Source organism: Morone saxatilis, unplaced genomic scaffold (genome assembly GCF_004916995.1).
Source record: "Morone saxatilis isolate NCDOM2014 unplaced genomic scaffold, NCSU_SB_2.0 Contig22, whole genome shotgun sequence".
Lineage (NCBI taxonomy): Eukaryota > Metazoa > Chordata > Actinopteri > Moronidae > Morone > Morone saxatilis.
Window position 1 is genome coordinate 13,074,223 of NW_023339785.1, and position 72,089 is coordinate 13,146,311.

A 72,089-nucleotide genomic window follows, 5' to 3' on the forward strand; every position below is an offset into this window, starting at 1 on the left:
GTTTCATCCTCTGGGTACCATGAATGTCAATACAAAATATTGTGCCAATTCAAAAGAAAAAAGTGATAAGTTGTACCTGCTGAGAGACTAAAAGTCAAGCGATTAAAGTCAGTAGCATTACCAAATCTGATGGCAATCTGTTGAATAGTTTGATATTTTAGTCTGGACCACTGTGGTGGACAGACATTGCTAACCCTACAGTCATGCTGCGAGGGTTGCTAAAAATAAAACATGTCTCTTGTCTCTCACATGTACAAATTGACTTCACATAGATTTGGACACATTTTCTTGATTACACTTTATGTATTAACACAATGAAATTAAGTATAACTTAGATGTAAAACCAAAAACTAATTCTGTAAATCTTCAGTTTTTCCAGTACATACAGTGACTGCCAGGGAGATTCACAGTTTCACACCATATTCAGCAGCTTGTACAAATAACAGACTTTACATAAGCACCTCAACGAAGGTGCTACACAAACTGCGGATTGTGATATGTTAATGCCAGCAGGTGTACCCCACTTAGTTTAATTACATTTTCAAATGTAAACCAAATTTATAATTTTATGTTCTACATTATTATTACATTTGTTTTCTTCTTTTGTGTTTGTTGTAAGTCCTAATGGTATTTATAAGTGATTTAGTGTCAGGTATGATTATTGACTCCCTTTTAAGTTATTTCCAGTGGAAAGAGTGTTAGAGTTGACAAGGTGTTTGTGTGTGGGTGGTGTAGGCCAGAAGGAGGAGGGGTTTGAGTGTGAGTAACTCTCCCTCCTTCTCATTTCAGCTCTGACAAATTTGCCTTTTCTTTCAAGTTCCCTCCTCAGCAGACTCTTGTTTGGCCGCATCGCAGTCCCTGAGAGACATCGTCCAATTGCCTGTCTACTGTGGATGCCCACCCCCACACACCTCACACACGCCTGCCTTTCCGGCCTCTCTACGGCAACGCTTTATTGAGATGCCTTTCCTCTAAAGTGGGGCAGTGTGGCTACTGGCTCTAACCCTGAAATAGAATCATTGAAAACAAAATAACAGCCAAACATTCCTTGTGCTGTCATTTACAATAGCCACACAGCTTGGCAGGACCTTGTTATACAGTTCGCTCCAACCAATCGATACATGGCTTTCATCGTTGCAGTGCTGCCATGGTTGTACTGGAAACACATTTTGCATTGTTGCACTTTGTCTCTCCCTCTATATCTGTCTATTTCCTCACTTCTCTCTGTGTTACCATATTCTTCATTTGCTGTCTTTTCTTTGTCTTTTTGTTCTCATTTTCTCCAGTGTCAGGGGGTAGCCTTTTTAAATAAACTGATTTTCCTCTTGCTGTCATTGGATAATAGAAAAGCCACAGTGGAGGACCCAAAGATACTCAATCAATCAGTGTTCTCTACAACCCTAGTTATCGCTCCCAGAACTTGCTTTCCCCCATGCAGGTCCCACTTAGATGATTGTTTATTATGGAGTGTAATATGGGGATTGAATGCTACCAGGCAGCATCGCCACTTCTGCCTAAAAATGAAGATGGTTATCCACTAAAGTACATCAATAAGAAAGGTCAGATTCAAATATGTTACACACAGAAAAACAGGCACACACACAGAACAGAAAAGAAATTGGAAGGCAGCAGCGAGTAGCTGTCACCAAGCATTTAAAATAAATGGGTGCCTCCCGCCCTGTCCAACGAGCCTGCTAATTGTATTTTCTCTTACTTGGTGGAGTTTGTCAGGCTCAATCAGTCTTCTGTGGCATGTATAAAATGACAGTCCACCTACTTGACATTGGGAATGGTAGTCAGGTCAGGGCCCTGTGCTCCTTGGGGCCAATAGGTTTGTTCAAACATTTTGCTTTGCCTCATTAATCCTCTCAAAAAAGAGAAAGGCCAGACTAAGTCCTCCAGTTTTTTTTGGCTAGGTGCCATACCCTTTGCATTATGTTAGGACGGACAAGACGTCTGTTCCTACAATTAGACCCAAGGGTATGTATGTGTTATAAACTACAGTTGGACAAACAATGCGATCATTCCAACCGAAGGCTTTTCAGTGTTGAAAATGAAAACATATTACAGAGGTCTTACAATGTCAGCATCAGCTCAAATTGAATTCTACTTACAGTGTCAAACAGAATCGCACTGGATATCAAGTTGAACACGATGCAGCAAAATAACCCTTTGAGCAATTTACATTATTTCTTCTCCATGTTGAGTAACAGACTGCAAACATTTCAATAGTCATGCTCCAAAGGTGTTTCCCTCTTTGGCTGATCATTAAGCAGAATATTTTTTGTGACATTTGGAGCTGAACATCTTTAGTTTGCCAAAGCTGGTGTAACCTTTTCACTCTCAGTACTTTAAGTGACATTTTTTATCAATAGATAACTCTAACATATCAAGTATTTCTCTGACAATCCTCAGGACAGTGAACAAAGGGAATCAGGCCTTTGGACACCTGGATGATTGTCATTTGTTAGCCTGTTCACAAATGATATGTAATGGCGCAGCAAATCACCAGGCCACACTCTCACTTCTTGTTCTCAAATGTCAATGTAACACCGTGAATATAAACGCTTAACATTTAGTGGAAAATAATGGAATGTGGACAAGGCATTTGTAGTGCTGACATTTTAGATCAGTGCTCATATGTGTTCTGGGGAAAACTGTAAAACAGCTAATGTGTTAGAGGGTCTCAGCGGCTTAGAATGCTGCTAAATTGGAGAGAAAAGCAGAGAGGGGAGTAAGGGAGTTGGAAAGCAGCAGAAGGTAAAGAAAAGGAAGGAGGAGGAAGAGTGAGAGGGAGAAGAAGAGATGAGTGTTTCTTTTTTTTAAAACCTCGGCTAAGAGAGAATTACACAGGAAGAAAAATTGCCATTGTCGCAGGCAGAGACAGTGGTAAATGGCGCGTCATTTTGCAGTAATTTACAAATCGTGGAGTGGAAACAAAATTAGATTAAGTGGGTCCGTTGAAATGGACCTGCTACACATCACTATTAATTATGTGGCTGTCATGGGTAAAGATTATTTATTTTCATGGCAGAGAGTGAAATCATGTCGTAGGTGACTGCTTTGGGGTTTTTAGGGGAGTCATTTTTCATGTGCACATGCGCCTCTGAACAGAACAACAGGGAAACATGGACATTCAATCAAAGGGCACTAATGTCTACATTATCGTTCAGGGCAATAAATGGCTTAACCTGAATTATGGGAAATAACAGGCTCAACCAATGTTGCAATGTCACTGCTGACATTAAAGAGGGAGGTATTGTTTGCTATGCTCTGAATGGCCAGATAAATGTTGTATCTATACAAAAGCCTGAACTGAATGTATGAATGATTTTTGTTCCTATTGTTCATTGACATGACATAATTCACACTACAGGGTTATATCACAACTACAGGGAAGTCAAACAAAAGAAATGAAAATGACATAGTCAACATGTTCTTAATAAAACCTTTGACTGTACCCACTTGTTTTAAATTTTATTGCATGTAGTTCTTTATTCTAAAATAAAGAAAATTGAAAGATTAACTAAACACCATGCTCCTGTAGGTGGAAACTCAAAACTGTGTCAGAGCATCAATAATCTCATTCACAGTGCTGCATCCCTACTGCAAAGACTGTACAGCTGTGGAGAGAGCAAATGCTGTACCGATGGACATAAGCAGGTGAGTCGGTATCCATCTTTTCATACTTCAAGGTCAAGGCATCGCAGGCTGCCATAATGCGTTTGATGGATCAGGATCATTGAATGCTTTTAAATAGAGATAAATGTAACATTTTTCAAATGCTCATGGTGTTTTCATCTATGAATACATAAATAAATAATCCTATGAGGCTAAGGTTGGAAAAAAAAAATAGTTCCAGTTATGCAATCCTAGGGCACATCTAGCTTGTACCTTTCCAGACATGCAGAATAAGTACTCTTGAGCCACATTTCAGGGCAGAATGATAGATCACCGAAAAATTAACTAGTACATCATCTTACTTTTAAAAACAACCAATGTATGTAATTATTAACATATAGGATGGCTTTCAAGTGCCACAGGGCCATCCATCATTAATGCTATTAAATACACCTCTGCTTCTCCTGCTATGACATGTCAACATTTCTGCAGTGAAAAAGGGCTGTTTACACCTAAAAGGAAAGAGGTGTACAAATGAATTATAGGTATACTCATTCTGAAAGAAAGAAGAAAACTTAAGTATGAAAAATATAACTTATATTTCACATAAGCCTTTGAGGTCAGGAGAGTTGCAGAGTTTACAGTAGTTCTCTTCTTTTGAGTAAAATGAATATACAGTGTTCTTTCTTCCACATAATATTTGCATTGTACTACATCTTCTTGCATCCACAACTTGGAAGCAACACATGACTTGCTTTGTGGCCTTCACAGGCCCAGCCATCAGACAACACCATTCGCTGATAGGGTAAGCCACTGCTCCACTCTCCATCTGCTTGGCAGGCTGTCCCCAAATCATTAGGCCCCTGCATGGGTACCCAGCTNNGGGGGGGGGGGGGGAGTGAAGTAGGAGGGGACAGGGCTGGCCCCAGTACGCCTGGCACTGGCCATCCAGAGGGGGGCATCTGGCAAAGCAGCACCCCGGGTCAGGCTATCTGAGGAAGGAGCACATCGGCGGGCGCTTCATGGATGGCTCACTGTCTCTCCCTGGCAGCTTGTCATTTGTCACTGCTGAGCAGCGATTTCAGGTGGGAATGTGATTAATTTCACTTTACCATTCTCAGAAATAAGGCCTATAAATCATCCTAAGCTCGGCTTGTGTGCAGCTTTTCCTTATCGGCCCATCTGACAAATCTTTACCTTGTCCCTCTGCCCTGCTTGGGCCTCGTCTTGCGTCTGAGGTTGCAGCAAAAGCGAGTGCGTGTTAAATAGACAGCTCAGTGATGAGAAGTGTCCACTTGAAGACAGGCATAAAGAAAAGAGAGACAGATACAAATGCACACGTGTACATTTCATCAACAAAAATATTAACACCTCCTCTGTCAATCTAATCCTCACACATCTGACCATCTGTCCTTTTTTAAATGAATGACAGGAGGAGAGAGAGCCTAAGACAGGATCAAATGGAACATGCTGATGATGTGGACCTGTCAGTGGAGTCTGTGGATGTAGGGGGTTCTAGTTTATTACCAGAGCCACAGAACACATCACATCTAATATGTCAGTGGTAATAAGGACACTCTGGTGATAGGTGGCAGACTGCCAGCATGTTAGACAGGCACCCTGTTATGAAAGGCTTTTCTATTAATTTTACAGATGTGCTGCTGTTTTGTGAGTGATTTAACTGGTCTTTAACAAGACTTCCTCCCCCTTTAACTCTTTTTTTGCTTTGCTACTTGGCAAAGGGTGAGGTTGATGGAGGGCTCAAAACACAGCAACACTGATTTAACAGAAAACTAAGGACAGATTTAAAAATGTAAAAAAATAGCATGAAGCACCTTGATGTAAGTGAAAAAGCAGTAAGAAGCAGGCATGTGGCTGCCAATGCCCAGTCTATGACAACAGTGTGACAAGTGTTGACAGCAAGTGATTTGGGCTATTTCAATTTGAGTTTCTGTATTTTGTCTGATGTTTTGTTTAAAAGGTGCATTTTGATCTCTTGGGTACATAACTGAAACCGTATACACCCTTTTGCTGTGCTTTTTTCTGAGAGTGTATTTTAAGTCTATAATTGACGTCTACATCTCTGTGGAAATTACTCATCCTCCTGTGAGATTTTCCCCCCTTCTTTAACCTCCTGATACCAATCTTTTTTAATTAACTAAAGACTTTCAAATGAATCTCAGATCATGTGTGAGAGAAGACACTTATCCTTAAAAATGTCTTAGGCTTGATAGATTAATTCAGGAGGAAGTGGGTCGTGCACATTAACAATCCCTCTATTGCTGCTCGGAAGAGGCATAATGGAGCATTATACGTAGGAAGAGCTGCGGTGGAAGCAGCCACTGATTCTCCCCATGATGGCATAAAAAATTGACACTGACAGATAAGGTGTGCGCTGTATAGAGAACAGTAGTTACCTGCAGTTACACTGACTTCACGTGCACATCTGATTCCAATAAAAGAAGTCAGTCCATTTTCATCTGTGCCGAAATCCATATTCACCTCAACAATACAACTCTTGACTCCCCGGTGAGCTTAACAAATGCCACACAATCAGTCCTCTCCAGCCTTTGGCTATGCCCACAACATTTATTCCTGCACTAAACCAAGTGAGGCCAATCGATTGGCCTATACCATGGTCAGAGCCTCCGTCAAAACGAAATACAGACCCTGTTTCCCTTTCCAAAAAAAAGAGAACATGAAAAAGAAATCACATTTACAGCACAGAAAGAAGAAAGGGTAGAGGAGGTGGTGAAAATGATGAGAGTGAAATAAAGGATTCTTTTGCTGCACAAAAGATCTGAGTGTTTCCACTTCCATTTCCTGATCTTCAGCTTCTCTTTCTCTCTGGCGTGCCACGGTGCAGAAGCCAGATTGCATGACTAAATAGTCGTGTAGAGCTTACTCTATTTGATATTTATATTCCCATTGAAGTGTTCTTGTTCCTGAAGTTTTAATTGGGTGCTAATAAATAAATCATCCAGTCTCTTCCTCAACAGATGTGCAAGTGAGCATTATGCTGCATAATATCTGTCTGCTATGCAGGTGTGTGTGCTTGCCTCATGTCACTGGTGCATGGGATGAGATGTACCAGCCAGGCCCCCTTAATCTGTTGTGCTGTGGCTCAGTGAAGGACTACATAACAAACAGAGGGATATGACAGAACCAGGAAATGGATTTCTGTTCGCTATGGCATGTTTTATGTGGGAGAAATGCTTTACACATTTGTGCAGGTTTATTTGCAATAAACGGTAAGGCTTAGGTGCAATATTTCACTTTGACTCAAATTTGACTTTGTTTGACTTTGCAATAAACTGGGCTTTTTTGAATTGGCATTACTATAGTGAAAATGTCACCATTCATTTAAAAAACTTGATACAGATGTTTAGTTGTGTCTTGCAGGTCTACGAGAACTGTCTTGTAGGTCAAAGAGGAAATCAGAGTTAGAATCAGAATCAGAAATACTTTATTGATCCCCCAGGGGGCATTTTTTTTTGTTACAGGTGCTCAAGGTGAAACAGAAATAATAATAATAAGGAATGTTAAAATAGGTATTATATTACAATATCTGACAACAGTATATATAGAAAATAGAAAAAAATAAAAATATATAATAAGAGTCTGAAGTTATACATATAGCACATAATAATACAATATATGACAATATATCTAAAAGATAGAATTATGTGTATGTGACATATGATGTGTATATGATGTGTTGCTGGATCCTTAAATAATTGCATGGTGACAGAATAAACCAGAGTATTGCACATTAATCAGAGTATTGCACATTTCAAGGGCAAGTTTAATGACAATGACTCAGAGTGTCTGATACTCTGAGAGAGGAGTTGAAGAGTTTGATGGCCACAGGCAGGAATGACTTCCTGTGGCACTCTGTGGTACATCTCGGTGGAATGAGCCTTGCAATGAAAGTACTCCTGTGTTTGACCAAAGTTACCCACCACGGCCCTGTGCTCAGTCTCATCACCATGGCTGATACCTCTAACCACAGCAGATTCATTAGAAAACTTCTGAAGATGGCAGGATTCTGTAAGTTAGTTGAAGTCCATGGGGTAAAGGGTGAAGCGGAATAGAGAAAGGACAATTCCATATGGGCCTGATCTGTAATGCTACCAGTAAAACACTTGTGCTATAGAAGAGTTATCTAAAGGATAGGCTCTAATTGTTTCAAGTGTGTCTTAATGAAACACCAACAAGTCATTTGTACATTGAAAGAGTTATGGGTTGCTGTAACAATTTCTCCTACATATTGTCCATTAAAGAGATCATTTTATAGTGGAACTACATGAGTGTAAAAACAGAGAACCCACAGTCCTCCTTCTATGTAAAACATAATCATTAGCCAAAGCTAATACACGGCTTGAGCAGTCTGAGGTCAATTTCTCCAAAGTTAAAGGTTGTTAAGCAGAAAAAAATCCTTAGTGTTAGCTTGCTGAGACAGGACAGAAGGGTACTAGTGCATAGGTTGTTGCCACACAAAGCACTGACAATAGATCTACACACAACTGACAGGATGAGTATCAGGGCTGTTTTTCCCTATGTGCATTATAAGCGACTGCAATGGGCCCCCTAATCTCCCATGGGTCCTGTGCGGTGGTGTTTTCTTTTGTTTTTTTGGCTGGACGGCAGCAAAGTGGGGCCCAGCACTATAAACATTTAAGTCTGTGACTGAGTTAGTGACACCATTGATTGGTCAAGTGTTGCCCCATTGCTCTGTAGATGTGATTGAGTATAGGCGCAGCCCTCTAAGGCTATCACTAGTGGGTTCCTTTCTTGTTTGCACAGCACTTTTAGTGTAGTCCCACATACTAGATCGCCCCCACCTTGGTCTCACCTTGTGTATAAGTTGGACTGAGAGCAAACAATCGGCTCCCAAAGACAGCTGGACCCATTGGGGACCACAGCTTAGAGGGCTGCGCCTACACTCAGAGAATATGGCGTTATGTAACTAATATTTCATATATGTTTCTTCTTCTAGCACTATCAAGGACAAACAGAAATCAATAACCAATTCACACACTTAAATTATTTGTGTTATTCTCTTTTACTAATATTTGTTCAATGTAATTTTATTAAACATTTTCTTATGAATATTATTTCCATATTGTGCTTGTGCTTGTGTATTGATAATAAAGTATGCTTAATAATTCCTTTTTTATTTAGGAATAATAAAATGAGTGGGGGCCTTGTAGTTTCGCAATATCCAATCAAATATCTCAGCGCCTACCAATGATATGGGGATTCTAAATGAAGTTGCTTGAACGGTGGCGTGAATGGTCTTATTACAATAATGTTAGTTATATATATATGAATATGTAGCGCACCACTTAAATTGTGTGTTGTTAGAATATAAATCACCAACTTATTACATACAAAGAGATGAAAATGATTGAGATCATTGTTATGAGAAAATAAATTGTTGTGAGACAGTGATACATTAATAATTATACTATAACACTTTTTCAGTGTTATATTTATTATAATTTGTTCAGTTCAAACCCAAAAAAACCCACACTATATGGCTGATGTCATTACACTTGTGTTAAATGAGCAAAATGTTTTTATACAGTCCCAGAGAGGCTGTGGCTTTTAAGGACCAAAATTAAGGACTTATGTTCTATTTAAAAGCACTCCACATGCACCCATGGTGCACCCACACTGGTGTTTCCACTTATTTTGCTTGATTAGACCTCATCTGAGGACTGTGTGGGCGTGTACAAACTATGCTTGACTCATGTGATGGTATTGTTGCACCTGTTTAAGCTGGACAAATAAATAAACAATGTATTTTTAAGCGCTTTCAAACAAATGATACCTTTATCATTTTAAAACCAGATAAACTGTGTATAGTGTGTGTTTGTATAGCAATTACTATGCTATGCATGCCCAAATAACACTCAGTTCTCAAACAAAATGTATACAATCATATGAAAACCACAGAAACGGGTTTAAATACACATGTTACGTGACACAAGTTTTCACATGAGACACAAACCCGGCCTCTTTGCCAAAGGTCTTGTGTTTGTTTGACCCACCCATGCACCACAGCCATCTCCTTAATCCAGCCCTATACTTGCCTTTCAACCAAGTGTTCATGTTGCTTTAACTTCCATCATGTACTATCGGTCCAAACTGCAGGATAAGCAGCCATCATGCACATGCCAACACATAGTATATGTCCAGTCTCACGCATACTTTGTCTTGTGTAAATGGAACAATACAAAACTATGTGTTTTAGGATGATATTCATTCGAATGTGTGTTATGTATTTTGTGTCTGTAAACAAGTATTAATAGCGTAGTTTTTCAGTGTAAGTGAATATATGTGTTTCAGTAAATACAGTCAATGAATGGTTAATGACATGTAGTCACAACAAACCAAGCCAACAAACAGACAAGACCCTAAACACAATATCCTGGTTGCCAACAAAACAAACAAATAAAACACAATAATCCTTGTTTTTTGAATCTCGACTGGAATGGACTGAATGGATTTTCACAGCTTTTACTGGGGAACAAGCACAAGGGATCTGTAACATTTATAACCAAAAATGATGAAAAGTCCAGAGCAAGAACACTTGAATGCACTGAACATTGTAGTGTATCTAGTAATGTCTGGATTAACCAGTCCCAAGAGTGAACACAACTCATATCACTTAATGTACACACATGCTTGAAAGACTATATACTATGTTTGACTATGTGTATAGAGAGCCGATATGTATGGAGAAAGGAAACTTTCAATAAGTAAGAAAACCTCTGACATTTGTAGGTGTGCTGTTAGCTAAAAATCCAGCCTTGGAAAAGAGCCTTTCTCAACATGTCATGTGTCTCCCTTCATGTGTTTAGATAAGGTAGTTTTCTGAAAATGCTCTAATAATGTTGTTAATACTACAAACAACATTTCCCAGATCTTCAAGAGCTAAAGAGGTGAGTCCATGGGTGAGTGGAGGGGCCATGGTTAGCTCAAATGTGTCTTTAATAACAGCACGCCGGAGTGGATTATTTTATAATTTAAAAATTAAAAAATGAAAAATTAATTCAGAACAGAACAATTTTATGGACATGAACAAAATCAATTATAGTACCTGTGTTGCCGTGTTTCATTAGGAGCAGTAATTGTTGTTTGACTTTGTTTTCAGTTAGGTTCAAATCTATAAGAGTAAGTGCTGTAGTGGATGGCGATTTAAGCTTCATTTCATTTACAAAGACAGATGAAATAAGTGCTGAATTAAACATTACTGAGTTCCAGGCTCTAGAGGAACAGAGGCTTGCCTGGATATGACGCCATAACACAACCTGGGAACCCAAATCCTTCCTCTACAAGTAAACATCATCAACACAGCATGCAGTGTGTTTTCCTAGATATTTCCCTTTTCCTTTTTGGATTAAAAATATGGAAATGACTAAAGCTCGATCAAAGTTTGGGAAAGTAATTAATTTTGAGGGAATGAACTTCTCCAACTTATATTACACTGTAGCAGGAAAACATAATGAACAATCTAATGAGATTGTTCTTGTCTTCTGGCAAATTTATAGTAAAACGCTGGAAGTCCTCCTGCATGGACGAATTAGCAAAATAAACTGTGTGTCTGTTAACATGTTTGTGTATGTTATGGACGTTAGAACCTACATAAATGTATTTGTTGTCTGTGTACATTGGTACACAGACAGCAATCTATTGAGATTGCATGCAAATTATGTTCTTTTGAGCCATCATGGGCAGTTTTGTTACTTTTGTATGCCTTCTTTTGAGTTCATGGGCCTTCATTTGTGTACAACCCCATGTGTGTAGGTGGAATTGTAAAATGCAAGAATTGTATTTCTTTTGGTATAAAGGCATCTTGCCAAGCAGAAACCAGGAGGGCTGAGGGCGTTGTATGAAAATGCATGCACACATGCTGTTTACTTCAGCCTCCCACCCTGCCTCTTCCCCGACTTCCCACATCCAAACACCTGGAACCTGTAATGAAATGGCCTGGTCAAGGGAGTGGGCAGCAGTCATCGCAAGACAGAAATTAGTGATGTTGTCAAAAGCCAAATTCTGCCAAAAGATTATAATGAAAGAAACCCGCAAGAAAGATACCCGAGTATGCCTGCCCTCTTCCTAATTAACATTGACTAATACAACAACCCTTGGACAGCAGTACTGCATGTTCTCTTCAGCAGATACTTCCAGGAAGAAGAAAGAGCTCAATGTGGATGCTGGGTGAGAATTTAATAAGCTCACATGACATTTTTGTAAACATGCTCCCAGATGTGGTCTGTTGGTTTTTCAAACCTGATTTTGTATGAAGATAACTTCAGTTCACTTATGTAAAACTTTTTCAATTACATTCATTTTACAATGTAGACACATCCTGACAGCAAACAAGTTTGCAGTACACTGACACAAATAACAGGCTTGAACACAGAGGGGGAAATAATGCTGTGCAAAATGGTGGACTGTGCACATAGTGGAACTCATCTTGCACATATTAAAGTTTAAATCCAAATATAAGCAAAGAAAGAGCACCAAGTCACAGCTGCTGCCAGGCAAGGCACATACTTAAAAAAAAGAAGAGAGCGACACAGGGGTCCAGGGAGACGCTGTGTGGACTAGACGACGAAGATGGTGATCAAGTCTTTGTTGTTCAGAAAGCTTATTGATACTGATTACTTGTGCGTAAGCCAATGGGCCAAGATAACCACAGGGCTTGGGTTTTAGGATTTATCTTTAGCCAAAAGGTTTGTACTGTTTATGTTTTTCTGTGGATTTCAAGTCGTTCTGTGCTCATGTTTTTGCAAGACTACAGATGGCAACACTGAGAAAAGGATTTAGCCATATGGATACATAAAAAATAGAGCAAACAGAATAGAAGGCCCTACTGTACACTCTTATTCATCTGTCTCTGTTCAGAGCATCCTACCCCGTAACAGGCAGCCCATCCTGTACCTGCTTATTAATTTAAAATCATTTGCTGCACCTCCAGGGGGAGATAAATGCCAGGTGCAGAGACAGGGCAGTGGTGAACCTATAAAAACTATTACAGAGGCCCCTTCCTCACCCCTATTGCCATGGCCTGATAATAGCCTCGTACTGCAGCACTAAAGCCAAACCATGGGAGAGTAAGGTGTTTCTCTCTCTACCTCTCTCTGCCTTCTAGGCTCTACTGCTGAATTAGGGACACACACACACACTCTCACACAAAGGCAACTGTTCAGCCAAGTTGCGTAAAGCCCCCGCACTGCCCGAGGGCCCGCCCACCCATGTCAAAATGCCGCTACAAATGTTGTAAAGGCCATGAAAGGATGGCATCAAAGTGGCATTATCCCTCTGGTCAAAAGGAGGCAAGAATAAATAAATAAATAAAACATAAATATAACTGCATGAAAGAACTGTAGGATCGGCAAGCGGGTAAACCAGGCTAACTTCTGTTTTCTCTCTAAACATGTTAGTGCTGAAAAGTCTAAAAAAAGAAAGAAAACAGTAATAGGACCTCCTGGACATCTGCGCACTGACAAGCAGTTGTATAATGTGATGTCAACTAAGACAGCCAATACCTCTCAGTGCATCAGATGCTGTTATTCACAGTATCAGAACACACTGATTTGTCCCACATTACATGGATGAATTATATAAGCAAATTCTCTGTGGACGTGCTGATTTATATATATTACTTACACATACTTTTATAATCATATGAACAGTAGCTACAGCTTACCATTGTACTTTGCTGTGTTTACTTAAATACTTAAATAACTTCGTGGTTATACATGATTTAGAGAGATGATCTACACAAGTCAAAATGGTAGGAGTGTAACAAATACATTAAAGGTTTGTGTGAATATTGTGTAGTCCTGAGGTCTGCAGCACAATAGGAATTCATCTGGCATTTGAAGACACTATTTTACTTTATCAGTAATTGTTATGAAAAACAAATATGCCGAAGAACAAAGCCCCATTGATGTCACTGGCAAGGCAGAATACATTTTAAAGTCTTTTAAGGACTTCAAAATCAAAAACATGGACTTCCCATTGCATGGTTCTAAAGCATATCACATGTTTTCTTCTGTACTGAATCATTGTTATGAGAGCCTCCCAGCAAAAGTTTGCTGAAGACCGCAGGGAGCTTGAATTGGCACATTTTAGATTCAGCTGCTGAAAAGCATTTCATTCACAAGCTATGTTGTCAGAAAATCAAACCGAGAAGGCAAACATCATGAAAAAGATTGTGTGTATTTGGTAGTTTCTTGCATTACAAATTTTGTCTTTCAGCAGTTTTCAAAGCAGTTCCCCCCTACATCTGCTTTACCACACAATGATGCAAGTTAAACATAAAATAAAAAGCCAAAAAAGGTTTTCTGTGATGGATTACCATTTGTATCTGAAGCAACTTTAAAGTCTATGCAATGTGAATTTCACTCCATAGTGTAACAAAACCAGTGACTCCTTATAAGGCGGGAAATGAATCCATTGGTATACTATTGTATGCTTTAGAAAAGTGGCAAGGGATCACATTGACTTGGCTACAAAATGACCCTGATTGTAAGTCACAACAACCAAACCAACAAATGATAACATCTTTTACGTGTATTAGTATTAGTAATGGCTTGTGCAGCTTTTGTGGTAGTTGCTCTTGAGTGGAGTTGGAGATGTTTACTTATAATATATTTGGCGATACATTTTCTTGTAAAAGTTTAACATACTACTTTTCAACAAACCATAAATCTCACCTTTGTATTTCTTGTACAAGTATGTTTTATATTGTGGTTAGTTGTAAGCGTCCCTTGCTTCATTGCTTCACTGCATACATAAATTTTTTCTGACTGTAAGCATTTTTTGACAATCTTGGGGTGTATCATCTTCTAACAAAACATTCTGTGTGTAGTTGCAGATTGCAACTCACTCACTTCCCCCTCCCTTCAACCGTATGTAGAGCCAGTGTTTGGTTTGTGTTTTTCTGAGCTACTGTAAAAACATGGCGGTTCAGCAAGGCGGCTTCCATGGAATGCGACCATGGTCCGTAAACAAAAGCGGCTCAATAGGTAACGAAAACAACAATTCTTGTCTTCTGTTTTCAGGTGATTTGTATATTATATAGAGCTTCGATAAATGTTACTCATTGGACCTTTTACTGAAAAATTATAACTGCCTCCATTTAAAGAGAATAGAAAAATAACAGAAATGCATTGTTCTACTGGCTCATATGATTTTTTACCCAGTGTTTCATCTGTTAAACCTGTATTACTATATTTTTTGACCACATATACACCATAAGCTGTAAAGATAGCATTGACATACAGCCTTAAATTGATATGGTGAACATTTTAGAACAGTTGAAATCATGTTTCTCTCCACTTGCTTAATATTTACAATTCAACAATATTCACTTCAGCTATTTAGAGCTAGGCAGGTAGCATACAGTGGGTTTTTGCAAAGCCTTTTCACTGAAAACAGCTGGAAATGGTGCTCATGAGCAGTGAGACTGAACCAAAACGCTCTATCTGGCGAACAAAAGCCAAAATAGGTTAAAAGATACTATAAAGCTCCATAGAGTTGAATTGTGTGACAATTGTCTGTGGGTTCATCACTATGAGCGACCCCTTTTACAGTATGCATACCGGTAGTCATATGACAAATTGCTAATATAAAACTATTGATTGGAGCAGCTTTCAAGGTTCCAGTCCATGATGAGTGTAGAGTGCTCAATTACATGAATTATCACAGCATGGTTGGCAAGAACTGCTCCGAAGTTCAATCACTTTTTTAAATATGATCTCAATGACGATTGTATCTGTATGAATGTAATCTGAATCTATATTAAGCCCAGTATAGTTTACAGAAGTCAACAGTCATTCAGCTACAGTATTACTGGATTTGGAGCTTGCAACCATGAAGACATGAACGTTTAAATGTAATGGTTTTCTTTATTGCTCAGTGACTATAAAATAGCTAGTTTTCTCAAGTTATAAAAGGTTAATTTCACCTGCAATGCCAGGTCTACTTTAAGAACAGTAACTTTTTATTTTCTACAAAATAACAGAAACTACCAGAATGAGATATTAAATACTTATTTCACATTTGCTGTCATTGTATGTAAAATTTATTTTGTTCTAACACAGCAAAAAGTAGTTAATACACTATCTATTATTTTACTTTCACGTCTTTTGCATCACTGATTTTCTGTCCAATATCCTGTGTGGTGTGGATCCCTTTACTCACACATTTATCGTGGTGTGTAGCTGAATCCTTTATTGAGCCATATGTCTTGAAAAGTAATAGTCACAAATACTAACTTCTTTTATTTTAATCAAGTGTAATATAAGTATGGGAAACAAGTATATGGAACTGATATCAGGTAGATGTTATCTAATTCATATCAGTGCTATTTATCTGCATAACTCATAGTTATTTGAATAAATCTTGTTTTTCATGAACACCTTCTGAATATAGTCTGACACTTACATTGTGAATTCCACCCACTCACCATTTTCTACAATTGGATTTTTATCTTTGCACTTGTTGTCTTCTTGTTAGTTTTTGAATAAGAATTCTCCATCGGAGTATATTCATTACAAAAGTTTGTGGCCTATAAAGAAATCAAGAGATAAAAACAGAGATAACAAACACTGTAGATGAAATGTAAAAATCTGGACTCAGCTTCTCTCTCCCTACACTCTTGGGCTAGTAGCATGGGAATTGTGAGACCAGTGTATTGAGACTCCCACACATTTCTAATTCATCACATTGAAAAGAAAATCTCTTTAGATATAGTTTTTTTCTTATTCTCCCTCTCTGACTTACATTGCATCTCAGCTTTTTCTTCACGCTTCAAAACCAATGTTTCATGTTTATTTTTAGGGTTGCATAAACAAGAGAAAGGCTTTAAGGGCTGAGATGAAAACAACTGACCATAAAGTGCACCGAAAATGAATAAACCATCCTCAATCTAATCCGTGACTTGTCACGGAACTACAGGAGTGTCAGCAGAACTCACTCTGAGCCTGTAACACCCAAATCCCATTAAGCCTTTGTAGGGGAAAGGCTGACATTTTGTGGTCTAATTACAAATTTCCAGCAATGAATTGGTGAATGGTTAACGATAATTAACAACTGGCATGGGATACTGCAACTGGGACATGACCACATAAACGGGCAAGCCTCTGAGCTTTGTCCATATTTCTTTGACAAGTGCAACTGTCAACTAGTAAAAAAACAAAAAAAACGAGGAAGGCGGAGACCTCTGTGATACATTATTATTCATATTACGGCTATGGTTACATTTTTCTCTGAACTTTAATTATTCAAATTGTAAAATGTGTCATTGCATGCTGTGCATAAATTAGATTAATGCAGCCATTAAATTATCAGTTGTTATCATAATCAGCCATTTAACCACACTGCTCTGTGTGGCTGTTGTGGCAGCTGTGTTTGTGTAACTGTTTATACAATCATGCAGTCCCTCTGTTTTCTGCTCATTTGCATTTTCTCCAAATGTCTCCAAGCAACAAAGTGAGGGAGGAGGGGCTGGAGGGGCCTCAAACATCTCGCAGACACCCCCTTAGGACACTCTTTTCTCTCATGTCCATCCCTCTCTCAGCCCTTTTTCCCACTCTGCTGTCAAGGCACATCCTTAGAAACCACCCGGGTGTCACCATACTTCTTCCTCCAAAGACACAAGGAGGGCAGACACTCTTTTAATCATCCTTTCTCGCCTCTACTCTTCTTCTCGGCGGTCAAAATAACAAAAGCTGTCACACAGGCTCATGTCGTCTCCTAGTGATCATAACGGATAATTACCCTCCCCCCGGGACTCTAGTCCATTCCCATCTCTCCCACAAGCACTATTTCACTGTGAATCCCAGGCACTTGTGAAATGGCTGTGTCTCAGTAACAAGCTGAGTGGCAGTGATTCAGTCAGAGATATAGCCAAGTCAGGCCGAGCAAAAGTACATCAACCTTCAACCCTTATCCACCGTTTCTCGATAAAAAAACTCTTTCTTTTCTCCCAAAGAAGATTTATAAATCAATGAGACAGGGTGAGTGTCAGAAATTGTTCGGTGCAGTCGTTTTTCAAGTGGGACATCATCTTGTCCAGGTGACGGATTAATCTGACCAAAAGGGGGCAGTGTTGTTATTTTGCAAGAGAGGTGGGACTGACGGACTGTCTGCTGGCTGCTGCAGTGCGTGAGGAAGTGAGCAATTGCATGAGTGAGTTAGTGAATGAGTGAATGGGTGATTGAGTGAAGGACGAGAGCAGATAACATGCTCACTGACTGACAGAGGGAAGCTACAGCGATCAGCATCGATCCCGCCACACAGACCCCCAGCCCTCAGCCGGTGGTTGCTCCACCGGCCTCTAGGGCACAGCCAGGTGCCGGATTATCAGCCTGCATGATTGCATCTCTGGGCAAATATTTTATCTGATACAAATACAAAGTGTTGGTTTTTGAACTATCACACAATATTTGTGCAACTTACAGTGACTGCTTTTTTCCTTGAAGTGGAGTCCTGGGATGAAATCAGGATTTCTTCCCATGTGCTGGAAAATATCAAAAGATGCTAAATATATACTTTACTGTATACATGGTGTGCATTTAAAATAAGGACGAGGACATTCTGCAGAGCACTGTACACTATTCCAACTGAATGAAGTTGTTCAAGTTGAAAATAGTAATGAAATGCTAATAAATACCGCACGGAATATATTCTCAAGGGAATATCATATGCAAAGCAACAAACATAGAGGTTGCTGTTTTTAGAGCAATTTATTAGACATCCGTGCAACTCTATGATGTCCACTTTTAAGTGAGACCTGCCCAAGGCTTATATTTAGGGTATTCAGTGATGCTGCAGATGTGCAAGACTGTGGCTTATCTGCATTCATATGGTGTAAAAAGCTAATTCTCTTTATTTTATCTTGTCTGCAATAGAAAAAAGACACAAAAAAGGGAAAGACGTAAGGGAATGAAGAGGCTGCTGTTTTAAAAATATACAGAACAAATATATCCAAAGTCAATACAGATGTACTAGTGTCAATTGCAAAGACTAGATTTATGGCAGAATATAAGAGTCGGTAACTATCAAACTCAATTTGTACAGTTTTGTCTCGAAGGGCTTTAGACCTCAAACTAAATCCTCCCAGATCATGCGGAATCACAGAGGCGGGAGAAATCGCAGGCAACCTTATGATGAATGAAGCTATTCCAATCCCTCCTCGCCTCCTCCTTTTTCTCTTCTCTCTCGTCTCTGCTGACATACCTTGTACCTTCCATAGTATAGAACACAGTGAAATCATCTTAGAAAAGCAATTCACTCCTTCCTCTGTCTGCACTTTTGGTGTCACGATCGTAATTTGTAAACCACAGAGAAAAACTTCAGATCCCCACCCAGAGGCCTGCTATTTAAGATCAGTAAACACCAACCTGATGACAACGTTGCTTCCCGCAATATTGCAGGTCCACTTTTCCCCTTTCTCCTTCAGCTCTCTCTAGGTCTTTGGATGAGAAGAGGAGGTGAAAAAAAAACATGTTTCAAGCGAAATCTATAATCGAGATCCCTCGTCCGACTCCCCCCTGGTGTGGCCAATTGGTATTCTGCAGGATCTTCCGGCCCCCTATGGTGTTCCCAATCTCCAACTAGGAAGGAAAGAATAGAGAGCTACTAAGCCCCTGGATGGAGAATGCCGAGCTGTGGATTAATGGGTAGAAGAACAAATGAAGTCCAGGAGAGGGTTTATATCTATCAATATAAAGTAGCAGATTAGGCATAGAGATGGCTGTGTCTCTGTTTTCATTTGTCAAACTGTTTGGCCACATTACTCCATCGACAAAATCAACATAGCATGGAGAAATTAGAATGGGATCAATGGACAGAGGGGAAGCAAGGCATGCTCTGCATCTAAAAATACAAAGACAAGTTTCTTATTCTTATGTATATATTAGGTGTATGTTTTAAAGTGGTGTTCTGCAAGAGTACATACACAGAAGTGAAAGAGTTTTACTCAATATGGCCCTAAGAACAGACAGCTTAAATGATAAATGTTCTATAAGTGCATATTTGTTTATTTGATATTTATCTAAATTAAACATCGGTTTTTGAAATTATGTATTCACTATTCAGATCTTTGGGGTATAAGTAGACTGCAGTAAGAGGACATGACATACAAAGTTTCCAAGACAGATAAACATGTCATGTAAAACTTTTTTTTTTTACTCATTTCATTTTCCTGTCACTACACAACGTGTCTCGCCCACATCAACTTAGCAAACAACAATGCTGAGCAGTGAGTGTACTGTTCGACTATCAATGATGTATGATTAACCACAAAAAGCATTCTGAAACACTGCACTGTAATTCTCTCTAAAGAAAAAATAAATTATTATTTATATTTATTTGTTAACCATTCATCCAATTCAAGAAGTTCATAAAGCCTGTATTTAGAAGGGCCAATGATTATAGCTTGAATGAAGGAGAAGTGAACAAATCTTGTCCATCTTTGACCTGCAGAAAAGGTGTGTTTTTTTTTTTACTTGAAGGCAAAATGATTTGACAAAATATCCTCATGCTTTCCTTCCTTCATAGTTCCTTATATTCATTGCTCCAAGCCTTGAAAGTGTTTTTATTTTTTCCCTCTTCTTTTTTAACCTTTCAGGTGCTTTGAGAAGCTTCAACCTCTGTGTCCGTCTCAGACAACCTTGGTCGATCCTGTAATGAATTTAGCCGGCAGCAATAACAGTGCCAATCAATAGCAATCCGTGGTATGTCATTGACAGGTTAGACACTGTAATGTTTGGCCATGGCAGCTAGTCAAAGGAATCAAAGGAAGTCCAGCAGTTGTTATTCAGCACTTCAGCCAAGTGGGCACACACTGGCAACCTCACCCCTGCTGACATCTATAATAACACAGAAATATCAATACAAATATCATTCATTGATCGTCCACAAATAGGCTCTTTAATGTCGCATATGATGGCAAAATCACACCTGTGACCTATATCATTTTAAGCATTTACACAACAAGCAAAAGTTCCACACTGAGCAGGTAAGCAGATACTTCATCTCCACGTAACCTTGTAGAAGAGTTTTACTCAATATGGCCCTAAAAAAATGTGTTAGTCAAATGGTAGATGCAATGAAAGAAAGCTAACGGTACAAGGTCTTATCTGCTTAGTTAAGCTGCTGTACCATCAGCCAGTTAAGGGGCCTTATCCTTCTATCCCTGAACCCGCAGAGTGGCACTGAATTGAATTCAATTTACTTCAGTTTACTTACTCCAACATATGCTTCATGCAAAGAACAAAGAACTGGAGGCCACTTGATTTGCTTAAAGGTCCATTATGTAACATTTAGGAGGATCTATTGGCAGAAATGGAATATAATATGCATAACTATGTTATAGTCACCTGAAAATAAGAATCTTCATGTTTTTTGTTACCTTAGAATTTGCTTTTTATAGCTATAGACGCCACAGGTCGCCTTCGTTGGAGACTGCCATGTTGAAACGCCATGTTTCTACAGTAGATCAGAACTGACAGACCAAACAGTGGCTCTAGAGAGGGCTGTTTTATTGTGGCCATCGTGATTCTCCTTCCCACTTGGAAGGGGAGGGTGAAGTGAGGGAGTTGCAATCTGCAACTACACAGCTAAATACCTCTATATCCTACACACTGATCCTTTAATTAAATTCAATTCAATTTTATTTGTATAGCACTAATAATAACAGGTTATCTCAGGGACATTTTTTAATAGAGCAGGTCTACACCTACTCCTCTAGGTGGGCAGCCATCTGCCTCAATCAGTTGGGATGAGAATTTAAGTGTAGTGGTTTAGTAGCACATTTGCTCCGGTCTAGAGCCGGTCCAAACCTCTCTGGGGCCCTAAGCAAAATTCTTCTAAGGGGCCCTCCTACCTGATTTTTATTTGCCATTGCCACACAGTCACATTTGACACCCTGGTGCTCCGACTACAACCCTCTTTCCTTTAAAACAGTTCCTGTGCTCCATCTGTCGATCTAAGAATAAGCAGACTTACACAGAACAGAATGAGGTATAAATAAACAATCTTTATTGAATAGAGTTATTTCTAAAGCATTTTAAAATAAGTGGATATTAACATTAACGTAAATAAGATATTTTTGAAAATATAAAATGTAGAAAATAATAAAATATAACACTGAGCTTTGGCTGTGCTACCTGGTAATTAGTCCAGTCCTCTTAATATTATATAATTATTATTAATGTTAACATAAGTCTGTTGGCTATGGCTGCAGCTTTAAGTCTTATAATAGCTGCATCAGTCCCATTCAAACAGTCTCACCTAGATTTGATCTTATTCACATATAAAGCATTATTTTCTACTATGGCTTGACTGAATACTTTTTTTTATCTACTGAGCGATGTGCATCCATATTGACCAGTATGCCCAGTTATCAATAATTTAAATTCAATACTTAATCAATAGTCAACGTCAATACTTTTCATCTCCCATTTTAGAGTTGTATCTGAACCTCAGCTGAGAGACTAGATAATCTTTGTCCTGATATAAAATTATATCACGGTTGCTGCTGGAAAGCACAAGTTCCAATTCACTTTGACACAGAGGCGAGACGGGGCCTTTTAGTAATTTATACTCAGACTTGGGGAGTAACGGATTACATGTAACTGAGTCACATATTCAGGATACATAAAAGGTAACTGTAGTCCATCACAGTTACAGAAAACAGATGTGATTAGAGTACAGTAAGATTAAAAAAGTAAAAACAGGAATTACTGTGATTACAATTTTAAAAAATACATCAGTTTTTCTTCAAAAATACACTGAGCAGAGGACAAATTTTTGATACATTTTCTTTTTTAAGGTTACATTGTTCTGTTGTCTTATAGAATACACATCAGTACTTTGTTGTATCTTATTATTTGCATATTTTATAATGTAATGTAATCCAAAAATAATGTAAAGTGATTACGTTACAATACTATTAATATTGTGATACTTGGATTAGGTTACTGAAATTTTTTAACAGGTAATCAGTAATTAAATCGTGTTACATGTTAAAAGTCTCCCAACCCTGCTTACACGGGTTGGCTAGTGAGTGTATAGGGCCGACCGGCTCTGCTCCAGTCTGTCCATACCAAGTGCTCTCCCTCTTTTCAAGCAAAGTTACAGTTAAAATAACTTTTTCTTACACAAATACACCCATACAACAGGGAAAATTAAAATGTTGGTTTTGTGAGATTCATCTTTTTTATTTTTTACCTTGATTTAAACAGATCATAAATCTATTACTGACATTAGTGTTATTATTGCAGTGCCTTTTTTTGAAGGGAACATATGTTTCATTATCAACAACTTCTCAGAGTTACATTTTAAAAGTATGTGCTGCTTTTCAGTGTTTTTCTCCTCTTTTCTTTTCACTCTTAAAGCCCCAAGTGATATATTAGCTTGTCGCTGTGGCTAAATTTGTTGTTGACAGTCGATAGCCTACAGACTGCACCCAAACGTCTGGTTTACCTGCTTGATTTGTCTTTGTTGTCATGAAAGAAGATCTGAATGAACGTCCCATCATAAAGCATTTAGACCTGTGAGGCCTCCAGTGACTTAATGTTTTTTTTTGGGCCAAAACATCAGTGGTCTGACAAAGGCAGAAAAGCTTTGAGCCTAACAATAGTGAATATAACTCCTCCACATCCTCCTTGCTCAGTCCCTCCATAACAAAGCCATCAGACACATTTGCAAGGTTGGTTATGTCATGTTCCTTTTACAAAGCAATAACCTCCAGCTAGGAGACTCTAAGGGATTGGAATTTTAGTTCTCTTCGTCATTTGTATGTGTCGAGGTGCCCGCTGTGGCAAATTGCAATTCCACATCCCATAAGGTCAGCCCTCGCACTTCCTCCTTGTTTCTCTTTCTTTCGGCGGAAAATGACACTCAATAAGGACAGACCGGTAGAATGTAAGAGGAGGGCCTTAATCCCCTCAGGAAGTTTAAGTCACAAGGAGTCACAATTAGTTTTGAATCTCAACACTCTTCACACGAAGGAAAAATTCAAATGACCCAAAAGCAGTTCATAGGAATCACTTTTGTGCAAAAGAAAAGAAAGAAGAAATCTCTTCGTTCTTTCTATTATTTTAATTAAAAGGGACTTTTACTTATAGCAATAAAGATATAGTTAAAATTAAATGTCCTAATTATATATACTACAGGTATATAAATACAATTTCAGAACAGTCTGCTTCTCCTCACTTCTTGTTTAAACATGCCACTCGCATGTTTGTCATTTGAAGAATCAATTATTTATCAATTATAATCTATTATATATCATTTGAATTAAAACTCAAAGCAGAAAACCTGCCAAATCTTCCTACATTAAACTCATCATTAAAGCATAAATAAATAGTCCCATTTTAGTGCTAATGAAATGAAATGAAATACAGTCACAGTTGGCAGGGATATATTGTAAGAAATGCTTTCTTTCCTTTAGTTTATATGTTTAATAAAAATATGTTATATGCAATTGTGGCATTTAATAAGCCACATGATATTACTCCTACACAATATGATGAGGTCAAGCATCATGTCAGAGCTGACAATACGTACATTATAAACAGCATGCATACTTCTACATACAACGCCAAACATATACATTCTTGCTAGACCTAAATAGAATAAAAGATGAAGCATAATGGACTGCTATTATCATTTTGACTATCTCCGGTCAGAAAGTCTATACTGAGTCATTCAGCCAAAAGGTCAAAACTGTCCCCTAAAAATCAGGTCATTTGGCTTCTCCTCCTTTCGCTTATCGTTTTATCCCTGGTCTGCTTTCATTTCTTTCTTTTTTTTCAATTTCTCTCTTCTGTTCTTTGTCCCCTCTTTCACATTTTCTCTTTGTTAGTCTCACACACTTTCTACCTTTCTCTCCTGCTTGGGGAGGCATGAATGCGGGCGGCAGATGGCTGCGATGTTTCACGTCTCAGAGGGATCGTGCTCGTCTCATTCCCCCTCCTCTCTCCCTGCCAGGAGGTCAGCAAGGTGGGCTGAAGAGTAATTGGCAACTGGCAGGGAGAGAGCTGACACAAGGGCTGTTAAGGGCGGCATTAATTGACAATTGTAAATAACAAATGGAGCTGATGATTCAAATTACCTGTCCACACGATTCCCCCCATTAATTGTGTCCTGAAACGTGACCCAACATAACAAATGATTTTTAAAATTTTGTCTAGGCTAATGCCAGGAGTATGCAACCAGAGAGGGGAGGAGGGGTGGAAAAGAGAGGGAGAGAAAAGTATGTGAGCAAGAGCGGAGAGAGAGAAAGAGTGAGAGAGAGAGAAACACATCAAGGAACAGATTGTTAATATCAGCCGTTTCATCTGGCCGATTGTGAAATAAATGGCAATGGGGCTTGCAGTAACATGGTGCGACACGCCGCGGCATCTAATGGGACGAGCAGCTTTCCACCAGCAGGGACCTAATGAAGTGCGACATCGTTTTTCACCCCGCGACCACGACAATGTCAAGGTGCTGCAACATGCCATTTGTGAAACGATGGTGGCAGGACATCACCTGCTCAGCTGATGGCGCGTGTGGACCAGCCAAGCATCAAACGTCCAGACAACACGTGGATAACTTCGGAAAATCAGGCATCAATATCATCAATTGACCTTCTGTTGACCATGAAAAAGACACCCTATCTTCTTTTTCCCCATGACGTTTGACCACACACCCACAGGACAACACAACTCAGATGGGAGACACAGGAGGCGACCTTGTCGAACATAGTGCACTGGGACATGTTTCTATTATTACAGGTCTGGAGGCAGTCATGCGCCAGAACACAGAGCATGTTTTACGGGGAGGGCTTTTGACTGATGATGGGGGGGAAAGTTGCAGAAAGGCTGCAGTGGCATTTGATTTACTGGCTTCTCACTGCACTGTAATGAGGAGTAATTCTGTCTTGACACCCCTACGTCTCTCTTCCCTCCCTTCCCTCTTTTACTCCATTCTTATCTTGCTCCCGCTTTACCTTTGCCTGTGGCAACCCCCCTCCTTTAGTGTGGTTTGTCACAGTTTTAAGACTTAGCCTCAGCTTGCTCCTGAGTTTTAGTGCTCCTTCCGCAGGCAAGAAAAACCTGACATATGTCTTATTAACCAAAAGGATTCTGCATGTATCTTCATTAACAGGCTATTAAGAAGAAGACGTGCAAATATGAAAAAGTGACTTCTCCTAACCAATATCCGCCAGGGAGATTAAAGATAGCTGAGATGATTTATCTTTCAGGCAAGATGTAAAGTTATTTAGTGCAAGTTCAGAGGCCAAGCAAATCATTTGTTGGGATGAATAATTCACTTTCTTACTTTCTTTGGTCCTGCCTGCATGTAAATATTCCAGTAGAGATTCCAATTAACCACCTTTACAATGAATCTGTGACTCACACTGTTCTCTGAGGTCAGGTTGGAAACACAGTGTCTGAAAGCCATGGCTTTTACCTTATTCAGTCTGCACAGAATGGTGATTTTTTTCCACACAGATGGATAAGCATAGGTGCTGAGGAGAGAAAACATTATTCAAGCAGCTATTCACTCACACTGATGATCACAAAGCATTACAAGAGAACGAAAGGTTGTGAAACCATCTAAATAGAGCAACATACAGCTCCAAGGACTGTCGGTGGAAGGTTTTCAGGAAAAGAAAAGATATGCACAAACACATAAACAGATCTATTAACACTGGCCATATAATAGATGGTCATGATTTTAACTGCCAGGTATGATCAGGCATCTGTCTGATAAAGAAAGTTAATCAGAGAAAGCTCAAAGGGGGTGAGGGTTCAAAGGGAATGCAGAGTCAATGTGTTGTATGCGATTAATGAAGAGAACTGCATCGGAGTTTCAAAGCTTTGCTGCTGTTGTTTTTTTTCCTTCATATCGGTTTGCTTTCCCACTAGAGTGGAGGAGTCAACTGTAATTTCTCTCCTGCAGATAAATTCGAAATGGAAACAGACATAACTCTCTTTCTCTCTCAGTCTCTCTCTCTTGCAGTCTTTCTCTTTCTCGCTCTCCCAATTTCAAGTCTTAATTAGCCAATGCAAAAGCAAACAAGCCACTCTCAGTTCAATGCATCTACTTGAGATGGGCCATTTAAAGCCTAATTTTCCCAGACCTTTTGTAGAACTGACTTTAACAAAATTTTCCTCCTTCTATGTCTGTGTTCGCTTTAATTTAATACCTGCACACACCCACCCATTATCTTTATGGCATGGCCCAAAGCGAGCCTAGGAAACCTGTGACCATTCTGTGCTCATTAAAACTTCACACTGCGGTCCATGACTGGGTATCAGGGTTACTACTCTCTCAGAATAAAGCCAGTGTGTTGCATTAATCTGGCACTGGCATGTTTTTATCGGCTTAAAAGTATCGGATGCCAATTGTAAAGTGGTGCATGCTGAAATTAAAATCTGTATTTCACCACATTTACCTTCAAACCACTAAAAGATCAGTTTAGGACTTAGTAGCATCTAGCAGTGAAGATGCAGATTGAAACCATTTGAATACAGCTGAGCCTTCCAAGCATGTGGGAGAAACCATGGTGGCCGCCGAACTCAAGAAAACACTAAAGGCCCTATCATGAGCTAGTGTTTGGTATGAACTGCCATGTTTCTAATGTAGCCCAGAACTGACAAACCAACCAGGCCAGCAAAAACAACAGAAAGTCTGGGAACATTTTAAGCAGAAACAAAACAAAAACTCTGTACAATGTGTTGTAAAACAGAACTAGCAATCATCTGACGGCGTGTGGCTTCCAGTTCCGCAACTCAAATTTTTTACCTCCAGTGTAGACTATTTTAATCATCCTTAACCTGATTCGTATCTGCTAGATAGCTAACTAGATGTCCACAATCTGGACCAACTCCAGATGTGATACAAGCTGTGAACAACACAAGCAACACCATAGGAACGTTAACGTCACTTTTTCATACAAACCGGCACGTTACCCACAAGCCCACTTTTTCCTAAAGGGCTCTGCTCTGCTGGTAACACACAGGTGCAATGTAAAAGACAAGTCTCTATTGTATATTTCCTATTACTATAATTTTACTGTTGCTTTAATTAAGCAAAAGTATATATTTTTTTATCCAAATAAATGATAAAATTATCAATATAATACGATCCCCATCCCTAGTTTAAACCAATTCGGGGGCAATTAATTCAAATAATCAATATATTTTTCCAACTTTTGTTGGTGTCATGAGTGCTTTCACACAGAACGGAAATATTATGAAGCGAGAAAGTAATTTTTTTTTCAGATTTAGGTAGATTCTTCTGTAATGAAGACATTAACCAGTCATGTTGTATAGGACAGGTGTCATATCATAACTCATAGTAGACCTGTTGATTGTTTTTGTTTCTCATCACACTGTATTATATAATAAAGGACAATGTGACAAAAGTAACTTGGGATGGTGCCTCTGCACAGACTTCTATGTGGGATTTATGAATGGGGAACTGAAGCTGTTATATCCATCTGTGCTCTCTTCAAAGCCCACAGAAAATAATTCGGAGCTGCTGGTCTATCACTGCCTCCATTAGTGTGTGTGACTGTGGTGTTCTAATGTATTAACACATTTTAACGAACCGGAGCCCCGGGATAGGCAGCTCTCTATCTGCGAGCCGTTAGGTGCTGCAGTGTGAGCCCCGAGGACCTCTGCAAGCTGCTGCATTTTTCTGCCAGTCCCTATCCTGCTTGGTTCCGTGGTAAGTGTGTGTGGATTTAATTTTTTATTTTAATGTGCTTCAATTTTGCTGCTGGTATAAATAGTTTTGATGCAACATATTTGTTTGTTCTTATTTTCGTTTTATTTGTCTCACACACAGTGTGCAAAGGCCTTTAGGCTGCCTTTTTGTGGGTTATGTGCTTAAAGTGTAAAAAAAAAATGCATCAGAGGACAGTGACTTTAGGGGGCGTGGCCTCAACTCAGACTGGAGTGATTGACAGACTGACCACAGCAGTGTAACAGCGAGCTGTTGGGCAGCTGCTGTGAGACTCTCAGTGTCCACGCTGGAAACACAGAGAGTCCGCTGGAGATTTTAAGGTCACTTGAAGCACTTTGAAGGTTGTTTGTCAAAGTTTCTGTGTGGTGGCTGTGTTGTAGCTGAGATAAAGGCTCAGACAGGCTAACTGTGTGTGCGTGTTAACACTGTTTTTTAAAATAGAAATGTTGTGACATAATGTAACTGTCGACTAGCTCAGTATTTTTCTTAAGATGTACAGGATGATTTAAAACATTAGAGGGTGTGTGGAGCTATTTCGCAGAAAATGCAGATTTTCCTAAATTTGATAATGTCAATTTTAACACCAGCATTGATGTGTTTCATCACAGTACAGTCATATAATTCAGTTTAAAGCTCAAAAAACACGTTTTATGTATTTGCTTGGACCTGTTGCCAGGCAACCAGCAGAGGCTCCAAGAAGGTACTGCTCCCAGCCACACTTTTACACTTTAGTTTTTATACAGATTAAACAAACAAGATAAAATGTGTTAATTAAAGCTTTATGGGCTGGTAGGCAGATTTAGTTACCTCTGGACAGAGCAGGCTAGCTGTTTCCCCTTTATTCCAATCTTTATGCTAAGCTACCAACCTGCTGGCTTCAGCTATATACATAAATACATTTTACCATCTAACTCTCAGCAGGAAAGCCAATATTCATTTTTTTTTCTTTAAATGGTAAATATCCAGCAATTTAAAGATAATGAGATAGCTGTGTGGATAGTGTTTTGTTGGCAGCAAACTCCACCATAGTATAATGTTCTCAATTGGTAAGGTGGATTTCAGCTACTCAGATGATGTTCATTAACTAACATTGAGGTCGGTTAGCTTGTAACCAACGTGCAACATGTAGCTATTTACAGTAAAGGCAAACAGCAAAAATACTCAAAAAGTGACTCACTGGGTATCCGGAAATGTTTTGATGACATGGAGTCTGGGGTCAGCTAACCATAAAAGTTTTAATCTTAGTAATATAAAGTATTAAAAACGGCCCCTTTTCTGACTTTTGTTTGAAGAATATTTTGTACACCTGGAAAGTGTCTCCCAGAGGCCACTTTCTCATTTCTCTGAGTGAAGGTGAAGCAGATCGTACACTTCATGGATTTGGGTCTCAAGACAGGCAGTGTGCAGTCTGGCTATTTCAGCACAATCCTTTCCCCCACAGGTGGATCTGATCCCTGCGGCACAACCCTAACCCCTTCTCATCCCGATGATAAATATTTCAGGAAGAGAAATCAGTGGATATAAGGGAAGCTGTAAAGCCGCTCTGTATGACATAGGAGACTCAAGTTCACATTACAGGGAGGGAAAAAAAACTCAGGAGATATTACCACTAGGATATGGTTTCTGCAGTTACTTATACAAACAAGCTCAGACATACAATTTGAACTAAAAATGTGGACCTGCATTTCTTAAACACAATTCAAATTTTCATCTGCATCATGCTTTAAAATTTCCTTTGAAAGTGATATCAAAGTGATTCATTCATTCATCAATTATACAAGAATTCAGAAAGTGATAGCAAATGGGCATTAATCATTACAAATTCTCTTTACCATTGCTAGGGTATTGTTGATTGCACACACCACAGAATGCTAATGACTTCATGGATAAAAAAAGGCTTGATCCACACTGATTACAGGAATAACGATATATATATATATCATATTTATCATTTACATGTTTCACTTAATTCCACTATAATAATATTTCAGATATGTGAGACAACCTCAGCATCTCTGAACATACTGCTATACATCAATATCATTTTATGGATGTATATATGATTCACCCTGGCATCTCTTTACGGTCATTAAACAGGTTGCATGTGCAGGTCACAGGAGCTTTTCCCCTCTGTCACTCTGCCATCCAGACAGCGCTGTTTTATTACAGTTACTAGAGCGCGAGCTAAAGGACAGCTCAGGGAACAGTCCATCCACCTTGCGTCTCTGCTGCTTGGTTCATGTGGAGCAGGTGAAGGTCAGTCTGAAGCTGAGGGGATATCAAAGCCACTGTGTCGGTTAGACCTCTCTGTCACTTTATGTTCCTTTTCAGTAAAGTCTCTCTCTCTTTTTCCGTCTACTTCTTTATACCCAGGCTTTCTCTCTGACCTTGCTATCCTCTCTATTTTCCCCCTTTCCTCTTTTTCTCTGTCTCTTTCTTGCTCTCGGTATGCCAGCCAACTTCCCCCTCACTATCTTTTTTAGCTCTTCCTTCCTCTTTGTGTGTGTTTCTGATTCAACATAGCCTCGATACTAGTCACTTTCTTTTCCCTGTGGCATAGTCGGTTGAAGTGCTGACTCCAGATCTTCACATTCAAAGAGTCCCATACAGCCGGCACATCTGCAAAGCCTTGTCTATATGGCAAACATAAACTCTGTACCAAGGAAGCCACAGTCTGGCAAAAATATCTTTTGTGGCAAGTGTTTATGATTATCATTGTTCTTAAAGATGCAAATCAAAGAAAGAATAAAAAGAAAGGGAGGTATGTACTATATGTAATAGAGTGCACTGACATGCAGTGCAGGAAATGTGCACTCGACCTAAAATAACAACAGTAAAATACTATATGGACGCTAAATGCTGATGTTATTTTTAGCATAGAGGGGGCAAAAAGATTGACTGAAATAGAATCACTACAAGGTTATATATATCTACTTAAAATTTTAAGTCAAAGTCAATACCTTGTCACTGTTGCATAGTAGTACTTTGAGTCTTTTGTAACCATCCAAGTTCAGTAAGTGTTTATTTTCATTTAACACAATGAGATGGGGCAGTGGTAGTAGGGAAAAAGTGGGTTCCACTCATATACACACCTGGCAGCTGCCTCCACAGCTCTGTGTTTGTACTGTTGGCAACTGAGCATATCAGCTGCAACAGTTTGGATTTAGTGGTTTGCTCTAGGAAAGTAGTTTTTAAGGTTTTGGAGAGCACTTTCTTCCCAGCAGTTTTAAGGGATTTGACTGGTGAGCAGTCAGCTTGTCACAAAATTTCACAAAATCATGACAAATTCACATTTAGGCACATGGTAGGCTAAGATTTGACTGGTGTTCACACACCAGCAACCATGCACATGCACACCTGTTTGAGGATTTTCTTACAGCTCAACAACAAAAGGTCTAACTTTGTTAGATTATTATGTCCCGCAAACATAATAAATCACATTGTCTTAATGCCAAATAACATGCACCTTTCATATAATGTCAGTGATGACAACTAATCTGAAAGTGATTAAAATTGACCAGTAAGAATTACAAAAAAAATATATTTTTACCACCTTTTCTGTGTAAGTAAACCCTTAACACGCAAGCTTTTAATGGTTAGAAGAGTAGAGGACAGGCATAGCATTAGTTTTTTGGGGGGAGACATATAAGGAATATGTAAATAAATAAAATAAATAATGGTTGGCACCAGTCATCATGAACCAAATTACAATTTTGTCCATCCTTTGATAATGTGTTGAAGAATCCAAATGTGTAACAAAAGAATTTCCCAAGAGGAAACTGATGTCCTTGTTCAGGAGGTTTATAATCGCCACAAGCGAACAAACAGCACCTTAAATTAAATCGGCATGGGAAGAGAAAACATATGTTGCTCTGGTCCTGGGAGAGGTGTTGCCCAGTGGAAGAAATAGCTCAATGACATTGGGCGAAGAGCCAAACTGAATCACCATTGGGTCGTGCAGGCAATGGTTGCTGGAGGGGCCATTCATCACCCAATCCCAGCCATACATCAGTGTGTGTTGGTGGGCATAAAAGATAGGTTCACAATTTTTCAAGTCTGTCTCAAAACAATAGTTAGGTGCCCATATGAACATTAACACAGTTTTTCCTCCTGTTCACATTATTAAAAGATCCCTTCCTAATGCAATGTGATATGGGACAAAATCTACAGTCCCAGTTTTGTGCAAAACGGTCTTCCAAAGTGTATCTAAAGCTAATATGAGGCTTCAGCTCCCAAGTTAGAAAATCAAGAGGATATCTTTCAAAGTTACAGGATTTTCTAGTACAAAATCCCCTCTTTTTGTTATAGTCCACTGTAGCTCAGCACAAAAGCACTTCTGCTGTCTGTGAGAAGGGCAGTGGCAACATCAAGGAGAGGGAAGGTGTCTACTACTCTTGTGAATGTGCATGGCTCTTTGCCGCTGCATTACATTTCATCATGGTTAAAGTTTTTCAACTTGCTGCTGTGGCTCGCCATGTGACCATGGCAACCACAGAAACTATAATGAGGAAAATTATACAGGACTTGATTTTACTGGTATCTGAGTTACCTGAATGATACACTTCTTCATCAGCAAAGAGCAGACAGCTCAATTAAGAAAAACTGTAATATAGCAAAATCAGCTTCAAAGTCTGATTAACCGGTCTGAGACAATAAACAATGGTTATGATAGTTAGTGGCAGTAGTGGCAGCAACCACTGGATGTTTGCCAGCACCTTAAGTCAGACCGATGAAGCTTATTATTACCTTAAGATAAACTTTGGAATACATTTTTGCACAAAGCAGAAACTGTGGATTTTGTCCCTCATTACCTGTGTAACTGTTTTATGAAGGTATATCTTAATGGCCAGTATGAATAGGCAGAATGATTACAGCGATCAAAACCTGTCAATGTTCATATGGGGGCCAGACTTTTGTTTTTAGATGCTTGAAAAATTGTGAACCTACACTTTAAGGTTTACAGGTCATGTTTTGTGATTTTTCTTTTGACTTTTTTTGTGAAATACACCTAATACCTAAAACACAAGCATATTAGTTTAAACTAATTTCCATGCTGGGTTTACAGTAAGTCCCCATACACCTTAAGCTTGTTGTCTTTCCTGCTGCTAGAGCACAGAGGTCAGCACAATTTGCGCTAAACCGGGTCCACTGGTGGCAAGGAGGGAAAGCTATCTGTCCAGAAATACAAGACAAATAGAATGCAGAGAAAATGTGTAATAGTTGCACTTTCCAGTTATTTTGTATATAAAAAAAAAAAAAAAAGAGGGTTCTTGATCTACAGATGGTACTTATAATCTAGTTTGGCAAAAATTAGCTTTTCAGTTTCCACCAGCTTCGAGCTTTCAGTTTTTCAAATTACTGTTTATTTTTCCTAAACAATATGCAAGAATCTCTTGGCTCTCGCTAATGACTAAAAGCTAGTCCAAGATCTCTTGTCCAGCCTCTCGGTGACTCTCGTTTTTTCTTCTTAGCTTTTTCCATCAATGTCCTCTTCAGTCTCTTTTCCTCTGATGTCCATAGAAGTGGCCGTGCCTGGGTTCTGTTGCCATCTTGTCGGCTCTGGTTCTGGTACAACTCCAGTGGCACTTACTGCCAGCAATGCCCGCGGCCCGGGGCTTGAAAACCTCTTCCTCCCAATGGTCTGAAGCTCCTGTGCTAGCGGTGTAAACACCAACACTCCGGAGCTTCCAGTCCTGCAGGACTGCTAACTGCCTGACAGCAGCAGCAGTTAGTGGTTTGCTTTACTTTACTACTTTACTAACAAATAAAGCAATCCATCCATCAGGAACCTTTGTAAAATTATTTTAAAGCTGTTATTTTAAGATAAAATAGTTGCATAATCTTGCTTCAACAATTAAATGTGGAAAATTAGTTTGTGTTGGATGACAATCGGAACCATAACAATGTGTGAATACATCATATTTTTCTAGCTTGAGAGTATTAGATACCAAGTGTGGAAGTGGAAGTGGAAGTGCATGTATTGCCTGCCAAACTCAAATAGGCTTGGGGCTACATCCAGTATTGTCAAGAAAGTACTATAAGAAAGCACAATATTCTGAAAATATTTCCACTGCCAACATCATAAAAAAAAGCTATACATTTGATATCATCATTTGATATAATTTACAGCCAAACAACAAATGAAGACCACAAAACCTGCCCTCTTCTTATCAACCGTTAACACACACAGTGACACTTTTGATCTTTGTCATTATTTTGCACACATTTTAAAAATTGTGTTTTTTTAAATTGTATATGAAGGGGTAGTTTTTAAATTGACATACAATGTTGTTTGAGATCTCTTCAGCTCCCTGGTATAGAGCATGATTGTTCCATTGACTTTTGACTTGGTCTAAGCAGGTGGGTAACGCAAGGGCAAACCTGAAAATCTGTGACACCAGAAATCACAAGAGGCACACAGATTTGCTAAATTTGGCACAATCCAACAAATAATGTATTTACAGATCATGTGTAATGAACAAATTAGCTTATTTTACCCACTTCCTTTTGATCTGATTGATTGCTGGCTAGTATTAAGTATCCTCATTCCTATTAGCCACTGCTGAATGGGCTGAGTCGTTTATTCCCCGTGCTTGACTGCTTAACCGAAATAAACCTTGGGATAATTGCTATAGGAGTGTATGGGGGTGGCAAATTGAGGTTGTGCAGTGCCCTACAGCCTATTTATAGATGTTCAGCCAACTGCTTTATGAAATAAAGTGAGAGCTAGCTGGTGCAGTTGTGTTGGTGCTAATGTGTGGGTGTGTGTGGGAACTTGAATATGTAGGAGTGTGAATAGGTGCGTGCACATGTGTAAGTGTAATTGTGTATGGACGTGCATTGGACGTGTACTCAGGTGCATCTGTGTGTTTGTTCAAATGTGTGTGAGTATGTTTGCAGTGTGTTTGTGAACATGTGTGAACTTCTGTGTTATTCACATTGCATGGACTTCACAAGGTCATACCTCTCAAAGGCACATGACGACTGCTTTTGTTCATCTGCAGGCTGTAATGGATGGTCATCCATAAAAAAGACATTCTCAATGTGTATACTGAAATGGTTTATTAGGTACTTCATGACCAATTTAAAATGAAGTATTTGTTTCTTGTCCAAAATTTCACCTTTTTGCATCAGCTCATAAAATCTAAAATCTGTTTCTGTGAGTGAGGGATTGCATAGGTGAGTTGGGGATTGGCAAATCAATATGCCATTTTACTTACTTTATTTTGTGAAGTCCAGTCCAAGGCTAATCTCAAATCATGAGAAACTCAAAGGTAGCAGCAATGGTGGAATTCTATTGTAAACACTCAATAGTTTATGAGGTAGACTCAGTTTCTTTCCTAAGTTATCAGCAAAGTTGTGCTGTATGAACATGGATGTACAACTTTTTTCAAATAAAATCCATTAAAGATGGTATTTATTCTACAGTAGACATAACCTTAGTAGCTGCAGTTGACACAACTGGACTTTAACTTGACCATCTTGACTCTGCGTGGTAGGGAGCATTATGTAACTAAAGAAGTAGGGGATCTGTCTCCGTTGTACACAAGATGCGTTCTAGTTTCTTTATGTGACCTCCAAGTGGCTCTGATGACAACGACCCACTCAATCTTCACTACTAGAAAACTGAACACTGCCTGCACTAACACATATTCCCCAACATAAACTAAACTTAACCTTTTCTGCTACATGCCTGGCATTATCCTTTTACTAATCTCCAAGGTCATAGTTTTATCAGCCTATACTTAAGTGCTACTTATTTAAAAAATAATGTTGAGGTACTTGTGCTTTACTTTAATACTTTTGTATCTTTGTGAATCAAAATGCATTCAAATTTGGTATTGTCATGGCCAGAAGCACTTGTGGATGTGTGTGTAATTAGTCATATATTATAGCAACACGTGTTGGGGTCACATTTGTTTTATCCCTCTCTACTCTCTAATACAGTAAAAGTATTCCCATGAGGAAACAAATAATCACGGCCTAGATGATAATAGTGGCAAAAATGAATATAAATTGGCCAATATCTCTTTCTAAGTTTAATTCACATTTCTGGAGACACATCATATCTGCGTAAGAATTAGTTTGGACCAATCTAAAGCTCTTTAAGATCAGGGTATTATTTTGAATAACGACTATGCAACCATGCTTGTTGCTCTGTAGGCCTGTTTAACTACAGTGATATTTTGAGCTGATTTCTAATGTACTCATGCTAACAATTTTAACTTGCAAGTTTTAGCAGGTAATATCTTAGTTTAGTATGTTAGCATGCCAACATTTATTAGTTAACACAACATACAGATGAGGCTGATGGGAATACCACATGTTTTGCAACTGTTTGGTCAAACCAAAATATTGGACAGTCAAATTTTGACCGGCTGACACTACAGAAAAAAGTCACAACATCACCGCCAAAGTCATTACCATTCATTCTCTGGACACCATGGATATCTGTATCTAGTTCCATGACAAACCATTGTATAGATGTTGAGCTATTTCTCTCTGGACCAAAGTGGAAGACCAATAGACAATGCCATCCCTAGAGCTTCTACCATGGCCTGAGCCTTGCCCACAGTTTCTATTGAAGACCTAATCAGAATTTAAATATTAACCCATCTAACAAAACTAAAAATAACTACGGTTCTCAAAAGGATCACAACATAAGTCTAGACAAACACACACAAACAAACAATATAGACCACAGACACACCAAATGAAATCAAGCATCAAATGAAGGCTCCCAAACATCTGCCTGACTCTCTTCGTTAACTCCCCTGTAAGGTATGCTGAGCAAGACAGTAATGAAAGCGACTGTTCATCTGATGTTAATTGATCAAGCAGGTCCCATGGGGACATTATGTGAACAAAAGGAACAATTGCATTATTCAAGTCTCTTGAAAGGTTGAATTAATTAGTTATGTATCAGGCCCTGTGGTATCAAGGATAAAATAAATGAGAATGGGATTCCTTGTATTTCTCAGACAGACATATGAGATAGTGACACAGCAGATGACTGAGACAGTAAGTACATTAAGTACATAAGTATGTCTATTATTACCCTAATACATTTTTAAGGGAATTCAGACAGTGAGGGAAACTGTCTAACCCATATTATATTTCTATCATAGAATTGGGCATCACAACAGAGTAGTTCGCAAATCTATTTGGCAGGGGATGTTTAACTGTACTGTGTTTCTCCTAAACTGTCGGGGCATGGAACCCCATTTAGGATTAGAGTTTAATGGGGCTTTTGGGGCTGAATCTGCTCTCAACAAGGCTGTTTCCTAGCAGAGCCAAAGCACCCCCAGCTAAAACTGCAGGTGATTATGCATGGCTGTCAATTCCATTAGGCTACGGTTCCCAACTTCAAAAATGGACATGAAGCCTTCAAGTTCATGTTTTGCCCTGTCCATTCAGATGCTGGTGTTTATTTACCCAATACAGGACACCAGTGTGTGTCTTGGTAGTGATAAGAAGTAATCTGGAGGGTACACATTTGGAAGAAATCATTGTTGTGCTAGCGATGGTCCATGGCTCAATTTATATTTCATTATGCCCACTCCATGACTGGCATTTTCAAGTTGGGGATTTGAAAGATTCCACGGAGTGACACATCATCCCTCTGTTCCACAGTTCATTTTCTAAACCCTAAGCCTAAAGCCCCAAGAAATATGTCCAAGAAATCATTGTTTAAGGCGCTAATTTCAGTGGCAAGCCTTGACAATCTTATCAGGGTCTGCTGTTATTTGACATTGCCTTGGGCACTGAATATTTAAACAAATCTTCTCCCTGCTGCCCCAAAAGCTTGAGTGGCTCGAACCAAATTAATTTTTATCTTCTCCTGTTGAATGTTAGCTGTCCTTAGAAAAGATCAGGGCAAAGTTGTCTTTCCATTATCTTTGTTTATCCTGAAACTTAGCATATCATATTTCTATCATTCCTTTCTTTTGGAAAATAATTTGTATATTATTTTGGGAATGGGCAAGGACCAATGACGCTGTCAACAGTGATTTAGACCCAGATTTTGGACATGATGGGTGGAGAAAGAGTGTTTTTCACAATTCCAAGTCACTGTTGTGGCAGATGTATGAGGATAGTTAGGTTATATTGAGTTGGTACAGTACTTTACCTTGGAAAGCTGGGCAGAGGCTGAGTCTTTTATCAGAGCAGTAGCTCTGATGGAGCCTGAAACTTTTTTTTAAACCTCTGGTGATTTAGCTGTAACCTCCGACAACTAAATTTAGTTGTCAAGTCATATTCACCAAAACTTCCCCTACTGCCTTAAATTGCTTTTGTTACCAATAAATGTAAGATTATTTTAACATCTATCATGAAGCACTGGGAACGACTGAAGCTTTTAGTGATTTCAGACACATAACTCCTCTACGGCTGTGGTTGTATTGCTCAGGGCACAGCTATTTGGTTTATTATGCACAACGTAAAGCATGGACTCAGTCTTTATCTCCTCTAAGTCTTCAGCACCAACATATAATCTGATGATTGAAATGAATCGATGCCAGAGAAATGAATCAAATATGTAGCCGCAAGTCCCTACAGTGACATTTTACATTTACACATTTAAAATAATTACATGAATGCAGCTTAATGACTATGTTATCCAAAAAGTGTGACATGAAATGTAAACATTCTTTGTATTATAAGTTGGTATTGACTGATAAATTGGATTGGAGCTGCTGTGATTCAGTCAGTTTTTATGCATGATGATGCAGCATTGAGCTCTGAGGTCTCATGTAGTGGGGTCTTAATGCAGTCTCAATAAAGCAAATTAATAATAAACATTATATCTTACAAGACAAGTCATCAGTCTCATTTTATCCGATGAATTGAGAGTGAACTGAAAATAGTAAAAATGTTAAGCATCACCAAGCACCTACCTTGGCTGCATTAGCACCAATGTGTTGGCATCATTCTAGTGATAGAGAGTGTCTTTTAGAGTCGCTTGAGAGACAATATTCTACAAAGAGGAGACTGAGATTGTCCAGTCCAGACCGTGAGGCAGGAACTTGTCACCTTGTGGAAGGTGCAGAGAGCAGAATTGGGCTAGTAAAAATGAGAAGTGACAGGATATTGATTTGCTTATCGCGGCTCTGCAGACACACAGATGTGAAGGGCAAGAGAAGGGGGGTGTGTTGGGGTGGCAGTGGTTATCAGACTTTCACGTCTGATAGGGAAACTGAAAAAAAGAAAAAAGAGAGATTTATCAGCTGATTGCTTCGCCTCAATTTTTGTTCCACTTTCTTCGTGTGCTTTACTGTAAAAGGCACATACTTTTTGAAAGTAAATAAAAAGTGTGCCCGATTATTTGGTTGGGTAAATGGATGGTGCTATCTCAAATACTTATTGATGTGGCTCATCAATATTCTGTGTTATGTAATTGCAAAACATAGACGTGTAAAAATTAAATTACATGGTACAATCACATTGTGAAGTTGACAAAGCCTATTTCATGGTGTTTTACATAACTAGCACTTCAAGATTGTCTTTTTACATACAGTATAAGGCATAGTGCTGATACTCTTATCCAGAAGTCACAGTAAGTGCATGACTAAAGTATTTAAGTTGAATTCCTGCGCCTACTTTTACAAGTAAGCAGTACAAGGGTCATAACGATGTTGCCCTAAAAAAAAGATACAATTTCTCCTTAAGAATTGAAAGAAAGTCATAATGAGAAAAGCAAAACTGATTTTTTGAGAACAAATCAGTATGAATAAGGTGCAGGAGGAGGAAAGGGTATATGATTCATTTTGGAGAGGGAATGGGGCAATTTGATGAAAAGTCTACATACAATTATACATTGTTGCTGAATTAGCACTGCTGCTGAAATGATTAACACATGATTTATTAATCATGTGTTAACATTTTGGTGAGAACAGCTGATAGCAAAATATGATAAAAGGCAAAAGCTACCATCTTCCACTTCCAGTCGTCTCTAATTTAGTCTTAACGACCTGCTACCCAGAAAAACTTGGTATAGCAATACAAGATTAACATAAAAGAGAGAGAAGTTTTGCACTACTTAAATAAAAATCGGTTATAAACTGAAATTAATTTGAAACAAATTTTAAACAATGGCCTATATTTCGTGGTGATCGTATATTTTTCTCTTTCTTATGATCTCAACCCACTGCAACATAGGAATACAAATGAAACTAGACATAAGCAAATACTGCACATGAGATGTGAAAAGATGCTTTTTTCCCCCATTTGCTTGTGTGTCTTCTATGAGCATGTGTTTTCTTTTCTTTAGTTGCAGTATGTTGAACTTGCATGGCCACCATACTTTCTGGTTCTTTATTGTATGCTTATGCTTCAGTTGCATCTGGTAGACTCAATATTAGGTTACCAGAAACCCCCCACTTTCTCATGACAAATTGTCAAAATACAGTTAACATTTTCTCAGACATTATTACGACAAATCCTCTACCTGTCAGCTGCATCAAGTGATTAGCCTACAGAACCTGCCTTTCCTATCAGGATTATAATGGCAAAATGAAATGTATTATTGCTTATGACACCAAGCACCAAGTCAGAGGAAAAGAGATGGTGGGGAAAGAATTAAGAAAGTAATGATGAAAAAAAATCTAATCACAAAATCTAAGTAATAATTTAGCAAGAAAACGAATGTGTCAAAAGAAGCCTATGAATGTAATTACCAGTGAAATCAAACTATAGGCCATGTGAATAGGTTTTCCACAAGATCTGACAAACAAGTTTTTTTCCAACCAATGTGGTTTTTATATGAACTGCAAATAACTCTCTAAACTATTGTCTACTAGGTCAAACCATGATCATAGTACACTAGAATTACTACATCCAGTAATTATGCGTCACATCAAGAAGTTAGAGGTAAGAGATAAGAGGTCAGTGGTCAAGGCAAAACCTAAACAAGTGTCCATATACAGAATTTTAAGGATTTCTTGCAAGCCCAGATTTGTGAGACTTTCTAGCGTGGTAAAGACTTAAAGAGTAAAAACTAAAGCCCTAAAGAGCTTTTTTTTAGTTGAAAACCAATGTATGTATATGGGTATTTAGTAGTGTTTGGTCTAAATTAAGTAGTAGATCAGGACCAAATCTCGATATTTTAGTGCAAAGCATTTGGATTCTACACATTATGCTATTAATATGCATAGCCACCTTCTGCTACTATTTGAAAGCAAATCAAGACATATTAAATTACAAAGCAGTGTAAACCAATGCCAGCAGTCATTTTGTGAGAGTGAAAGTTGACGAAAATAAGAAGAAAATAAAATAAACACTCAATTTGTTTCTACCCTTACAAAACCCTTAGAATAGTATTATATCTGAAATCACAAGTGCATGATTGGTAAATCTAAGTATTTATGGTTTGTTTAGAGTTTAGCTGGATCAGTATCTTTAGTCCCACTCCATTTCATATGAACAGTATTTATTTTACTGTTTACAAGTATCAGTCTCAGTAAGCAACATCATTACTTTTATAGTATAATCTTGACAATAACCAAGGCTAATAACTATCCACTTGGTTTTCTTAATCCCAGTCCTGCTGGATTTCTGACCACCACCGCCCGCTAACGCAATATGTATGTTCCGGACCGCCAGCTTCCAACTTCAGCAAAACCGCCTTCTCCTCCCAGATTTAATAGTGATAATGTAGTGAAATTACGTTCTCCTCTTCTGTATTTTAACCAAACAATTTGGTTTGATTTTTGTAGATCATTTGAATGATTGCTCTGCATAGTCATTATCTACCACTATACCTTGTATGCGTATCCATAGAAATGCCAAAGAACATGCTCGGGTTCAGTCTAGTTCACAGTCATGTATGACGACTTGCTTAATGTCCGATCTGTTCACATATTTATTCTTACTAAACCATTGTTATTTCAAGACAATGCGATCATTGACTCACATAAATATACTAATTTCTACACTCACACTACACTCACAAACATCCAGCATTTTATTTTTTGACCACCTGTATGCAGCAAATTCCCAGCAGACCCACAGGAATCCCAATGCAGTCTTCTACTAAGCCTCAATATTTAGCACATAGGGATCAGTGTCTAAACAATATTATGTCTCTATGATTTAATATTGGATTGTATCAGTTTTATTTGAGGCAGATGAAAAACAAAGAAAACAGTTGTGACAAGAAAGACTAAAATACCCTAAGGCTGATTATCCAAATGTTTCTGACAGTTTTGTTTTCCTTTCTGAAGTGGTATAATAGCCCCTGTGAGACTAATTTGAATTCATCAAACTAGTGTAAGTTTGGAATCTTTGCAAAGTTCAGTTAACATTTTGTGCTTTGGAAAGTAATGACTCGCCTTGTTGCAGGCTAAAGCCTTGGAGTCAGCTCATCCTGCTGGATCTCTACTGGTGAACGGCAACATAGACAGGGAGGGAAAAAGTTGTTGGCAGCATCTGACATTCTTTGGCAAGGTTCACATTCGAACAAGGTAAATCTTCTTCTTTTGGCACCAAGACAATAGAGTTGTCAGCTTAGTTAAAAAAAGACAATCTAAATTGATCTCTCAACTTCTCTCCTTAATAGAAAGATCACACCGTCACATGGGAAAAGGACAAAAAAAAGAAAGACAAGGAAGGCGCGAGAAGGGGACTGATTAAATTGTCTTCATTTACTTAACCGGCTGCTAATATTTCAATTAGAGCAACTGGAGGCAGTGACACTGTAGGGTTAAAAATGGAACAAGAGGAGAATTAGTCCAACTGATTAATAGGAGGAAATGAAGACTTCTGCGCACACAGGAGACATCCCTCCGGTGTCGTTCATCACTGACACTACCCTTTCCACATTCGCGTCACTCAATTTACAGTTAAAAAAGACACTTTTCCCTTATATTCAGACCACAGAGAGAGTTTGTGTAACACAAATTGTCAACCCGCAAAGGTGCATGCTCAACCTCCTGGTAGCAGCAGCCAAGCTGAGGCTGAATTTGACTGAAAACACATTGGAGACCTCCTCTCCCCTCCTCTGCCTTTTCCCATTACCATAAACCCACTCACTCATGATAACCATTAATGTAGCGTCTTATTAAAAACCTATCAATATGGCCACTGCCAGTGCACTAATGGCCAGGAATCCCTCTCAGTTAAATCTCGACTTTGGTCTCCACTCTGGACTAATGAGAGCAATCGCTCAGCATCTCTTTGGGCTAAATCACCTTTATTTGTATCTGCCTTCTCGCGCTGTTGGCAATTTATAGAACAGAGTGCAATGAGAGATGCATTGCAGCGAGGCCTGGGGCCTGAGGTTTGGGGATAGGAGGGGTAGTGGTGCTGGTGAGGTGGGGGTGGGGGGGCTGGACAGGCAAGGGGAAAGTGAAAGAGAGAGAGAGGCCGTGCTTACCTGGCCATTCTAGTATTTTGTGCTAGGAACCGGGGTGAGCCGTTAATTGTTCAACATTGGAGCTCTGGCAATAAAAGAGAGCCCCTTTGCTGCCACTGATGAGGCATTGTTGTCTGGGAAAGTTTATCTCCAGTGCCGAATCACAGGGAGGGCATGCTTGATGCAGGAGCGCCACAGGAGTTTGCCCTTCTAACTCAAGGGAGGAATTGAACATTGCTCTATCAATTGGGGCATTTTACAGCTCAGGCCTCCAAGCCGTGAGAAATGTGGGGGAGTTTTTATACTGCTGCTTATTGTCCGGGATCTAAAGCAAACACTCTATGGTTTGGGAGGCGTTAGAATGACAGAGACACACTTCTCATCCATTGGATGGGGACTCAATGCTGCAACATAATGAGGAAAACAAATTCACCACAACTGAATGAGATGTGTATTGCATTGCAGTGTAACAATTCAATTTTGTTATAAATTGAGTTAATCTTTCTAGTCTCATACTTGGCTCAGAAGTATAGGCTTTTTGTGTATTAAAAGGAAGAATAAGTAATGGCTTTTATGTAAAAATCATTCAGCTGCTCATGAAACAAAAAAAAATTGGTAATAACAGATTTCAAGTGGTACTCTTTGCCCAGTGGTGCTGCAATGAGAGTAAGCCATTGTGTATTATTTTAGGCTTTATTTGAGGAGATCTGCTAAACACATATGCTCTTTTTTCATCAACACCTTCCTTCACGCTCATTTAGTTGCTCATATTCACACCTCTTAGCTGCCAAGTAAATTAACGTCTCCACTGGTGAGGGTTAACCACCTTAACAATGACTCATCTTAGCTTTGGAAAAGCAGATAGTTGTCCACTTGAAACATCCAACATATACTTTTCCAAGCTTTAACATATGTTAAAGCTTAAAATGTAAACATTTTTGTTATATGAGTACATTACAGAAAATCAAGTGGGGCTGCTGCCCACATTTGATAATCTCAGGGTTAGAGAGGAAAATGTACTGTAAAATGTTTCTCATATTTTGCCTCACTAATACACATACTAACTTGGTGAAACAAAGTTGCTGAAAATGCAATGCACTGCAATAATGCAAGGTATATACATTTACATTTAATTAAAGCATAATGGATGCTATATGTGACCCTTTATATGATATGCCATTAATTACACAGTATTAAATGTAACTTACTATCAACTAAGTAATAAAAAAAACAATAAGTGCTTGAAATTCACAAATTCCACAATTAGAATCTACCATTGTAGTCTTTTTTATGGTGCAATCATTATTGTACTAAACATACCATTTATAGTGTTTTTGTCATACCACCACAATAACAATAATCATAACTGTACAACAAAGGTTAAGCTTTCAACAACTACATAGCCCAAGTAGCACTACAAAGGAGTAATTCACCATAGAAATCTGAACTCCTGAGAGGTGTCTCTCTTTGAAATGTCCCCTACTGTCACCTCTGTCGATAAGTAAAAAGCTAAACAGCTACGGTATACATGACAAAGGCTCTGGCTGGCAGCAAAGGTAACCAAGGGCAGTGAGCCATTTAATATTTATGACACATGTCGAATCACTGAAATCACCTATTCATTAGGGCCTATATACAGCTACAGCCCTGAAGAAGAGGGGTAGAGGGAGATGTATGTGTGGGTTTTTGATACACTTGTAATAACCATCTCCAAACAAGGCCAATAACAGTTTTTATGTTATAGCCATCGTAATCATCGTCAGTCTGGGAGGCGCTTCAGCCTTAACCGTCAGAGAGGCTTGCCTGCCAAGAGTGCTAGTAATATAAATGCACTTTGAAGAATGGAAGGGATGGCATGCTTCTGGATAGGCGCCAGCTACACATCCAAGGCTGAAAAATCACAGCCACGCTGACTCAGGCAATGACACTGTCTTACTCCGTTCTTTCTCCCTGGACTCGACTGCAAAATGCAAGCAGAACTTGAGTGTCTTTGTTACATTATGTAAAAGGTACAAACAAATTATGTCACTTAGTTTAGAAATCAAATGCACGTTGTACCGAAAAGGCACAGCTATTTTTTTTAAGGACAAACCACAAAACCCCTTTATTTGATGGTGGGTTTCAACTGCTGCATGCACTGGGGGGCAGCATTGCTATGTGGGGGCGTCAAACTTTGGGCATAAAGACTTAAATTAGCCACACTGGCAAAGAACTCCGGAAAAATTTGTTATATATCAGTCAAACCCTATAGAGACTACAGATATGCAGATGAGGAAGAGAGAAAAAAAAAAACGTGTCTGCCAACAGATGACATTGTGATCCACCCAACTGAGATGCGCCTCTAAGTAGCTTCCCTGGTTTGTCCTCAGCATGCTACAGTGCACTCATAATAGAGTTTGATTCATTACTGCATAACAAGTGGATGAGAATGTGAGAGCTGCTAGCAACAGTAGTAGGCACTCATTAACGCTGATGTGGACAGTATGCTTACAAAGAGGAAGGAGAGGGGACGATAGGTTCAAATTTGTGACGGGTCTCCTCTTGATATAAAGCTAATGATAGATTGTGTGAGATATACAGGGGTATAATTACTATGTACTGTAAGTAATTCTTTAATAAGCGTCCCAGAATTCTAGGAAAGTGAGAGGTTTCAGACAGCAACAATGGTTTTGTGGATGTTATGTCCTTCCCCATTTCTGCCTTTCATCTTATAATACAACATACCTGGCATCTGTGGCACCTACATTGGTTATCCAGCTCATTGTTAAGCAAACATAACTTTTGATGAATTCATTCAATAGCCATACAAGCCTTTCTTGATTATCCATAGAAAAAAAAAATACCGTGGAAGGACAAGGTCTACTCTGACAAGGAAACAGCGCCTGATCAGCTTTATCGCCTCTAAAAGCTGCAAGAGTATTCCCGGATGGATGTTTGGAGCGCTGCATGCAGATGAGACAGATCTAAATGTCTCCTAAGAGTGTCGTTGCACCCAGTAAATGTCACAGAAGTAGACAATATATGGCTATCATGCAGAGCTGCATTAAAGCAAAAACTGCTGCGAATTTACTGGACATCAGTGACAAATTGACTGTCAAAAATTACCATTGTCATTTACTATCATCATCTTTAGAAACTGCTACTCTAGATTTATGCCCACAGACAGATATATGTGTTGGCCTGCATGTGTCTGTGTCTATGAGAGGGAGAAATGGAAGACCAGAGAGAGAGGCATCACGAGAAACTGAGTAGTCTCTTTATTTAAGTCTCGACCTTTGCGTAGGTGTGTGGGGTTGTGTGTATGTGCGCAATTCAGTAAACCTGTGCATGTTTGAGTGAGTCAAAACAGTGCAATGCTCCCATCCAGCTCACATCGCTCCAGGTTTGTATCCTTCCAACTGCAGGTCACAAAGTGACATTGTGCTTTTATGGCTGCTCTCCATGGTGCTTCACATAAGCCCTGAAATGACTAAATCCCTCAGCCAGTGTCCCTGACCCCCAGCATCCCTGTTAGTGCTGCTGCATTCACACTCTTTGATGTGGCCCTGAATTGGAATCGGTCTTCGGCCTCATTCCAGGGATTGATGCCGCCTCTGCTGTTCACATGCCTACAGGTCTTCAGAGCACGGCGGTCAGCTGGTGTTTGTCTGATTGTCTGTCTGTGTATCTTCTCCAGCGCTGAAATGGGTAGAATTATAAGTGCAATAACCTTGAAAAAAGATATCCCTCTTCATACTATGTTTGAGCTAAAACTACAGAAAAAAAAACCCCTCAAACGCCACAAAATGTCATGAGAAAGTGTCCAACTACTGTCTACCCACATCCCTGAAGATAAAAGCACTCATTTTACTTCATGAAGAGAAGTGAAACGATGAGATTATGCACTCTGCAAATGAACACTGACAGTAGACACTTTCAGGTAGACGAGGTCACGTTGTAAATATGACAGAAAGAAACAAAAAAAAACTATTTTCTCAAGAATCAGTAGTCAGTTGAGGTACAGTGACTTGTTAATGGTGTGTGTCCATCTATGCTATCATGCATGCGCACACACACCTGTCTGTCATGTGGTGCGTGTCCTCGACTCGGAGATTAAGTGGCAGTCAACTGGATGATTGATATATCCAATCGCATCTAATGCATCTATTTATACTGTCACACTTAAATCTATCAGGACTCACATGGAGCCCTTCTGTGGCTAATGGTGGCTGGAACGTTTAAAAAATATGGGATAATAAATTATCATGTGAAGAAAATGCACAATGAAGAACATGAAGAACACCCCAATTATTGTTCTCCGGTCTATTATTACTTTTTTTTTTGCCTCGGCCGATAATTGAATTTAATTATTCAGGGTCTGTCTTTTTAATATGTTTTCCTAATTTCCAGGCAAATTGATTATGTATACCAATCATCTCTTGTCTTCTTTTTACAGGCGCATATCTGTTGAAGACTTTTTTTTTTCAATGTTTATTGTAAAATATATCAGTAATGATAAATGCACAATATGCTGCACCAAACCTATTGTGTTTATACATGACAGGAGTAGAACACTTTCAAATGTGTTAACTGTAATTTCTAGTGCTAAGAATAACTATTCCATATAAGCACTGTCTTGTCATTGAGGTGAAAATAAATTTTTTACTAATGGTACAGACACAAATTGCAGCAAGTGTTCTCCTTTAGTCTTCCTTTCATGTGTTAGCGCTTGACCTCAATATAGAGGACCAGGTGATATTGACCTAATTTTTTGTTTGTTTGGTCTAACCCTTTCAGCTGGCCTGGTCACGAATGACAAATGCATTATTAAACAGCAACTTAGCCAACTCAAACTTCATGTTCATAATGAAAAGCAAGCCGGGTGAAAGTAGGTGGAGTTGCTTAGCGAGCCAGCAAAGACATCTAGGAGATTTTAGATAGCTGTGAAACAGCTCAAGGGTATTCTATATGAGGCACCGTCCCCCTGAGATTTGCTCTGGACTCAAGCCGGGCTGCTGTAGAGATATTGCGGGATACAAGTGTTAATGAGAATATACTTATCACAGCCAGAGGTGTTATCTGTCGGTTGTATCATCTGGGCTAGTTCTATATGCTACAGTTTATATTGTAATATGGTGTAAGATGAAGATGCACAATGTTGGATGAGGGAAAAAAGTAACGTCACACAATAGTAAATGGAGAGGAATTTTCATGGTGGATTTAGAATGACTCTACTGTGCTGGATACTCATACTTTGGCCTTCTAAAATATGTAATTCATACAGTCTTTGGAATTACAGTGCTGCCCTTACTTCCCAGCAATGCCCGGATATATTTTTTGAGTATCATGGAATGGGGTTCTCCTTTATGCCACCTTTCACCAGATCCCTTACTAATTGTTTCTGTCTCCAAGGTAGCATGGCTGCTCTTTGATGTTCAAACCCCTTCCTCCTCACAAAGGAGACTGACGGCAGGAGCAGAGAGAGAGGCAGATGGGCCGCGACAGGATGCTGCGAACCTGACGTCTCTCTCCCCCTTTCAAGTGCTCTGGTTCAATCAGCCCTTGCCGCACAAGCTGTTGTGGAGCACCTTTGAAATCATGGTGTCTGCACAATAGTCTTGACTGTTAATGACTTCTTGTAAAGTTCCAAAGCGGCTCTGATTACACACCCCCATGCGCACGCACATGTAGCGGGGAGTGCAGACAGGAACAACGTCGTGCATAAACGTGTGTGTGCTCACACACTCTCGCACACACAACTCAAAACACAGTAAGTGGTGTATGTGTGCTCCGAAACATGCTTCATGTCTTTGGCAACACCCTGGAAACCAGAGTGAGGACACAAGTAAACAATTAATATGTTAATTAGGCTGATCAGTGAAGCCGTCGTACTTGTATGAAAGAAGATGTGCATATGAAATGTTAATGGTCCAGTGAAACACAATCGTCATTGGGCTCTCTGTGTAAATGTCTGCTGAGTAAGAATATATGTATGTTTATAATTGTATTACAATCACGCAGTTTGATTAATGGTTGACCATGCAGCTAGGTTACAGATTTAAAAGATTAAGTGTTCACGTAGGAGGCATATCCGACTACAAACTGTGTTCCAACTCTCATTCTGTACTGGGTTTGATTCAGTGCCATGTTACATCTTTTTATAAACTAACAGACTTCTTCAGCCATTTTAGAGAAGTGGTATCAAACGGTACAAGATGTCAGACTTGCAGGTGCTCACCCCTAAAAATATGGCACCATAGCTAACAGCGTGCCTTGAAAATACAACTAACGCATTGGACTGCCTTGAAGGAGCTGGGGAATGCACTTCTCTCTTGAGCTGAAACTGCAAGGAATGGCCTTAATTAGGTGGTAGGCATGGAAAAACTGGCATGTTGAAGTTTTTGTGTGTGTGTGTGAGAGTGGGAAAGAAAGAGTACAGTACTGTCCTCCGCCTAAACTCGTGAGGCTTATTACTTAAACGTTCCAAAGTGTTACCTTGCTGTCAAAACAGTCAGGAAAGGCTTCACTTTCGCTTTTGACCGTCGTACATCTGTAGGGGTTCACAAGGTTGTTGCCACAGATCTAATGATTATATCACTGTAAGCTGGTATTTCTGGCTCTGGAAAGTGTGGCCTTTATGATGTTTAGAACAAAAACTTCACGCCCAATGCTGTAGGATTTCATCTCACTTCCAATCCTCCCCCACTTACCTTTTCCAACTGCTCAGCAATTGAAGATGTTGGGACAAACTAATAACCAGCATAATATATTTTACACCCAAAACAAAGAAACAGAAGACATCGCAAAGTTTCCATTATACTTATAACTTTTGCATTATGCAACTTTCTTGGATCTTGACTCTAATCAGCTTGCTTGCCGTTATTGTAAAAAATTAAAATTTTATAGTTAATGTCAATGTTATGAGAGACTGACGATGGGGTTACCTGTAGACAAGTTCCACTATTATTGCAATTCTTACCACTTGCTAATGAAGACCAGTAAAGGTCATAGCTAATGTGATCGTGCCAGTTTAAGGGCACATTTCATATCCTCCACAGCGTTTACAGGTTATTGTCCTTTTGACAAAAAATGATGAATCTTCAGTGACAATAATACATACATATGACAGAGTAAGAGAAGACTAATGTTAGAATACTCTATGTTAGAGTGTTGCCTATATTATCTGTCAACAGTTAGGTGCAGCAGGGGGAGTGTCACAGGCAATCCCACACCACAACAGACACATTCTTTGTCATATTTTTGTCAGTTTAATTTGTTCTCCAAAATTACAAACCCCTTTCATTCATGTTTTGCTTGTCTGTTTCACTTTTTGTTTTACATTATTCTAACAGTTGACACATCTAATTACTCAGGAGAGGAGACAAAAAGAATTACAGTTTTATTACTGAAAGATGCCGTGAAAACAAAGTAAAAATGGTCTGATTCTCACTCGCATCTGTTAGTCACAGTGTTTTTTTATGCACAGTATGAAGGCCATATAGCTGATTAATTAGCCCTTTGAATGTTCTTGTTAAATATTGCGGGAATATCGTGTTTACAAAAAGCATAAAGAGTGAACAGATTATTGACAGTTTTAACTGACCGCCTTTTTGCAGGTGGACTGTATGGTGGGGGTGATGGGTGGCACTGCAACTGGAACTACTCCTTAAAATGTCTGTGCATGTCCCTGCTCACAGTTTTTGCTCTATATTGACAGCACTCACATGACTGCACAAATTAATTTAAAATCTCAATCCGTGTCCTATAAAGTTACATTTAAATTAAGAACAATGCATTATCTTGCGTTAGGCATTAGATTAAATAAAAAACATAATCATTATTGATTCAGTAAAGAACTGTGAGGAAGTGAAGTGTGGATTCAAACTAGTTTACCTAGATATGTAGGTTGATGCTGGAAAAGGGATAAAAAACTCAAAGGCAATTACAGTCTTGTCTGGCTGTGGCACACAATAGTTGATTAGCCTTATGACTCCCGGACAATTGTGTGCAGCCAAACTTAGTTGCTTTGTCATTTGTCCAAATTAATATAAGAAGCAGACAAGCAAATGGCTGTAGCTCATTTTGCCTACAGCTCATGCAGTTTTGCTGATAAATACAGGCATCTCTATTTGTCATTACAATACATAGTGTACGCATTTTATCTCTGACATATGTCATTAACCACTAAATCAATCTACATGTCAGTGTAAACCTTGCATGTAGAACCACAGGTGTTTAATTCTTATGCAAGCAGGCTTATTACTGATATTTATGGGAGCTTGTGGTATGGACCTTACAGTCTGAAACTGTTAGCAGAGTCCCTCCCCAGCCAATTAGGTCTATGTTTGGTCAAACAAAGCGGTTCAATGGGAAAAATCAGATACTTGACCAGTCTACCATAACCAAATTAGTGTTGTAATTACCTGTGGGAAATGTCTTCATTAATAATTGCTGCATCTTTTGTTGTAACTAAATGTCAATAGTCCACACCTTAACTGAATGGAAAACCAATATTAAATCACAGAATTTAGGAACAACATATACATGTTGATGTGTTTTCTGTGACTTTGCTTACAGGAAATAAATCAATTAAACTCTCTCAACCAACTTTCATACAGAAAATTGTGTAATGTAGACAATCAGAATGACGAAATGTTCAGTGGCACTGCCATGTAGTCCCCTGAATGATAATGCACAGAATACGTCTAGACTGTGAAATTCAATTGGTGGGCAAATATCAATGCTGGACAGACAAAGGATTATGGAGCTATTGAAGTTCATGGCCACAGCATACACTGCTGGATACAAAAAATGGAAAGGTTTCTGCTGAATGTTTCATGCTGGCAATATTTATTTTCTCACATTTTGACACAGCATCTCTGCTATACACAAGGCAGAGCCAACAAGTTTCTCTAAGAACTAAAAATGCCGGACTCTTCGAAAAGCACAGAAATGACAGCTGTACAAATATGACTAGTGTTAAAGCAAAGACAAAGATGTATGTAAACACGCCTCCGTGGGCAATGATTAAAATCAGATTAAATGTCTTGTAATTTAAAAATAAACATTAGTGTCCAGGTGTTAAAGGGCTGCTAATTGCATGTATGCATCCTATATTTGCACAGCCGGAATTGGACAAGCTTGACCATCATTTCATTACATTTCCCTCTTTGAGTTCAATTGATTTCGTGTCACAGCATCATCGATGAAGCATTTGTCTTGTCAAATATTGTTTTGGATGTAAATACGGTTCACCTTGTAAGCGCTTTATTTTCACTGGCTAATAATAGATTCTGGGACTAAATTAAATGATAATATTGAAATTGGAGTGGGTGTATATAATCTGTTGTTAAATAAATACAGTGTGTGTTCGTTTTTTATGTCCACCATATGTCCCTTATATGTTGTTTGGGTTGTGTCACATGTTCAACAACACCCACCAATTTAAGTCTTCAAAGCCTCCCCAGTAGGAATTGAGATGGTACCCCTTACTCGACTTCAGTGTCTGTTGATATAGGCGTTGGAGTGTTTGACTGTGTATAGGTGTGTATATGTGTGTATTTGGGGGAGCAAACGCCTTTGATTACAGAACTGCTTTTCTCCCTGTCTGTTGTGCAGACAGAAGCGTCTCAGTGCTAATGACAAAATGAGGTTAACATTGAATCTCAGAGATGATGCGTTGCATCCCACCGGACATCCTCTAGTCCTTGTCTTTTTTTATTGTGTCACAGGAACAATGCAGACAAGCAGAAGTGATTGTGTCCTGTGTCAACATGATGTGACTGCAGCCCAATGTTTGTGGCAATAGATGGGCCGTGCAGCCATGGGAAATCAATTCCATAGGTGTCAACACAGGCGATTGAGATGGCCATTGTGAGGTAGGAGTGGGACAGGGTGGGAATGTCTACGTGTGCATGTATTGTCTGTGTGTACACACGCATGTGTCTCTCTGGATAGTAAACATTTAACATTTAGTTTGTCTTTGCATGTTTCTGCATTCATCCCTTCATTTCTAATAACTGTGTATGTGAACAAAGTGTGTCTGATTGGAATTATTAGTGTAAATCTGTCAAATTAAATAAATACACTCTTTAAACCCAAAGCATCCATTAACTTTAATGGCAGTTCATTTTGAGGGTTAATTACTCTGGCTTTGGTGTACATAAAGGCAAGCTTTCAGGTGTTTAACTTTGTCATGGGGTTAGATTTATCCTCAACATCAATGGTTAACAAACGTGAGTGCTCAAACTTTGTTCTTTTATGTAACAATTGTATTATATTTCTGGATTGACCTGATGCAATGTTATATAATCTTTGTTGTTTCTTATGATTAGGCGCCCCCAGTTGCAATACCACTGTCACAAATATGGACAGCTGCACATCTGCATTAGTTATTTTTGCACTATTTATGATAAAAACCTAGCAAGTCGACAACTTAGCTAATTAGTCAAACATCAAGAATGTGCAACAACAGAAGACAAAGCAAGCCTTTGTTGTTCTCTTAGGTCTCTTCGCGTCTGCCATTAGGTATGTCCATAGGAGCTGCTGAGCCCAGTTACGTTGCCCGCCCACCTGGCTCGGGTTCTGGCATGATGCTGTTGGATGGCCCCCCCAACTTTATCCGACAAAACTCTTTCCAGTGGTCCAAAGCTCCTGTGCTTGCAGTGTAAACACTAACACTCCCCAGTGCTCTAAGCACCCAGTCCCAGGCATGCAGGGTAAGATAACTAGCTAACAGCAGCATTTTGCAGCAGTTACTTTACTGCCCATCAGGAAACTCTGTAAATCACAGAGACTTCAGGCAGAGCAACTGGAGGACATCAGAGGGAAAAGCAGACAAATCTACTCCATAAAATATGATCCAGTTTCACAAAGTAAGTGACCTAGTTGGTCGTGCGTGACCGTAAAGCGTCAGGTACTTGTCCCAACCCTGAGCACAAAGTTACATAGTCCAGGAACAGGAGTATGGGGCACAGAGTGGGAATGACGGAGGCCCCATTCACGGTATTACAACTCAGTGTCACATCAAAATGACTTTGAAGCTGCTATTTTATTTTAAAGTTACATAATGTTGCTTTAAGTAATGCATATAATGAACAAACCTGTGGGGAAGAACAATAAAAACACAAGAGAATACCAAACTCAAACACATATAATAATATATAACATATACTGAGTAATCAGTAACATTGTGTTAAATTGCAACTCTTAAATCAAAATTGTACTTAAGTTATTCTATCATATATTTAAACTTTTGGTTTATTTCTGGTAGCAGGGTTTTTTTTTTCAAATTATAAAGCTCGGGTTTTAACACATAACCCTAGAAATTCTAAAATGTAAGCAGTCACAGTTTGACACTAAAAACTGACGGTGGACTTGGGTTGGCATGAAATTTGTCTTTCATTTTTATTAAATGTGGGTAATGTGTGTAATCAGTACAATCTGCACTTTTGGCCCTAATGGAATAAAATGTCTTTATCCATAAGGCCTTCAACATGAGTCACATTTGACACATATATTTTGCTCATGGATAGTTTCTTGCTTCCATTGATTACACATCACAAAGAAAAGAATGGCTTTTTATCTTCTCACTGTGATAATGATGATAATTAACCAAAGTAGCATAAATGAATTCAAGCAATCAATCATAATTTCATGAACCGCTTCGATGAAAAGCACAAAACACACTCAAAAATACAACTAAGACATTGCTAGCAGATGTTCCTACAGCTGTAATCTCTTACAGCAAGAGAAAGTGTTCATTTAGCTGAATTAATTGAATATCTCAGTCTATACTAATCGTATTTCAATGGCTTTTGATGGCTTCCCATTGAGTCCTTATGGTAGACATCTCCGGGCATATGAATAGGATCAAATAAACCTGGAATATCTTGAAAGTGCTGAGATATTAAGATATCTACTTTTTCTCAATCATGATAAGTGTAATTAAATATTTCTTAATAGTAAATGTGATAAGCAGGACCTTGTATAATTAAGTTCTTCAAGGATCAATCTACTGATGTTTCTTATTGTCAACAACGCCTCAGTTGCCTGTGCCATAGACGTCTATTGTTTTATGAAAACTAGGCTAAAATCAATGAGCGACATTGTTGCAATGGGTGACATGTCCCCTCATTACCATGAACCTAGGAACTTTTTATTTTCAGTAGATCCAGTACTGTCTCTGTCCTGTAAATACTTACTAGTGCTCCTAATCCATTGCTGAATCCAATAAATACACTACGTACTCCTGTTGAGTAAAGATTGTGTAAAAATTACAGTGCCCAGCAGAATAATTTTTTTTATTTTTTTGGCCTTTTTAAAAAATTGCAGTCTATCTAGTGATGCTTTTTTTTTTTTTTTTTGATTTGCGTCTTCAGTGGGAACCAGCACTGTTGAACTTAAACTAACAAAATAAACTTTGTATTTGTAATTTGTAAATCAGTGTATCAATGTAGAGGTACAATGTAAGTATTAAAATTATATTTTAACAGCATGAATCCAGGATAGTATTTGGCAAAATTCATTTTAAAAAGTCCCAAACTTTCAGTAAATGCATGTATTGGATTTTGTTGTGTAAGTGTATTTAGCAATGCATCCACCACAAAACTATTTTTGTTTGCACGTATAATTTAACTCCACCCCCTTCCCCCACCTATTTTGTGTTTCTGAAGCTGGAATGAGATGCTGTTTTGAATAAATCCAAGAAGACAAAGTTCCTTTAAATAATTCAAATTAGTTATTAAATCCAGGTCAAGTTGCTGTTCAGAATGCATGGATGCACAGTTGTTTTGGACAATGGGTTTGTTGCACAACAACTGTGTTTTTTATACTTCATTTGACACAGAAATTGAGTATGTTGGTTAAATAAATCAGGATGTATCAGTGCATTAGTCTTGCACCATGTGTTAATCTAATCCAAAACATATAACCCAGCAATATACACTCCATAACAAAGATATTAAGGGTTGCTATCTATGTCCAACAGTCTGACTAATCTTTCACTCATTTACTCCCACTTCAACTGAAGTACCTCTGTTGTGATTGGTGAAAAAATAAACAGATACTTATACTCCCCCCACTCCCAGCCACCTGTGGACTTTTGCCCCCTGAAGTTCTTTTTGAAAAATCGCCTCATTAAGTCTTACTTGTAGAAGCACAGTCCTCAACATGGTGTTTGTTAAAGGATAATACTAGCACCATCATGCATGCTAGTCAACATTGAATTTGACCCAAATACTTAAAAGTATTTTATGACTCTATGTACCCCCCCAATCTATCTATCTAACCCCCCCAGGTGGTGTCTGCCAGCAATTATTTGGAGCAACCCCACAGGAAGAGCCATCTGTAGCTGATTTCAATTTCCACACACACACAGGGGGACGCGTGCTTTAAAATCTTTAATTGAGATGGATTGGGTCATCCAATTAACCCTAACACACTTGGGTGTCCTTTGTGCAGTTGAAGCCTTTGCTTTGGGGTATTGTCACAAATCTTTAAGTCACCACAGAACTAGTACACCTGTCCTCACTGTCTTTATAAAGCTTAATCGGGTTGAGCTCTTTTTCAATCAAAAGGCTTTTTTTTCTTTCCCACTTCTTTTCCCATCCATGGTGATGCTGTGAAAATGCATGTGTTAACTTATATGTGATGACAAGTGTAGGGGGGGCTGTCTGATGTGAAATGCATTCATCTGCCAAGACAATAAGACTGCTGTTGATCAGGGTTGGTGATTCAAATTTGTCACATAAATGTTTCCCTTTAAATTGCCTTGTTTGAAGATTTTAAATGACTGGCTTTGTCGTTGTTGTCAGAGGCGTACAATAAGACTATGCTTTGTTTCTTTATCTCACACATATTACATGTGACTGTTCATTTGAAGCAGCAACATGTGTCACAAGAGCTATGATCTGCATTGGAGCTCTTCTTCTACCTCTGCTGTTCATATTTATGGAGCATATTTTACATTGTATACCCTTAGCAGTGAAAATTTAATTATGAAATAATTTTATGATAAAATATTCATTGTTAAATCTAAGTGGGTTTGATTTTCCTTTTAACCAGACAGACGGTAAAGTGACCCTCACCCTGACCTGAATGTTTTCAGCAATTCAACAGCAAGCGATGGTCTCCGAAGATTCATTAGAGAGCGGGTGGCAAACACAGAAAACAAAACAAAACCAGACAAAAAAGAAAGTTATCTTATTCTCAGTAAAAACAAAAGGTCTAAATTATAGTTCCAGTCACCACACCTCTCTTTTTCTTGAATTATAGATAATAAGACCTGCCATATTTAATTGTTTGGGGGAAGTAAAGCAGCCTCATCTTTTGGGGCAATTTAATTTGAAATGCAGTTCTTCAAGGCAGGGAGAGCAGCCAGAAGTCATGCAGAGAAAATAGTCTTAATTGTTTAATCCATATCAGTTATGCACCATATGGGAGAAATTACAGGTGCTGTGTGATGGGATAAACACCACAACTAAACAAATGTCTTAGGGGCAGTCTACACTAGTTTGTGTCTTTTAAGATCAATTTGTCTTGGCTCTTTCCCCCTCAGACCAGCTAACAACATGTGCATGAATTAAAGCAAGACATTCCTGCTGCAAAGGCTCTGCTGAAAGCTCAAAATCTGTTTATATATTTTTAAATATATACAGCATGTAAAACTTCATTGTTCAGTGTTGTTATTATTTCATCAGGGCCTCCATTTTGACTTGTGTGCATGCATATAAGCTATGGAGATAATTTAAGAGTCTCACTTACAGACTTCTTTTAAAACAACAATTTTTGATAGAGGACACATAAATAAAGGATTTAAATAATAACACTGTAATGCATTTACATAGTTTCATATGTTCTACTGAGTGAAGTGTAGCTGCTGAACAACATTAAGCTAAGCTTGCAGTTTTCTTCATTATTAAGTTTAGAAATATTGTACCACTGAGACCCTTACCCGTCTTACTATTCATTTACATACGCGAGCATAGTGTATGAATGGTAGTTTTTAGCAGCCATTTGTTATATAACCCTTGACAATGGACATTCTATCATCGGGATTTGAGAGTTTTTATTCAATATGATTTATTTTGACCGAGTTAATGTGTTTCGCGAAAGGGTCGCAATTACCATACCATTAATCAAACTATAATTAGAGTCAATGGCTTAATTGTGACACAAAACCTCTATTTCCTAAAGGAATTAATAACAGCACTGTCATTTTTTAGTAAGAAAATGTATCTCTTCTCTCTAAAACTGCAAGGGGTGCAAGACACTGGTCATTTTCATTCTTGTAGTTCATGTATGTTCATGCCCTGCAGGCATATTTGTTGCTTGCTACAATGAATTGGTTCCCTAGATACAGATTTTTCTCTTAGTTCTTCCCTTGTTTAAGTCTCTGAAGGATAAAAGCTATGAAAAGAAAAGAAGCATGAATGGGACAAATGGCCTTGTGGGTTAGGGTGTCAACTGTATAATCTGTGGAATGGTGCAAAATAAATAAATAAATAAATACATGTATTGCATGTTGTTATGTAACTGTATTTAGCAATGAATCCTATATATATTCCACAAAACAATTTTTATTTCCATGTATAATTTATCCTTGCTTCCTTCCCCCACCTGATGTGTGATTCTGAAGCTGTGATAAGATGCTGTCTTAGTGAAGCACTGAGAGTTGCAGCCGGCTACATATGCTCTTTACTCTGGTTTGCAGACAGCCTGTAAATTGTAGCAGTGTCATTTCACACTCTGACTGTGAAGACAGACAAATACACGTAATGAATTTGAGCTCATTGTGTCACCTGATGTTCACAAACAACACAGAATAATAGACAAAGATACATTTTTCCTCCCTCCTTTTGCTTTTTTGCCTTCTTTGACCAAACAGAATCATGCAATCTGCTCTTCAAACTCCTCTCCAATTTTTTGGCCTGAAAAAGGGCTTCGTTTGATAGCGGCAATCCTGGAAAGGTCACAGGCATCAAGAAAATAGACTGAATGAGCCAAGAGGATTTCAAGTTGTATTAATGAGGACCCCCTTGGCCAGCACCCGTCTTAGAGGTCAGGCCATCACCTAAAATGATAAAGATTTATCATGGGGAGGCAGGGCTGGTCAAAGCGTTCTCTTATCTCGGGCTCTGCCTTTTACAGCAGCAACCACTGTCAAGAGTCTCACATGGATGAAAGACTTGGCCACTCTCCACCACTGTTGCAAACCTCCAGAAATATTCTGATGTCGGTAAATAATTCATCCCCTATATTTTGTACTCTTTGAGTATTTTTGAGGAGGTGCAAGTACATTATGCTATGCTCCCTACACCGGGAGACCCTAACTAAAAAAAGGTGGCACATATAAAGTGATGGAGATGGATGGACAAAATCAGGATTATATTGAAAGAGTTATAGTTTTATTCGCTCCAGTCTGCATTGCTTGATTTATATCAGCTATACATATTTAAATAAAAATTCTTCCTATGATACACGCTTTCTGCTCATGATAGTGTGGATCATCAAATTAAAACTGTATTAAAACTGAATTATTTAACTCTATTCCAGTGTGTAAATGCAGAATTTAAATATATGACATACATATTTAGCACCATAACATGAAAAAGAAAAACAAGGGGCATAAATCACATTGGGGAAATTAAAATCTCTTTACTAAATATGAAGCACATATAATATTTCAATATTTGGAGTTATCTGAAATAAATGCTGTATGACTAATTATGATCCGAGCTCTATTTTGACATACAGTATTGTATATGACCTTCCAATTTAATAGCATCTGATCTGTTCCAGTAACATGGTGGGGTAGCAAAGCAACTTCAAATGTATACAGCAGGTCATGTATATGTATTTGTCTCTACCAACGGATCCCTGTGATGTTGGAACACCAGTGGCCCCTGAAGAGAAAAACATTGTTGATATGCCAGCCATGGATTTCTGTTTTTTCAGTTTGAAGCCTTTTCATGGATGGTCCTGTGTACTGTAGAATTTTGTGAAAGCTGCTTTGGAGAGAAACGCTAACAGCAATCATCAGGTTTGCTATAATTTCAAACACAGGGAGAATAAACCAGGCTGGTATATCCAGGACGATTTGATGTAAAACTAATACTGCGTGTACATATTTGTAGGGGTCTTTTCCTTGATTTATACAGTATTTCTTTTTTGTGTTTCTTCTATTGACTTGAACTTTAATAACAAACCCTGAGTAAGATGTGCATTTTCTTCCATCGTAAGCAAGATTTCTCTCAGTTTGAGGTTTTCAAAGCTTTAAAAGGGAAACATTAAAAGACTGTTTCAAATCAACAAATTGTTAAGGTCAGGGTTTAGAATTTTTTACAAAAGTCAGATTCCCTAAGGCATTAAGATACTTCTTGCACATATGGTTTAGGTTTGACCAGATGTTAGTATAATGTATGAGCTTGACCAGGTCCAACCACCCTCACCTAAACACATTTTTCGCTGCACAGTAATTGAGGAAATTAGTGCAACTGAGCTACAGTGATAGGCTGAGGCTATGTTTTAAACAAAGAGCATCTATGTCATCTTAATACCATGTTAACTGATTACATACTGAAAATGACTTGCTGATACAAACCACCAAATATATTTACAATATGCACTTCCTCCATGTGATACAGAGATAAAGATGTCCAAATGCTCTTGCCAGGCCAAAATCTAATTTCCCTGTCAGGGTTTTTAGTATCCCTCAGCCTTTCTTACTGTATGTCTTAAATAAAGTAAATATTCTTAGGGGAATGGAAAAAAAATCTCCATGGACAAAATCAAAACATCACATTTCTTAATGATTTTTTGATGGTTTCAGTGACACTTTCTCATGTCAGCTTTCCCCATGAGACCATTTTCAATTATGATTAAGAATAATGGAGCACATTCAAGTGACAGTATTGCTTTTCAATAATTGCAATGCGTTTTTGCAATGCACAAGAGACTGTAGTCAATAAGAGGGAAGCTCTGGAAACTACATACATATCAAACGAAAAAATATTCAGTTATTTAGTACGTTTGTGGGTTATTGTCATTTTCAGCAGAGTAGAATAATCTTTTTTTGTTTTGTTTTGCTTTTTATTCTTCTTTTTTTTTTTTGTCAGACTCGTTAAAGTCTGGGCTACGTGGCTTAAACAGATTTGGCTCCAGTATCTTTGTGGTTTCTTCCTGCTCCCTAACCACGTTTGCCTTGGAAATAGAGTTCAGCAGCAAGGAGCAGCCATTGCAGGCCACACCATCCGCTAAATGTTTAACTTTCCTAAAGGAGTCATTCAAAACAAGAACGGGAACTTGTCTATTGGGAAATACCTCAGGATTAGGGGGGCTGAAAGATTGAAAAAGTAATTTGAAAAATAATGGGCTTTTTAATGACTAAACCTATGGGACACCCAGATGTGCTCTTTGTTAATTTTCACTAGTGTAATGTAAAATTCCAACTGCTTAATTACTCTAGGACACACAAAGCAACTGGTTTTTAACGAAGCAATTATGGGAACAGCTTCTACTACATTGCACCACAGCTTCCATTCCCCACCAGCTCCTTCCTTGATGAACCACTACTTTTTGGTACAAGTTGTCAAGCTTTTCATGTCTTAAGCAATGACAGAAAATCCATAATATTTCTTTCATCAAATGTTTGTTTTGGCTCCCGAGACCTAACATTTGAATATGACCTAATTCTCAATTTCTTACAGAATAAAGTAACTTAATAATGAATGTTTCATAAATAATACTGATATGTACCACTAATCTCGGCTTTTATGAAATCGAATGGCAGTTATTTTCCTGGAATAAATTCATTTAGACATTTTTAGACGAGGAGAACAGATAGCAATACATATACATTTTTAATTGTTATATACTGAATCCTGTGTAAGTCGCGGCTATTACAACTGAAGGTGGCATTTTTTTTAGCTTCGCTGTAGCCTTTAAAGGTGCAGAAATATTGCTAAGGACAATATCCTTTGACATTTCGGTTGTTGTTGTTGTTTTTTTCCTCCCATAGATCAATAAAGAAAACTACCCGGACAGCATTAAACCACCTCCCCAACCCCCCCTGGGAGTACCTGCGGAACAGCTGTTGGTAAATATCATTACAATATTACATGCTTTATCGTTGCTTTAATGGTGAAATATCAGATGTCCAAGCTCAAAAGACATTAACATTTAGAACAATCAATATAAGTTGCACATTTTACGAGAGACATTTTGCAGCTGATAGAGAAACTTGCCTGATGCCCAGGGTGTCATTCATAAACGAATGCTGTAAAGATCATTGTGATTTGTAGTGTTTTTGGGCTAATGCAAGCCTCACATGGACTTGTCATGTTTTTGGCTTGCATTACCCGGATTAACAATTTACTGCAGATGAAGGACAGTATAAGTGTGCACATTGAGATGACAAAGTTAAGTCCCTTTGTGTTTTCTATAAAGTTTTATTATTTAGTTATTCAAACAATAGACACTATATTTATATTCAAATGGCAGCAGCATCAATGAAATGAAAATTGCATTACCATCCTTTTGTTTTACATCAATAGGAATGTCAGTGTAACCTTTTTAATAAATTATAACAAAAAGGTGCAGCACTTTCATAGATAGATCATTGTATTTTCAAATTTTTCCTTTATTTAATTTCCAATTGTAAAAATACAGTGCTCTTTCAGTTCCCCGTAACATAAAAGTAATGGAAGGCACAAAAGGGAAAGAAAGAAATCAACCCACCTCAGCTCCAGACCAACTTCAGAAATTAAAATTGTGCCTTTGAGATGCAAATGCTCAAACAATATTCTTCATGTTGGATCTAAATTGCTAATGTACATAGAGTATAAACCTAGTATGTCCCTTTCAAGACTGGATATCTTGGAGACATGAACCTGATGGTGTTGGTGTTGATCAAAGGGGCCCAGCCGTGTCATGCCTCTCCCCTAGAGACTGAGGAGTCATTGAAATGCATTGAAACATGCATATTCCTTGTTGAATGTTTATGTTGTTTAATAGCTCCATACTTGTAATTACTCAAGCCTCAAGAAGAACAGAGAAACAAGGAACAGAATTTGGATTAACTACCCTATAGACTACACATTGAAAATATAGAGAAAATATAGAAAAGTGCTACAAAGTCATTGTCTAAATCATATTATTGTTTCACCCTAAATGAGAAATAAAGACAAAAACTGTTGCAGAACATCCTCATCAAAAACATGGTAAAATCCTGTTTCATTATCTGAAACAATCATTTTAAATTCAGGAGGTGTTTCTATGACAGCAGGCTACTCCTTTTGATCCCATACAGGGTAGCACATTGATAGACCAACTATATGGATTAATAGCACTAGTTACAACACAGCCTTAGGCCCCCTATATCTACGTTAATAGAGCCTATCCATTCCTGTCAGCTACTGGGGACTGATGGAATTGCAGGGGTGGCTGTGTATCCACACAGCAAATCATAAGCCCTCAGATATCGCTTGAGTTGGATGACTGCAATTTTCATTTAAAACCAAATATATTACAGTGAGGTCTATCAAACATAGTCAGACAATTTTTCTCTGAAAGGGGACTGGACGAGGGGAATAGCTTCTCAATGCAGGCTGCTTGTCTTCATTTCCAGTTAGGTGGCACACACACCTTGTGAAGTCCAATCTGACTGAAACAAACGTTTGTCTTTGTGTGTTGTCGTGGCAAGAGCAAGTGTATCTGAGCAGAAAGAAAAGCTGTGTTCCTGTCATCATCTATCACGTCACAATAGCGGATCGTTCCATCCAGACATCGTGGAGCCAGCTGCTTGTTATGAGAGACGTGAACACTCGTAGGCTATTAGCAACAGAGCTGGGAGTAATACAAGACTTACCATTGATTAACAGCAGTTTAACAGTTATTTTGGGAACATTATATTTTTCAGCCACAAACCACATTATGCCAAAAGGTATGTGAAATTTAAAAAAAAATCTTGTAAGTTTAGAAAAATATGTTTATAAGACATTTTTTAATAAGAATGTGTAACTGATATGTTTTTTCCACAGAAACGTTAAAGTGAAATTTTAAAAGTTTAAGGTTAAACACTGTTTATATTCAGTCACACTGTCTGTATCCTTGATGCCCCACACATGTGTTTAATAAGTTTACTTCATAAAAGTATTTTTAGTTTTTAAGTATTTTAAATCCTGCATTCTTTACATACATGTTTTCTTGGTCACAGTCGGTTGCTCAGTGGAATAACGTGAAACCACTGGCAGCAACATGTATCGTGCTACCAGTGTGCTTGTTCGTGTACGTATTGGACTGGCTTTCAAACCAGTTTTGTCACAAAGTAATGCTCATATTAACATCTTAAACCTGAAGTTTAAGTTGAGCACTGAGAAATTTTCCTCCTTCAGCAGAAGAATGTGAAAACAGTGAAAAACGTATGTCAATCTGCACTGTGTTCTATATTTAATCAATTATTTAATTTTAGCTTGGATGGCTAATTTTGCAAGTGGTCTGTTGTAAAATTAATCAACAACAAATACGCTTATTGGTTAATAGAGAAATTAGTGATTGGAATTGGTGTAAAACAGCCTAAGTCATGCCTTCTTCACTCAGGCTACAGAGAAGGTCTCTTGTGAAGAAAAAGTGGATCATTGTTACTTGTACTTGATAGAGCACTGTACAGTAAAAAGTAAAAAAAAAATAATTCCAGCAAGAGTTCAGTCAACTATTGAAGTGGCTTTGAGAGCATGCGATTAATTCTATTATTTTCTTTTCTCTGTGAGTTCAGAACATCAAAACATCTGCTGTACATGGCACACTGGCCAATAGCCATGTGAACTAGCATAGCCCTCGTGGTGCTTTAGCCACTGAGCTGTATAGTGTAAAGTTATGCCATTTTCTCCAATGATAAAGATGAATAGGAATATTTCTGTTTAATCTGTGAATTATTCAGCTGAATTTTAGGAGTTATAAAACTAGCTTGATTCTGTAGTTTACTGCTGGTGTGTGAAGTTGACATTTATGCAGTGTTATGTTATACAGGCTACGTTATCGGATACCCCCTGGATTTGGATTTGATTTGACTTTATTTGATTTGGGGTGCAAAGGTAACAATATTGTAAGCCAGCAGTACAACAAAATTATTCTAAATGTGTCCCAATACAATGCTTTAAACCTACCTCTGTGTTCTGTTTACTCATTGTAGTGTCATATTCATCTTCACTACCCCCTCCTATGAATCTTCTTGTCCAATGTGCACTTACTTCCCAGGTGGGTTACAGTTAAGCAATAGAACATTCGGCAAAGAAATGTAAAATTCACCCACAGTGGGAAGCTGAGTTGTCAGAGATGAATGCAGATGTATCCACCCGTCCAACACACTGGCTGCAGCACTTCCAGTGCACGTGTCTAAAGTCAGGAACAGTACATCTACACTTATCCTTACATGCTGGGGAAATGAATTTCTTCCACTCTTCGTGCATGGAGCTGATATTGTACTGTAAGTGTCATTGTGCTCATTTCCCTATATGTCGAGCGACTCGGCTCTCAATTTAGTTAAATAAAAGTCCTATTTTTCAGAGACTTTAATATGCACTGCAGCTAGAACTGCTACGTTTTCTAACTGCTATGTCTCAGTGAAAACAACCTAAGCAGCATGTTGGACTACACATTCAGATTGATGGTGAAAATGCAACACCAGACTTCACTCAACTATGCTTAGGGCAAGATGCATGGATGACAAAAAATTATTTAAATATATCTTTTTCACATTCTGGGCTCGTTAATTATCATAACTGTCCCGCCTGGTACAGTACTTTCATTTTGACAGTGAGCTATGGCTCATTTTGTGGTGATAAGATGAAAGATCACATACAGCCCCAGTGTAAACAGAGTGATCGGGACAAACTACACAATATCTGTCTAACCTTTGCTAAAAGGTTCAAATAATAGGACTGCCATGAGGGGGCTGCTTTCAAGTAAAATGTCTCTGAGCAATGTGACAATGTTGATCATGAGAAGCTAACTCCTGCGGTGCTAATGGAACGCTGCATCTAACAAAATCCCAATTAAAACAGCAACATTAATGCATTTCAAGGCTGGTACAATGTAAGCATCTTGACAGAAAAAAGGAGGACACCTTGAAAGAAGAAAGGAGAAGAGGATATTCACTTCTGTCAAGTTGCATATTTCTCTCTCTATAATAATGACAAGGTTGCTCTTTGATGCAGGCGAGACAGTTTTTCATTTTCTACTGACTTCAAATTCCAGGTATTTAATCCTCACTGGAAATGCCAAGCTTTGAGGATGTTACCCCAACTGTTCTTCTGAGTTCAGTGCCTCAGGAGAGCAGAGCAAATATGAAAAACAAAGCGTTAGAAATTATTTCCTTCTTGTTGTTTTGGGTTTCACCTCTCGGTTTCTCAAAAGTTGGCAGCTGGGGTTTATGCTCACCTCTCAGTGTGAACGTGACTCAAATCCACAGCTGTTGTGTGAGGAGAATGCAGAGTGAAGAGGACCCTCAGCCTCTGCTGTGATTAGAGAGGTGTGCAGTCAGGGAAAGCCATAAACATATCCGTGCACTGCCATCACACACATTCATACTCCCACACATACACAGCCGTCCGCATGTGCCAACAGACTGGCATGTATGCACACTCATTGACTCTTGCATTCACAGAAACACAGACAAATGTCAACTCATGCACATTAACAAAGCATGGCAGTCAACTAAACAGCAAAAAGAGTTTTTTCCACAAGCCTGTCCTTTCAAGAAAAAGCAGACATGCTGAATTCACTCAACAACAACGGTCTTATTTACTTTTGAACAATACTGTACTCTCTCTATTCGACAAAATGATTTCCTCTGCATAGTGTATGAGCACTTAGGAGGCTGTAAAGTATTAGTGATTATTCCAGCACACAGGGATGTTTTAAACCCCTTCCACAGAATGTCATTCAAACAATTTCAGTTTTTTTTTTTTCACCATGTGTACAAAAGTTTGACTAGGGGAAAACTTTCTGATACTTTCAGGGTCTTCAAACAACCAAAGATACAGTTCATGATGACCACGACAAACCTTGCCTTATAGCCAAATTCTGTCATAATGACGATTTGAGGTGGGCTCAATCAACCCTGTCTGCCTGCTGTAATGGCCGATGAGACTTTGATTCAAGAGCTGTAATTGGTTTCCAGTAGGGCACAGTGTCAGTTTTCTATTCCCTAGTAACCCACGTGTACAGTTTAAGGACATGGCTGCTTGTCACAAGTGCAGGCTTGACTGGACAGGGAAGAAGATATCCACTGGAGACGCAGGGGCTCTTTTGGCTCGGCTCTCTGTCCGTAATGGCCTCCATTCACAGGCTCTTCATGAAAGGTTTTACATGGGAACTCCAAAGGCTAATTGGCCCATGGAGATCAGGCTTATTGTTAGTTCTGCATGGCTCCCAGCCGCCATGGCTGCCATATGAGTGCCTAATCACCACAGGGCTCCACACCTGACTAAACAAAGAGCACTTTTCTTAATTCTTCAAAAAAAAGTGTCTCTCATCCTTTATCTTTCCCCTTCTTGCTCCAGAAACTCTTTCTCTCTTTCCTTCTGTCTCTGATGTCTAAGGTTATATAACAGGTCAGGAAATTACTGTATTAATACCTATGGATTTTATTTTTAATTAAACCAACATTATGCTTGAATGCTTAAAGCCAATCATGAAATGATTCCACCAAAAGCCCTAGAGGTCAAGTCAGTTGCTTATGCACTCACTCTGAATTGTTACCGTGTAAACACTTATAACTTTGTTTGACTACTCTGTTACACAAAATGTTGATAGCTATAATGGATTTTCTAGACAAAAAAGTGCCTCTTGTATTTTAAACTTACATTTATAAATGTACATTTTAGCAAAGGTTTAGCAAAGAAAATCCAACTACGCTCACCTATTTTCACCGGACGCAACTGCATTAGTTCTAATTACCCTACAAGTGAAAATATGATGGAATAAAGTAAAAGGTGGCATGATAAGCTTTTTTTTTCCCTACAGTGAGGCTACATTCAGTGGATACCTGTGATGACTCAGAAATAGTGAAATTCCCTACAGGTTTAAGTTTAAATCCCTGAATACATTAAAGCCCACCGCAATATCAAAGGTTTGCAAAATGTCATTGAGCTTTAATATCCTTGTCTGTCATTTTGATTTGAATACACACCTGATTGCTCCACGCTGATAAAGCATTCAACCGCCACAGGGCTCCCATTGTAAAGACACTTCAGCCTGCATGAGCTCTGCTCCTGAAGTAGGCAGAAGGATGTTTTGTTTGCTGATGTGCCATCAAAACATTTCAGTCTGCAGTCTTATAGTGTAAAATTGCATCCTCCTTTGAAACGGCAATTTAAATGAGTCAGCGCATTTTGAGAATATTATAAACCGTTCTTGGTTGGACTGATTTCACCTAAATCATGTGAAAATATATGTTAGGTGAAGTATTAATAGAAAGCATGAGCAGTTTTACCAAATAAGAGGCTTTAATATGGATCCGATTAAATAACATGTTTCCAGAACTGCAAGCTAAAAAGCCACAGAAAACAATGAGAAATGTTCTAAACCAGCTAATATGTGACTGGGTACAGTAAGTAGTGAGTGTTGATGTCTAATAGCAGGTGAATTAGCCTCCTTACTAATTAATGAGCTATTTGTTGTTTTCATACTGTATGGAAGTGGATCATAAGACATGCAGGAGACAGGAGTGGTCTTGAGCAGCTAAGTAGCTCATTATGTGATAAGGCTCCATTTAGAAAGGATACAGACATTCTGCAGTATGTTTAGTCCTTTAACTATTGATGACTCACTCATTAACCCCATTGATCCATGTATAATTTAATCAGCACCACTCTGATATTGAATCATTAATATTTATCACATATGTTCATTGAAATGGGTTTAAAGAAAGTCTTAAAGGTGACAAGTACAGCATAAGTGGTAGTTTTTGACAGCAGTTTTTTTTTTTTTACTGATCAGAGTAAACAGCAGAAAGGGTTTTTTTGCTGGTTGCTCTGAGGGAGTTTCAAGATATGTGTTTAAGTAGTTTATTTTTAGTTCTTATTCTGCAAGATATTTAAAGACAGAACGTTATACTATTGCAGAAAAACAACCCTGCTCAACCCATTCCATCTTTGTTTGATCCCATGCTTGTTGGTTTGACTTTAGTTAACAGCAGATGTAGCACCACTGTGTGGCTTTCTATGACCCTGATGTCTCTGTTTGAACAAAGACTATATGGGACACCAAATAGAGACTCCGTGGTCAAATCTGTTATCGTCAAAGGCGTTCAAATTAAAAAGCCCAACAATATAAGACATTTATCAACTCTATCTGCTCTGCAGGAAACAACTGGGCATTGTTGTAAGAATCTAAAATAATTGAATAATGGGAAGAGCAACACAAATGCTATTTTACCTGAGATTCTTTTTCGCAAACAAATAAATATATTCAAGATGGTCTGCTATTGAATACTCATTAAGTTCAAGTAATTTGTGACCTAATTGGTACTTACTGCACAATAGTGCCAGAAAATTACTTTTGGATTGAACAGGAGCATTAAATTAACACTTTAAAGCAACATAGGGGATTAGTGCAGTTCAACAACAATGCATTTAATATTATATTAAGAAGTGATTTTTCATCTTAATTGTGCAGTCATCTCATTAATGAGTGCAATGGATGACCTACATAGAGAAAAGTAGTTTTTTTCCCTTCATTTCAGATAATGAGGATAGTCCTCTCAATAATACAAGTGAGTATTTTAGCCCCCCCCCCAAAAAAAAAAAACGCCTCTTCTTTCACACTTTGGCAATTGGCAACTGTCTTTTTATTTTTTTGCTTTGTATCATATTTGTAGAAGAAACACATGGGAAAAACATGCAAAATACTGTTTAAATACATTTTATTCTTACCTTAAGATATTTCATTGACTCAGTGTGTTTTAGGCCATCAGGCCACACAAAGAAACTATATCTCAAGGTATAGCTTTCAAAATTCATATATAAAGCAAGGTCTGCATAGCAACCTGCCAAACAGGTCAGAATGCTATTTATACATTGTCTGTACAGTGTGATGCCAGATCACCATGGTGTATTATCAGTTGTATTTGTCCAATTCTAAATACACAGCTGGTGCTGTATCTGATGGGAAAGCATATTCAATTATTAACTGATCTACCTCTGCTGGTGCCCATTTCCTCATAGATAAAAAGGCCTATTAGACTTATTTCCTCCTTACAGATAGAATGAAATATCATGTCTTTTAATGGATAGGCCTATTTTAATCTCCCACATTAATACTTTAGTATGCAGGATATTATTGTTCTGTACCAATGACTATAATTAGTTTTGTTTAATAATCTCTGTCAATCCTAAAATTGCACACTTGCTGGGTTCCACATCTCGCTGGGAAGATCATTCATTTTAGAATCTTTATAGCGTGGTGGGCTGAAGATTGCTCATGATTGGTTAAAATGGTGAACTGTGAATTATGTTTTTGGCATGAGATAAGTAGCAAAGAGGTTAACTTCATAAACATAATAGCGACTTTTTCTTAGGCAATTAAATCTTTTTCTTTGCAATGCTAGCTGCTGTTTTTTTTTCTTCTTATGGCTGCAATGTATGGAGGATGACTCAGAAATGATCTTCCCTCAAGACAAAAGCTGTGAAAAATACTGAAATGGTACTTATAATCTACATTTACTCACTCAGTTTATTTTGTGTATATAAAATGTATTAGAGTGGAGGAGACCTACAGTGTAGGTCAAGTAATTGTAGATTTGTCACTTCATGACTTACAGTTTTAATTGACTTTTCTTCTCTCAGGGTAAAACCTTTGTGAATCAGTGTCTGTATCTTGTACTCTAATATTTCCCTCAAGCATAATATATTGTGTTTGCTTGTCTAGTTTATAAGCATCTGGCCAAAATAATAAAGGCCAAGATGTCTATGACCTGCAAAATGTTGCACAGATATGCAGAGAAGTTATGCAAAGAAGCCAAGTTTGCAAGATCAACTTTGTTGTTGTTGTTGTAAGAGTTCAACTTGAAGCCAGAGGACAGACAGAATCTGGCTATCAGCCAAAAATGTCCATAGTGTTATAACACACTGCCCCTCCATCATTATTGATTACATCCAGTGCCACATTTATTAAGTCATTTCTCTATACTCGGAATTTCAGCGCAGTTAAGTCATTCATTAAAAGGTTGGATGGGGTGCTTTTCCAACATGCTTTGGGCAGAAGAAAAAGAACACTTCAACTTAATATTAATAGTTACATTTATAATAAGATAAGACTTTCATGAGATCACCCTAGTGTGATTGCCCGTCCATCACAGGACTAAGAT